The 72,089-nt window shown below is 36.9% G+C and overlaps 5 protein-coding genes and 1 pseudogene across 5 annotated transcripts in view; all 6 read right to left on the bottom strand.

The window, feature by feature from the left end:
* Positions 1–225, bottom strand: part of LOC137015143 (histone H3) — a 427-nt gene extending 202 nt beyond the window's left edge. The window contains exon 1 of the mRNA XM_067379885.1: positions 1–225. This exon is cut by the window's left edge and continues 202 nt beyond it. Coding sequence (XP_067235986.1) covers positions 1–225 — 225 coding nt within the window.
* The window catches only part of LOC137015493 (histone H2AX-like), an 86,814-nt gene extending 84,550 nt beyond the window's left edge, over positions 1–2,264 (bottom strand). The window contains exon 1 of the mRNA XM_067380493.1: positions 1,871–2,264. Coding sequence (XP_067236594.1) covers positions 1,871–2,253 — 383 coding nt within the window. The 5' untranslated portion in view covers positions 2,254–2,264. The remainder of the gene's footprint in view (positions 1–1,870) is intronic.
* A 605-nt stretch (positions 2,265–2,869) lies between these two features.
* Positions 2,870–3,480, bottom strand: LOC137014480 (histone H1-like; annotated as a pseudogene).
* A 24,367-nt stretch (positions 3,481–27,847) lies between these two features.
* On the bottom strand, positions 27,848–32,370 carry LOC137014821 (uncharacterized). The gene is made up of 15 exons (XM_067379335.1): positions 32,356–32,370; positions 32,111–32,240; positions 31,945–32,016; positions 31,488–31,859; positions 31,230–31,325; positions 30,917–31,146; positions 30,525–30,703; positions 30,346–30,433; positions 29,812–30,159; positions 29,578–29,692; positions 29,227–29,318; positions 29,025–29,139; positions 28,805–28,894; positions 28,183–28,344; positions 27,848–27,891 (listed from the first exon to the last, which is right to left on the bottom strand). The coding sequence occupies exons 4-15, from the start codon at positions 31,750–31,752 to the stop codon at positions 27,848–27,850; spliced, it is 1,824 nt and encodes a 607-aa protein (XP_067235436.1). The 5' UTR covers positions 31,753–31,859; positions 31,945–32,016; positions 32,111–32,240; positions 32,356–32,370.
* A 10,275-nt stretch (positions 32,371–42,645) lies between these two features.
* Positions 42,646–46,058, bottom strand: LOC137015265 (piggyBac transposable element-derived protein 4-like). Its single transcript, XM_067380113.1, has 3 exons — positions 45,180–46,058; positions 44,633–44,716; positions 42,646–44,448 (listed from the first exon to the last, which is right to left on the bottom strand). The coding sequence occupies exons 1-3, from the start codon at positions 45,329–45,331 to the stop codon at positions 42,873–42,875; spliced, it is 1,812 nt and encodes a 603-aa protein (XP_067236214.1). The 5' UTR covers positions 45,332–46,058; the 3' UTR covers positions 42,646–42,872.
* Positions 46,059–46,382: 324 nt separating this feature from the next.
* LOC137015249 (histone H4) lies at positions 46,383–47,300 on the bottom strand. The gene has a single exon (XM_067380081.1). The coding sequence runs from the start codon at positions 47,271–47,273 to the stop codon at positions 46,962–46,964; it is 312 nt and encodes a 103-aa protein (XP_067236182.1). The 5' UTR covers positions 47,274–47,300; the 3' UTR covers positions 46,383–46,961.
* Between the last annotated feature and the right edge of the window lie 24,789 nt (positions 47,301–72,089).

The following is a 72,089-nucleotide window of genomic DNA, read 5'->3' on the forward strand; positions in this document are numbered from 1 at the left end:
GATTTCTCGGACCAGCCGCTGGAAGGGCAGTTTGCGGATCAGCAGCTCGGTGGACTTCTGATAACGGCGGATCTCTCGGAGAGCCACGGTCCCGGGCCTGTAACGATGGGGCTTCTTGACGCCGCCGGTGGCCGGAGCGCTCTTACGGGCGGCTTTGGTAGCGAGCTGCTTCCTCGGGGCTTTGCCACCGGTGGATTTACGAGCGGTCTGCTTGGTTCTTGCCATTGCTGCAGTCAACTTATTTTCTTGTCCTGCTTACGCTGGAAAGGCTGCTCTGTGTTACACGCCTGGTTTTAAAGCATTGCGCGGCTATGAGCTCACAGTGTCGGCAGGGTGCCGAGGCTTGTGATTGGCTGATGTGTGACGAATGCTTATGACTGCTAGCCAATGACTGCGCACTCCAACTTTTTCAAACAAGCAGAGGGTTTCCCGCTCAGTGTGCTTTGATCCGTTTTGCTCAGTGTAACACACCCAGACTCTATATTATACTCACATTGCTTTATGAAATATTCACCTTATTCCTGGGTCATTCTACAGAAACGTCCACTTTTGGTATGAGAAAATGTCTTAAAATGTATTTATTTTTTTAACATTTAAACTTAGACAAAATTATTCTTTTTAGCCATATATCCTTAATTTACCCATTTCTAACCAAAGGAGGATTAACAATGAGAAAGAAAAGTTATAATCATGTAATCTTAGTGCTATTTTATGCAAAAGAACTAAATGAATAGCTTTAAATAAAGTTTATCTATAAATGGGTAACACAAGTGACATTTTTAATGAAAAATGCATTTTACAAAATGGCTGCTGCAAGGTATTAATCCACATGTTGTCAATCATTGTATATTCACTAAATCAAATAATTTAATCCATTTGTACTCTAGTTTTTTTTTTAATTACCTAGCAATAACTTCAACTAACAATGACTTCAACTAAAAGCTTCATATGAAATTAAGATTTTCTAGTTAAAATTTCTGATAACTGAAAAGAGACAGTGGACTTTCCATTGGCCCTTCTTCATGGATCTTCACGAAATAGGAAGAAGGAAGTCAAGTGATGTAATCAGTGTGATTATTTCAAAATAAGAGATTTTTGTTAAAGGAAACACCAGTGACACGACATCAGGGGACCACTACATTCATTATATATTTTATAATATTTATTTGCCATTTGTTTTTTGTTTTTTATGTCATTTACATTATATATTTGATAGTTATGTATACATTATTGTATTTGAAATGGTAGAAAAACCTGTTTCTGAGCTGAAAATAAAGCACTTTCCCACATGACTGTGGGGAGGAGCACTTCTGTGGTGCTTGGAATTTTTAAAATTAAAAAACAAATATTGCCACATTGATGGCTCAAGAAGGCTTAATTGTTCAAATATATGGTTTCATGTTAAAATATATATATAAAAAATTGTAATCCTAGTGTTTTTCAAGTGTAATATTTCTGTAAAGTCTAGGGACAGAAAAGTGGACGTTTCTGTAGAATGACTCTCCCAATGGTTGTACATATCTCGGATCTGAAGAAAATCACGCCATTTGTATAGAAGCACAAAAAAAAACGAAAAAAAAAAAAACGCAACAAAACAGGAGCCCCCCATAAAACAACGATCTCTATCAAACAAACAAGTTGTGACCATCACGCGTTCAAAACACTGGGTCCTGCTATTGTTGCATTTGTAAATGCAGTTTTCTGATAATAATTAAAAAAAAAAAAAAAAAAGTATTACATATGTCGTAAAGTCAACCAACTGACTGAGTTTATGGTGTTATTTAACTGAGAAAACCACTCTCCATCAGATAAAATGGGTGGCTCTTAAAAGAGCCTTTGGGTTTCAGTGAGACAGACTGAATCCGCTTATTTGGATTTGGCGGGTTTCTCGGTCTTCTTGGGCAGCAGCACAGCCTGGATGTTGGGCAGCACACCGCCCTGAGCGATGGTCACTCCGCCCAGAAGTTTGTTCAACTCTTCGTCGTTGCGTACCGCCAGCTGCAGATGACGGGGGATGATGCGGGTCTTCTTGTTGTCCCGAGCGGCATTTCCAGCCAACTCCAGGATCTCAGCGGTAAGATACTCGAGCACAGCCGCCAGATAAACAGGAGCACCAGCACCAACGCGCTCGGCGTAGTTGCCTTTGCGGAGAAGCCTGTGAACACGGCCGACGGGGAACTGCAGTCCTGCCCTGGATGAGCGAGTCTTAGCCTTCGCTCTGACTTTACCTCCGGTTTTACCTCTGCCACTCATTTTTAGCTCAAATAACCTACAAGTAATACCACAGACAACAGCAATGAAATGAGTTTTCGTGGCGCCACATGCTGTCTTTAAAAGAGAGTGTCAGTCGCTCATTGGTTTAGAGTCTATAAGGATTCAAACCAATCACTGAACTTCCCTCCAAAGCCCAACCCCCTTTCTGGCGGAAATAATAATGCACAAGTATTTGTGACAGCGGAGAGGAAACCACTTAAATATTTGTTATAGAAAACTTGCAAGTACAAGAATGGATATTGTTCGCTGTTCCTACTAAAAATGCTACACCTTTTACACACAGTATATTCGGTGCACGTTGATCTGATACTGTATATTATTATGATCCTGTTGTAATATTGGAATGTTTCACTTTTGTTTGTTTCAATTTCACAGTGTAAATATTCTGTCTACTTTGTTCTACAACATCCAATTTGGACTGTGCTCACTGTCTGAACCCATATAAGCTTTTAATCAATTTCTTATATATTATTAAAAAGTTATAATTGTCTAAAGTCACATCTATTTTCAACACTATATTAACATGGGTTTTGCTCTTTATTCAGAGTTAGTGGGTGGCTCTTAAAAGAGCCGTTGAGGAGAAACAGTAAAGACTTTATTTCTTTTTGGGCGCTGCCTTTTTAGGCTTGGCGGCTTTAGGCTTTGCCGCCTTAGGTTTAGCCGCCTTGGTCTTTTTGGGGCTCTTGGCTGCTTTCTTAGCGGCTGCTGGCTTCTTTGCCTTCTTGGGGCTCTTCGTCGCCTTCTTAGCGGCTGTGGCGGCGGGTTTCTTGGCCTTCTTGGGCGATTTCTTGGCGGCGGGCTTCTTTGCCACTGCGCTCTTGGGCTTCTTGGCAGCAGCGGGTTTCTTGGCCGCGGGCTTCTTCGCTTTAGGAGCCGCTTTCTTAGCCGGCTTCTTCTTGGTCTCGGCTTTCTGCTTGTTGAGCTTGAATGAGCCCGAAGCGCCGGTTCCTTTGACCTGCACCAGAGTGCCTTTAGTCACCAGGCTCTTGATGGCGATCTTGACGCGGGAGTTGTTCTTCTCCACGTCGTAGCCGCTGGCGGCGATAGCTTTCTTCAGGGCGGCGAGGGACACGCCGCTCCTCTCCTTGGATGCGGACACAGCAGCTCACCGACGCCTGGACCTGCTTTCTTGGCTTTCGCAGCTGACTTCTTCTTGGGCGCTTTGGCCGGGGCGGCAGCAGCCGGGGCTGGAGCGGTTTCTGCCATCTCTCTCTCGGATCGGATCTACAGTCTTTCAAACGCTGTCTGGTTTCAGCAATGATCAGCGCTCGAGCGCCGCTGCGCTCTTAAATAACACATGAGAACCGTATAGACTCAACCCGTCCTGCTCGGTGTCTGTGCGCCTCCACGAGCCCCTCACGATTGTGTTTTCTTCTCTTACATTTGGGACAAAACTGAAGCGGTAAAATAGTTTGTCACAGTAAAAACAAAGTGAGCACCGAGCAGAGGTTCTGAACTTTCACTGGAGATTAAAATGAAGAGGAAATGTTTATTTGTCTCCGTCAGACCAAATCCAAGTCGAGCATCAGCCACGGGGAAAAGCCGTGTGTACATTTGATGGATAGTTTTAATGGAAAAGTTGATAAAAGCTTGAACGCGTCTGCTGTGTGTTCAGAAAACAGTCTGAATGCAACTTTAATGAAATCAGCATTAGTGAGGGGCGTGAGGAGGCTTTCATACAGCTGTTGTTTTGGGCAGCTTGAAGCACACGAACATCATCCGGAGGATCCGAGTCTGCTTGTGACTCTCCTGTCTGGCCCTCATCTTCGCTTAGCAGATCTGTCTTTATAATAATAATAAATATAGGCTAACTCTCAACACGCAAATAATGTTTTAAATTTACGTTTTCACAAGCTGATCTACATAATATCACGTAAATAAAAAATGTAAATCGGCATATTTGTTTCTCCTTATTTGTCATTCATCTCAGTTTTCGCCATGTGAATTAATGAGGTTTGTGTTGAAGTCGAATGTAAAGTAAGGCATAGCAACTTATTAGAAATAATAATAAAATGATATCTATCTATCTATATATATATATCTATATATATATATATCTATATATATATATATATATCTATATATATATATATATAAATATATATATATATATATATATATATATATATATATATATATATATTTTGTGTGTGTGTGTGTGTGTGTGTGTGTGTGTGTGTGTGTATTGCTGAATCTCTGGTGCCATTGCCTCCTTAAAACGGTATTCCTTCAAAAGTCTCTTTGGATAAAATCATCTGCTAAATGAATACATGTAAATAATAAAGTACAAGTCACTGATTGCAATTGTCTTATATTCTGATTTAACCACTATTAAATGCTAATTCATAAAATAGTCGTATTATTTACACTATATGTTTGATATTTGCAAAGATGTTGGGGATTTGGTCAGGCTATATAAATTCTAACCCTAAACAAACACTCTAGATTACACAGGCAGGTTAAACTGGGATTTGTACTAAAGTCTGAAGGACACTGAAGCTGAAGAGCTGATATGATTTTAAAGGATTAGTCTACTTTCAAATAAAATGTCCTGATAATTTACTCACCCCCATGTTATCCAAGATGTTCATGTCTTTCTTTCATTCTTCAAATTAAGGTTTTTGATTAAAACATTCCAGGATTATTCTCCTTAGTGGACTTAAATGGCCTCCAAACAGTTGAAGGCCCGTTTCAGTGCAGCTTCAAACGATACCAGATGAGGAATAAGGGTCTTATCTAGCGAAACGATTGTTCATTTTCTACAAAAATACAAATGTATATGCTTTATAAACACAGATGATCACATTGCACATGCTTCCGCTTTCCGTATTCTTCAAAAAGCTTACGCTGTATATCCTGCGCCTTCCCTATTCTACTAATGGAACGAACGGAACTGGCGCTGCATTCGTTCCGCAAGTAGAATAGGACAGGGTATAGGACATACAGTGGATACAGTGGACAAAGGTTGCTACATTTTGGTTGGATCTTTGTGGACTGATACAAGGGTGATTCTTCAATTAGGGGAACTTTTGTGTCCCCAGATTATACATTCATGTTAAAAATAATATATTATAAAATAGTTTAGTTATTTCAAATAATATTTATTGCACCACCAAAAAATGTTATACACTAAAATCAGTATGATTTCCATTTTTAAAAATGTTTTCATCACTAATATTTGGCTACTCAAGCCTTGTCCCCAACCCAGACTTTAAAACTTGTCTGCTCTGAAAATGTGATAAAATGTTATCAGTTCATTAAAAAATCACAATATTTGTTTAAACAGTAACTTAAAAAGGCACTTGATGCATAATTTGGGTTCATATCTGTGCAATTTGTGAATATTTTTAACAATTTAGTATTGTCCACAACAATACTGTCATTACCATGACAGTCTATGATTACAACAATGATTTTTTTGAGGGTAAGACTTGTTTATGCCGTAACCATGGAAATGAAGACCAGCAGGGGAGCACATGTCAGCCATGGAAGAACAGTGACATTTGATGTCTGAAAAAGTAAGTAATTTAATCATGAATTCCTTCTGATCATGGAGTAGACTTATTCAGCGTCATTACCATAAATGCTGTAGCAGCAATATTTTGATAAATATATGTATATATTCACATGATTTAGGTGTATTTAAAGTTCTTTTTGTACTATATGTTGAGTGATGTTAGCAAATCCATGACATAGCATCTTTTTTTCCTGAAAAAAAAAAAAAAATGTCATTACCGCAACATGTCATTACCAACACACAACTTGTTGTGATGGTAATGACAAGTGATGGTGGTAATGGCATGTTGTGTGTCACTATATCGTATTATGTGTTTATAAATTAAGTTAAAGAAGCATAATAGTGTTAAAATCAGCTGAAAGGTCTAGAGATTATATAAAAAAAATTGAAGGAAGATCCTGTAAAATACATGTTTGAAAGCAAACACATTTCATTATACACTGTGTGCAGAATTATTAGGCAAGTTGATTTTCTGATCATATTTTTTTTTTCCAAGCACATTTTACCGATTCCAATCCACGTCAATCTTAAGAACTACTATTAATATTGTTTTTAATAATTTATAAGTGATATATAATTGTTCATGAAGGCTGGAAATGAAAAATGCCTTATGTTCAGGTGTGCAGAATTATTAGGCAGGTTTCCTTTTACAGGCAAAATGAGCCAAAAAAAGAGAGGGTCAGACAAAAACAGGTGGAAAATTATTATAATTATTATAACTTCAAAATAATTAAGAATTAAGGTGAAGGATTAAGTGTGAAACCATCAGGAACCCTTTAGTCTCCAGCGGCACCATTTTCCAGAACTGCAACCTACCTGGAGTCTCCAGAAGTGCAAGGTGTCAGGATCTCAGAGACTTAGGTTAGCTAAAGAATCCTAAAAAATTACCCGCTCTTAATAAGAATCACAAGCTGAAGTGTTATAAAGTACATGAAGACTGGGTTTTTATAGGCCTTATAGACAGACAGATTGAGAGTGACTCCTGAAGGACCAGCACCACATCCTTTTGTACCAATGTTTGAAGAATTTATTTTCCAGAATCTGGCAGTAAGGTGTGGGAGTTCACTTTTAGTCCATCTCTTATCCTGAAATGTCCATCTTGCAGAGATGGACTAAATGATCTTCCAAAACTTACTGCCAGATTCTGGAAGATAAATTCTTCACACAGTGGTACAAGAGGATGTGGTGTTGGTCCTTCAGGAGTCACTCTCAAGCTGTCTGTCGATAAGGCCTATAAAAACCCAGTCTTCATGTATTTTATAACACTTATTAAGAGCGGGTCATTTTTTTTAGGATTCTTTAGCTAACCTAAGTCTCTGAGATCCTGACACCTTGCACTTCTGAAGACTCCAGGTAGGTTGCAGTACTGGGAAATGGTGGCGCTGGAGACTAAAGGGTTCCTGGTGGTTTCACACTTAATTCTTCACCTTAATTCTTAATTCTTTTGCAGTTAACATGTCTTTGCTTCTCCAGCTGTTTTTGTATGACCCCACTGACCCAATGAGCATTTCACTGTCCAATGGTCATGCTTTAACTTTGCAGTTTCTAGTATTACATTAGTATTGAGTCCTTCTCATGAGTATTTAATAATTTTTGACTTTTCAGTTTGAGTTAAATCTCTTTTTTGGCTCATTTTATCTGTAAAAGAAAACCTGCCTAATAATTCTGCACACAATATAAGGCATTTTTCATTTCCAGCCTTCATGAACATTTATATATCACTTATAAATGATTAAAAACAATATTAATAGTAGTTATTAAGATTGATGTGGATTGGAATTGGTAAAATGTGCTTGGAAAAAAATATGATCAGAAAATCAACTTGCCTAATAATTCTGCACACAGTGTATGCATTGTTAGTTTTAACCCAATGCAACTTTTATGAGTTTGAAAACTTTTATGTTTTCTGTTAAAAACTTGTATGTTAAACTTTTATGTTAAAAACTTTATTTCACCTAATGGTAATAGTCATAGTTATGAAATGTTTCTGAAGGATATTTTTATGCTGTTTTATCCCATTGTGACAATTTATTCTCTAGAAAATATTGTATGGTTTCTTCATGATTGAAATAAACATGTTCAAGTTGATGGTTGTGTCATATTTATATATATATATCTCCTCACATCTGTCCATTTCTTTCAACAACACTCATCAGAAGTCAGGGCTCTCAAGTCTCACGCATGGGCGTGAGACACACGCATTTCAACCCGTTCACACGCTCACACGCCACACCTTGTATTTCTCACGCAGAGAAATCTCCAGGATAATGCACAACAAGTTGCGCCGCTATTAGAGGAATCAAGCGAGTTCCCCATAGAGAAGGCCCTGCCACGCACCAGTTAATCTAATAAAAAAAAATATAGCTACCGATCAGCCAATCAGAAAATAGAATTACTGTATCCGGGTAAGATGTTCCCGCCACAAAAATATTTATGTTCTGATTCCAACGACACATTCTGTGATTCACGGGCTCGCGCACTGATTCAGATGCTCGCTGAAGTAGTTAGCTACAGAGGAGGACATCTGTCAGTCACATTGATTCACATCTGGCTACAGACTGATCGTGATCGATGTGGGACCATATCCTATGAGTACAGTAAGTCATACTTGGGTAAAATTGGTTTTATATTCTCACATTCGGACTTCTGAGAAATGCAGGCTTTCCAATAAATGTGCAATAAATTAATGTTTGCGAATTTTAAGCAGCGACATGATATTGACAACCAAGGATTGTCAACTTACAACATTTTTCACAGTCGATCAAAATAGGCAAGTATTGTTTTAATGGCATATTTACTTGTGAATGTCCACTGAATGTCTAATGTAGTGTGATTAACAAGGCTATTGAATAAAACCAAATTTACCGAAGTGTAAGTCATCTCATCAAATTGCTGGGGAATATTTGTGTCCAGGCAGCTGGTAGGTTAGTTAACAGTTTGTCCAGAGTACTTTTACGTGAACTTGCCTGGCTAGTAGCGATGGGCATTTTTCCAAAACATTGTATTCGAATATTTGGGCTAGTAAAAAAACGAATATTTGTGTATTTAGTGCGTGAATTGTATAAGGTAATTTTGTCATTTAACAACGGAGTCCGATCCTCCCTTCCCCTCCACTACGTAATTAAAGCTGCGACAGTCGAGTGCACGAAGTGTCCAACATTCCACACTTCGTTTTTTCCGTTAATTTAGTGCATCATCCGGGTATTTAAAGTGTACTTTTTCTTTTTGTAATTTTCAGTGTGAACGCACTACTGCACTATTTGTACTTAAAAACGTCATAGAATAGTGCACAAGTACACGAATTGGGACGCACCTCATGAGACATACACGGAGAAAAGTAGCTCCGGCTAGAACGTTCCTCCGCAAGACGCGTGCAGTTCTGTTTATTAACCGCTAGAGGGCCAAAAATCGCGGACAGCAGCTTTAAATTACAATTATTTTGAGAAAATGAGAGACGTTTTTTATTTTTATTTTTTATTCAAGTTGTCATCACCATTTCTGAACAAACTGATTAGGTAATATACACAACAAGTTTGTGTTTTATCTTAAGGTTTTCATTCAGTTTAAAACATTAAACAATATGTGTAAACAAAAAATATAGGCCTAAAGAACAAAAGCATTATAGGCTCAAGCAGCGAGCGGAAAAAAACACTAGTAAAGCAGAGCGCGCCAGTTATCGTGCCGAACATAACGTACATATAGAGTCGGAATATGGTTACCATGTTTATATTGTTTCACATTACAATGTTGAGGAAAAACAACAATATAATGTGTATGATTATATTACCATTATCTATCTCTCACACTCACTCACATCCACACAAAAATGCTGAATTAAATAAATATTTTTTTTATTTGTACGAATGTGTCATTTTTCATATCAGACCCCCGTCCCCACTCAAACCCCCGTCGCCGCAGAAATCTCACTCTGAACTCAGTTCAAAACTTGAGAGCCCTGAGAAGTCATTATTTAATCCTTTAAATTTGCTTTATGTATCAGTGCACTTTTCATTTATGTCATTACCAAAACACTATGTCATTACCAGAACAGTATGTCATTACCTCCACGTTGCTTAATTTACAGAAAACATACCTTTAAAACTGTTTTATGTTCAATCTTGAGGTGCTACATGAAAAGCTTGATGGATCCGAAATGGCAACACGATCACATGAGTGCGTATCAATAGTACGAGTTTGTAATCTCTTATACATATATACGCAGGGGCGTAGCAGCCATTTTAAAAGTGGGGGGGACAGCTGTATGGTGATGTGACCCAAAGCTGATATTCATAATAATAAATTCTAAATAGAATACCGATTGGCATTTTACAGCACCCTAGTGGCAATTTTGGGAACATGCCATGATAGCTTACAGGAACGTATTTTTGTGAAATCATCCTCAAAATTTAAAAATATACTGCAGGACTTTGAGACCAATGTGAGACCATCTATACTTTATTTAGATAAAGATATTTTATGATATTTAAAATATTTCAGTTACACTACATTTGAACAATAACTATTCTTACTTGTTAATAGTTGTGTTAAATGAGTATACAGATTACATCTACAGTAATTTTATACAGCATACATTTTATGAAAATATATCAATAGAACCTAAAAAAATATATATTTACAAGTTTTTAATATTTTCATGATCAAAGTGAGATTTTTAATCAAAACTTCCAAACTGAATTATACATTAATTAATATAATTATAATTATACATTAATTAATACAGTAGTTAACACTATTGGAACACACAGCCTTTATACATAAAACTAATTTTATTTAACAGTTTGAACATAAAATAGAAAATGTTATCTTTTTTTCTAGCGATTATCGTTGATTTGATTACACAGATCCTATTTAAACTGAGCTGACCTAGACAATGACGTCTCTGCATTCAATAATAAAATGCCTTAAACTGGAAATTCAGTGTTTAATCTTGTCATTATAAATTACTCTATTCTCCTATTTGATACTGTTCAGTGCTTTGACACAATCTGTATTATTAAAATCAATAAATAAAGGTGATTGATGGTTGATCTTTTGTTTTAAGGAATTAAATTGATGTGTAATTCCTTAAAATTTTGGCAAGCAGTTCCAATTAAGAAAACACTGCCTTAAAATAGTCAATCTGCTCTTTTTATACAAATCGCACCTGTACACATTCTGGAGAGGTTGAGCAACTGTCCCCTCTCTCTGTCAGTGACGTCACAGCCTGCCTTTCCTACAGACCAGTTAGGACATAAAGTATAATATTTACATAAAGTATAAAAATATATATATTTTAAATTTGATAAAGTATTTTAAGATATTCGGTGCAAAACAATTTTGATTTATTGTGAAAGGATAATTCTACTCCGCGAGCAGCACGTAGGCAACAAAAGACAGAAGAAACCAATAATTTGTTACGTCTCATTTAGCAGACGCTTTTATACAAAACGACAAGTAGGAGAGCATTTAACACACTGAATCCGGCGCGACGTGACGAGGTCCATACGGGTTCTGTTGTCTTTTGACGTTACAGTAACAGTTAGTTTAAATCATAACATGAAAACTTTATCGCGTGATTCGTGTCATCGCGACATACTGTAACATACTTACAGTGTGTGTTTGAAAAAAGGATGTAATCGTCCTTTGCTTTTTTCTGGGGTGCATTTTATCCCAGACAGCCTAATAGCAAAGTGAATGAACTAACGAAAACTCACAACAGCAACAAGAGATTTGAAGCTCATAGCAGACGCGCCCAAGAGATGATTCGCTCTGTGATTGGCTGAATGTTAGTTCACTCAAATCTAAGTAACAAATCAGAGAACACTGCCGGTGCCGGAAATATTCACGCTGGATCCAAAAAAATAAAAAATAGCAGGGGTCAGAATCACCTGTTTCTAAAAGTGCGGGGGACGTGTCCCCCCCGTCCCCCCCGGTTGCTACGCCCCTGTATATACGCCAAAATGAGTTTTGGCGTGCTTATGGTACGCAGTTTTTCGCGTGCATATGATACGCACTTTATGGCGTGTATATGATACGCTCTTGGTTAGGATGGGGGTGGGGGAGTGGGGGGGTTCGTACGTATAATACGCCATAAAGTGCGTATCATATGCACGCGAAAAACTGCGTATCATAAGCACGCCAAAACTCATTTTGGCATATATATTCTACGAGATTACAAACTTGTACTATTGATACGCTTTTCGTGTGATCGGGCTCGAAATGGTCAATATTCATATTCATGCATTTTTATTAATATTTATTTTTAATCATTTGTGGCTTATGATTTATAGTTTTACTTTTGCTTTCATATATTTATGTACTCATACTTTATAGATTAATTCTTATCATATTTTCAAGTATTCACTGGTGATTGTACCCTTATGGTTATTTTATATTTAAGAGAGTATGCTTGCTATGTTCAATTGTTCTTCAAGTGTTCCAGTGTGACAGCCAGGTCATGCTGACACGTTTGTGGTTAGACATTGGACGCCTGCCAAGTACGGCAAAAGTGGTGGTTTTTTTCAGAATTAATATTTGCTGACATTTAATAGTGTAAGATTTGCAAAATCCCCCAAAGGGGATAAAACAACTATTTTTTGGCACTGGACCAGTAGATGACCTAATGGGTGAAATTAACCTTTTCTTTTAGAACAAAAACATCAATTTGTGTGGGATGTAAATTTCCCTATATGCTCATGGTATAAAGCTGACCGAGTTATTGATAATTCAGCTTTTTTCCCTCCTTTGCTCTCCTTGGCTTCTACTTCTTGTCTCTTATCTGCAAATGTCTTAATTATTGCTCTTTTTGATCTTCATCTATTAGATACAATACTCTGGATTTTACAATACTCTAAATTTTATTATTAACTATTGACTAATACTTTATGATGGTTTATTTTTTTTAAGTATTTTCATTATCGATTAAAGTTTGTGTGTGAGGCTAAATTGAATTGTAATGAATAAATATTTTTTCATCAACTTTATCTACTGCCTGGATCTTATTTTCACAAGTTTTTGCATTACATCTAAAATTAATTTTCCAGAAATTAAACAAAAGTGTGCTTTGATGAACACAGAAAAACACATTTTGATAGTAAGAACAAGAAAATATATGTAATTCGCTGAATGGAAACATTTTGTTTTTTTATACGTATTGTTGAAGGTTAACAATGTTTACAAGATAAATGAGTTTAAATGATCTCCTTGATACATTCTCTTTGCATTGTGATACTTTTTGATGTTGTGATGGTAATGACGTTTTGCAGTGCCAGTTGGCAAATAGATATAAAATACTCAAATTATATTTAAGCTCAGTCGTGGCCATTATTATATCTTTACATCAAAGCATGTAAACATTGTCATGACATAATTCTAACAAAATTCAACCAAATGTCATTCATCAAAATGTAAGATGGCAAAATAGACCCCAATAATCACCCACAAACAAACTGTCCAATGCCATCAGATTAAGATGCAAGGACAACATCCAGACACCTCTTAAGCCCCGGGTATACTTCGGCCGTCCGCGTTTGTGCACTGTCCGCATGAAGTAATTTTCGTCATGCGGAGGGGCTCGCGGCCAGCCGCATACCGCGTCCGCATGCAACAGCGCATGCGCCAGCAGTTCAGAAGAGTCCACTAGGTGGCAATACGCAGTATTGAGCACAGTGTTCAGCCATCGAAGAAGAGTGTGAAAAGAACGGTTTAAAAACAACAAGCTTGAAAAAATGAGAAAAACAGGACAATGGACAGCGAACTCGACGAGCGTTTGTGCGAAGAGATCAGAAAGTACCCATATTTGTACAATTCATGTTTGAAGGAGTACAAAGACGTGTTTAGGGTGGCAAATTCATTGAGGGAGATAAGCAAAATGAAGCGGTTTGCCGACAGCGATGGAAGAATCTTCGGGACAGATGCGTTAAAGCAGCAAGAAAACTGAAAGGAAGGAGCGGTGATCCAGGTGGAATCAAGCCCGTCCCGCAGATTGTTGTGATGCTTGGCTATCTCTTGCACCAAAGTGCTAAATTCCCCATCCACAACCACCATCGTCTTCTCTTCTTCTTCTTAATTTCTTCTTTCTTCTTCTTCCAAGATGTGTAAACTTAGAAGCATATCCTTCTCCATCGTTTTAGAACTAATTTCTTTCTTTTTAGAACTAATTTGTTTTGTGTGCATATATATATATATATGTCCAGGTTATAATATTTGGCGAAGGTGAATGGCGAGGACCAGCTGGCCGGTACACAGATGTCCGCAATAGAGACTCTGTTGGACCCCTCCCAAGAAGAGGCCATATCTCTAGTAGAGTGCGCCCTCATTCCTAAGGGGCCAGTGCTATCGCATCCACAATCCATCTGGAAAGCCTCTGCTTTGAAACTGGCAGCCCTTTAGTGCAGCCCCCCTGAAGCAGATTAAAAGCTTCTCTGATTACCGATATTAGCCAGATTGCTCAATACACACTCGAAGGGCTATAGTGGGTGAGGTGCCTGCTTGCTCGAGCAGAAGAGCTGACAGCATTATCACCTGCATTCTAAACAGGGTGGAAAGCACTTTTGGCAAGTAGCCTTTCCTTGGCCTAAGGACGACTTTACTGTTGTTAGAATGGAAATCAAGGCAGAAAGGACCCAGATAGCATGTAATCTCAAACTCAATGTTGAGTCAGTGTTGTTGCTTCAACTCTAATTGCATTTAATAAAAAGTGATGTTGCTTCAGTATCACTCTCGCATCCTCAGTTAATGTTGAAGCAATTTTGATATTTCAACCACAAATCAATGGTAATATTATTGATTCAACATTGCAAATTCATATTTTTTCAACATCACTTTTGCACCCTCAGTTAAAGGTGCCTTAGAACCCTTTTTCTCAAGATCTAAAATAAGGTGTCCCCTGAATGTGTCTGTGAAGTTTCAGCTCAAAATTCCCCATAGAATTTTTTTTATTATTATTCAATTTTGCAATTGCCTATTTTGGGGCATAATTAAAAATGTGCTGATTCAGCACGTGTCCCCTTTAATTGCTTGCGCTCCTTGCCCCCAAGCTCAAAACTCTATAATACACTACATAAACAAAGTTCACACAGCTAATATAACCCTCAAAATGGATCTTTACAAAGTGTTCGTCATGCAGCATATCAGATCATGTAAGTATAGTATTTATTTGGATGTTTACATTTGATTCTGAATGATTTTGATAGTAGCCTCAGCAGCGGCTAAGAGGACTAAAGCTAACATTACACACTATTGGAAAGATTTATAAAGAATGAAGTTGTGTTTATGAATTATACAGACTGAAAATGTTTAATAATGAAAATAATGACATGGCTCTGGTGTCCATGAATACAGTAAGAAACAATGGTAACTTTAACCACATTTAACAGTATATTAGCAACATGCTAATGAAACATTTAAAAAAGTCAGTTTACAAATATCACTAAAAATATCATGATATCATGGATCATGTCAGTTATTATTGCTCCATCTACCATTTTTTGCTGTTGTCCTTGCTTACCTAGTCTGATGATCCAGCTGTGCACATCCAGATGTCCTGCTCTTGTCTAATGCTTGAACATGAGCTGGCATATGCAAATATTGGGGGCGTAAATATTAATGATCCCGACTGTTGCATCACAGTCAGTGTTATGTTAAGATTTGCCTGTTTGTCAGAGGTCTTTTGCACAAATCAAATTTACATAAGGAGGAGAAAACAATGGAGTTTGAGACTCACTGTATGTCAATTCTAGGGCACCTTTAATGTGGAAACAATGTTGAGATTTCAACAAAAAAACATTGATAACATCATTGAATCAACATTATGAAGTGATGTTGGTTCAATATCACGTTTGCACCTGCATTTAATGTTGAAACAATGGTGAACAAAAAATCAATGGTAATGCTATTGAATCAACATTACACTAATTGATTCTACATCACAGCACTTGAATCAATATTGAAATTAACATAAATTATCAGTGGTAACGTCAGTGAATCAACTTTGCACTATTATGTTGATTTTACATTACTGCTGTTAAATCAATATTGAAATGAACAAAAATAATCATTGGAAATATTGTTTGATCAATGTCAATGTGTTGTTGATTCCAAATCACTTTTGTTGAAACGCTGAAAACACAACTGAAATGTCAATGAACAACATTAATATTTCAGTTGCACTTCAGTGGTACATCAACTCATTCCTGACGATTTCAAAGTTTCGGGAAAAGCTTTTAACCCTTTAAAACCGGATGGAGCACCCCAACTCCCATTTGCATGTCTCTCTTTAAGAGCCAATTAAAACTGAACCCATATAGATAGCAAAAAAGCACAGATCATAGAAAATGGCACATCATTATTTAAAGCAGATTTTCACAATTAAAATGTCAACATAGGCAGCTTTTTAATGCATCTAACCATTTTGAAAAACTCTTAAGGCCGGGTTCACACCGCAAGCGGCAGCAGAGCGGAAGCAGCGCGTGAGCGTGAACTGCAGCTGCAGAGACGCGCGAGTATTCACACTGGAAGCGTTTGTACGTCACAGCAGCGGCTCGAAGCTTACCCAGTCTCATATAAAAACGTATTCTGAGTACGTTGGTCCAAAGTGCAAAACGTAGAGGGGTTACAATAATGGCCCTTAAATTGTATGACTGTTACATTTTTTTTGTCTATTGTTTTGCGTCCAAGTCACGTGACTTTAGAGAGCCCGGCCGTGAGAACAAAAAACATGGCGGACGTTTCTCTACTTTTTAGTGAAAAAAAACAATATTTTGAGTTAGTTTCTGCATAAAAATAAGTTTTGATTACATTTTTAGCGAGAAATATATATTTTATTTTCATAATATTCACTCAGTGAATGTACATAATCACTCGCTTGCGCGTTGTTGCAAAGATTTATCTGATCTCGCCAGAATAATGTGAAACTGCTACGTTTTGGTTGCTATGGACATTATTTTTATTTTTTGCATCAAAATAAGGTTTGATTACATTTTTAGCGAGAAATATATATTTTATTTTCATAATATTCACTCAGTGAATGTACATAATCACTCGCTTGCGCGTTGTTGCAAAGATTTTTCAGATCTCGCCAGAATAATGTGAAACTGCTACGTTTTGCTATGAACAATATTTTGAGTTAGTTTCTGCATCAAAATAAGGTTTGATTACATTTTTAGCGAGAAATATATATTCTATTTTCATAATAATTACTCAGTGAATGTACATAATCACTCGCTTGCGCGTTGTTGCAAAGATTTATCTGATCTCGCCAGAATAATGTGAAACTGATACGTTTTGGTTGCTATGGACAATATTTTTATTTTCTGCATCAAAACAAGGTTTGATTACATTTTTAGCGAGAAATATATATTTTATTTTCATAATATTCACTCGCTTGTGCGTTGTTGCAAAGATTTTTTATTCTGTTGCAGAATAATGTGAAACTTTAATTTAAATTGTAATTAATTTTTAATTTAAATCTATCTACCTACCTGTGTGTTGAAGGCTGGAGTCTGGAATTGCCGCTTCAATATAATATAATAATATTATTATTATTATACAATATAATATAATTTTATTATCATTATATATTTTTTTAGTTAATTAACATTTATTTTTCCTTTTCATGATTTTGAATATTGTATGTACATCACTAAGTCCCTTAGTTTAAAATGTCTCCCTATTCTTGTGAACTGAACATGCAGTGAGAATTGTTTTGGAACTTTCTTTTGATAAGTTGAAGACTGGTCTGACTTCAACCTTGGGGAGTCTATGTTAGTGTGATGTGTTGTGCAGGTCCAACAGTGGCCTTTTAGCTGTAGACCAGCTGACTCCAGGTCAGGACGTCATCGTGACGAATGGAGATATGATTCTGACTCTCTGTCCATATGTTTGGCTTCTTCTTAACCAATCAGAATAATCTTTACCCTATCCATGACGTAGTAGGAGATCCTGAAACTGCTGTGTGAAAATGTTGTATGCAAAGCAGCCTACAAACTCCTTGAGAGACTGAAGCTGACTTCTGCTGATTGAAACTGCAAACTATTCTTCAGTAAAATTTCTTCAATTGATTGCATCTCTGACTCCGGGTCTTCATTCAACATATCTGGTCAAGGGTCTTAAACTGTACTTCCCCTACAGTGTGAAGGAGAGAGATGATCTGACAAGCTTTTGCAAATACAGCATGTGTTCTCTGGTTTGCTACAAAGTGGGAGTCTTTCAGGCTTTTAAATTCTTTTAATATAATGTAAACAACATACACATAGCTTATGGAACAAAACAATGGGATTGAACATTTCCTTAATTAGTGGTGTTCTCCTCCGTCACCCACTGTGGCGGCCAAGTTTTCCCACTGTAATACAAATTGTTTGTTATGATTATTATTGTTAATTTAGGTTTTTACATCAGCCATGAATTCAAAACAAACATAACAAGGTTAAGAGCAATGAGGAACAGCAGGCCACCCCTTCATTCGTAGGTTTATAAACTTACCTGCCTATGGTAATATTTCTGTTAAGGTTTGAATAAGCATTACCTACAGTTTAGCTGTTTATTTGAAATCATATACAGTACAGTCCAAAAGTTTGGAACCACTAAGATTTTTAATGTTATTAAAAGAAGTTTCGTCTGCTCACCAAGGCTACATTTATTTAATTAAAAATACAGTAAAAAACAGTAATATTGTGAAATATTATTACAATTTAAAATAACTTTTTTCTATTTGAATATATTTCACAAAGTAATTTATTCCTGTGATCAAAGCTGAATTTTCAGCATCATTACTCCAGTCTTCAGTGTCACATGATCCTTCAGAAATCATTCTAATATGCTGATATTATATATATATATATCCTGTGATCGAAATTATTCCAAACTTTTGGACTGTACTGTACCTCTGCTCTGAAGGTATCCACTGTAAAAGACCTCTGCAATTTGCTGCACAATAATAGCCTTGAAAATTTGGTCATGAAAGACATCCCAAGCCTTTGGACTTTTGTAAATGCCTTTAACCAATGTGTGTTACTTTATCATCACAATGTCAACATCTAATTAAAATGCAATGTAAAAAAAAAAAAAAAAAAAGGAAATCCTTGTTCAGAATAAATTAGTGATTATGTCTAACATATGTCTCTCAATTATGGCAGTCAGGTTTGTCCCATGGTAGTATTTTTTTTATTATTTTATAATAATGAATTTATACTGGGGTGCCCTTATGTTACTTATACTGAGGTTATTATGTTTTTTTTAGTTCAAAAATTAAAAAGTAATTAGCCTGATTTCATGTTTGTCAAAACTATTTATATTTCCTAATTAAACTAAGGTCTAGTCCTGGCTTAAGCTAAACCATCACTAAATGTTTAGTTTAAATCAATAGAATGTATCCTTCAATTAAATTAAATTAAATTAAATTATAAAAGTAAGTTATTATTATTTAGTTTCTTTAAAAAAGTATTACTCACCCCAGACTTTTGAATGGTAGTGTATTTATTTTTCATTAACATTTATTTATTAATTTTTTAAGATTTTGTCCTCCATATGTAGTCAATAATCTATGAACTTGCAGTTACATTTACATTTATGCATTTGTCAGATGCTTTTATCCAAAGTGACTTACATTGCATTATACTATACATCTGTATCAGAGTATGTGCAATCCCTGGGATCGAACCCATGACCTTGGAATTGCTAGTGCCATGCTCTAACCACTGAGCAGTTAATGTAATTGCAACCCAGTCTCATTTAAAAACGTATCCTGACTACGATTTTAATCTCTGATTTGAACGCTCTGTTTGAAGGGGTGTGACTGCTGTGATACCTCATTGTAAACACCCACTCCTGTGAATGGCTGACATGCTTGCATTAAAAAATAGCCAGCATTAGATGTGGAACTCTCTCGAAGAGTGCCCAAGGACACTTCACACACTGAGCCACAGCCACCCACAAACACAAGCCAAAGCTATTACTTTAAGTTTTAAAGTACTAAGAATTAGGCTATTCCAATCAAAACTATCATAAATTGTACATACCAAAGTGAACAGGGCTCCCATTCCACCAACTTCATTTGGATCCCCTGAAAAAAAATGAAAGTTAGGGGGTTAAGTGGTTTCCAGTTGAGGTGCTGCAATTCCACAGAGTACATTTGCGACTTTTAATTATTGTGAAGCTAACCTTCTGCATTTTGCAGCGGATCACCCTCTTCACAGGATAGAAAGAGTCCCCTTCTGGGATTCCATGGTTACATTCTGAAAGAGCAAAAAACAGTACATGAGTTTGACCTCATACATCTTCATCAATTAATTAAAAAATAATTTTGACAGGCAACACATAATGTATTTATGACTTAATTATATCTGGCTAAGGCAAATATATAATATCACATTACAATTGGAAAGGTATTGATTGTAATCTTTTGCAGGGCACTCATTGAAATACATGGATATTGTTTAACCATATGCTGTATGGTCACTTCTTCGCTCTACCAAGGTTTATAGACTACAAGATGTACACACAGGAGACTAATTGAAGGAAAACTCTGGAGGATGAGGGGAAAAACAATGAATTTAGTTCCTCCTACACATATTACCTTTCTCCTATAACCTCAATATTGATGGGAGATGTGTCTTCCAGACAGATAATGCTTCAATTCACAGAGCACAGTGTCTCACAGAATGATTATACGTATTTTCTTTATTTAAGTATGAAAATTTTGTCAATCTGATTCAATGTGTTTTACAAACCCTAATTTCAACAAGGCTGAGTCAACTGTAAAACGAAAATAAAACGATTTGCAAATCATTTTCAACCTATATTAAACTGAATACTCTACAAAGACAAGCTGAAAAACTTTATTGTTAGTTAGCTAATATTAACTCATTTTGAATTTGAGGCCTGCAACATACTCCTATAAAACCTGGGACAAGATCAAGACTGGGAATGTTTGGAACATGGTTCCACAGGTTCAGTGGAAACACGTGAGTGTCATAATTGGGCATAAAGAGGAAAAGGACCACCCAGATTGTTATCAGTGCTCAAAGTTCAAAAGTCATGGGTGTGTGGTAGTGTACATGGCATACCCATGCCCCATGACATTCAAAATGACTGAATATTTGCAAAAAAAAAACAATAAAGCTTTTCAGTTTTTACAGTTTGAACATTAAATATCTTGTCTTCATTGTATATTCATGAATATAGGACCTTCACTGCAATAGGGGTTTGTATGATCATCACGGGCATAATTTATATGCGTATAAACACATAAACAAATTGAGTAATAAGAAACTGATTACAATGACAAATTATTGATTTATTTGGTATAGGTAACCATGTAATAAGCAGGATAATGTGTAGCAAGGCGATTGTTATAGCGAATACAACCCCTTCAGACTGATTCAAGTACTGATCAAACTGGCGTGGTTGTATTAACACACTAATAACAACTGCGTAGCTATACATTATCCCTTACTTAACAGAAAAAAAGCATAGGACAGAAATTGTTACAGACATGTGTGTGTGCACATACTGAGCTTGTCCATATACACAGTAGACTGAAGTGAATTATATATACAGCTAAAAATGAGGCACCAAACACCCACAGAAGACTTTGGATGTGCAACAGTGCTCTCCATCATCATCAGTTCCTATTTAGATTGAAGCTGTTCTGGTGGCACATTGTGGCCGATACGACCTCAGTAATTCACTTGCCAGTAGTTTGTTTTTGCTTCAGCATCTGTAAATCATCCTGTCAGAATTTTGAAACATTATACTTCCCTTCCCTTTAGTAATATTTGAAAGACAAGATATCCAGATCTACATATTACAGTAGATACTGGTATAACACCTCAGAAGTCACATCACACTAATCAGTCACTTTTTTTTTCAAATTTAAATACATTTCCTTATTTATTATTATTATTTATAATGACCATTTATTAGTAGTATTATTTCAGTTTAAGAAGGAGAGACAGATTAAATGTTTAACATGGTTATCATGTATACCATGATTAAACAACATATGAAAAAGAAACACGACTAGCAAATGAATCATGATTTATATGCTATTTGAAAAAATCAGCAGAACTTACCATGTTTTTGCTGAGGTTGTTCAGTGATGGGTAGGATGGGAGAACTGGTGGTGGGCTGGATGGGAGGAGGACTGGTGGTGGTGGACTGGATGGGAGGAGGACTGGTGGTGGTGGACTGGATGGGAGGAGGACTGGTGGTGGTGGACTGGATGGGAGGAGGACTGGTGGTGGTGGACTGGATGGGAGGAGGACTGGTGGTGGTGGGCTGGATGGGAGGAGGACTGGTGGTGGTGGACTGGATGGGAGGAGGACTGGTGGTGGTGGACTGGATGGGAGGAGGACTGGTGGTGGTGGGCTGGATGGGAGGAGGACTGGTGGTGGTGGACTGGATGGGAGGAGGACTGGTGGTGGTGGGCTGCTGGTTAGTACAATCTAAATGGAACAAAAAGAGAAATGTATTCACCTCCTGTAATAAGAACAAATGTCCCTTTTTTCCAAGCAGGGACTGTGCTCCATTAGGAAACGTCCTGTACATTTGTCTTTTGTATTCTTCTGTCTATAAATGCTGCCCTATGGACTCATTATCTCATATGAACTGGATCGATTAGGTGTTTGGGCCATAAACCATCAGAAAATTTAAAAAAAAATGCTGACCAGTGTTTCCCAAAGTCAAAGATGATATAGATATATATATATATATATATATATATATATATATATATATATATATATATATATATATATATATATATATATATATATATATATATATACATATATATTAATAATCTCAAATATCAATTAATTATTGCAGCTCTAAAAGAAACACCTATTGGATAAAACAAAGACCAAATTTGATGAAGCAACAGATGAATAGCTATTTTTGGCCCATTGTGGTTTGCCCTGTGACAGCAGTACCAAGAAAATGCCCAACTGTAATTGCTGTGTCCTATTTATTTTTATGTTGACTATGGAGTAAGATTTTAAATAATCGCACACACTTACCATTAATTAACAGTTCAAAGAGAGCCTTCATCCTGTCAAGGCATTTTCCAGAATGGTCTGACAGCTTCCATTTTGGCTGCAGGACTTGTGCAGACCAGGTTTTCTGCTTTTTGGTTTTCTTTCCAATAAAGACTATGGCCTTGTACCCCAATGTGTTTAACTTTTCCACCTAAAAAAAAGATATGTAATATATACAGAAATATAAGCAATTATAAATGTCTTAAACATTGTGGGCTACAGACGTTAAACACATACCAAGACAGATGCCTCATCAATAACATGAGAGGTGGTTTGGTTTTTGTTTTGGTTTTTTAACCACATCTCCTTTCTGTCCTCAAATTTCTGAAGTTTTTTTGCCAGTCTTTGCTTTCTTGGCTGCACTGATTGGCAATATTTGCAGGTCTTGGTGGCCACACCAATAGCTGCTTTGCAACCAACACATGTTGTTATTGTTGATCCTCGTGGCATCTTAAAACTAGAATAAAAAACAATAAAGATTTAATAACCAAAGAGACAAAGGATCTGCCTTATTAGTTTGTAATTTGGCCTATTTCAGCATTATCAGTAGGCAGGTGTCAGATATCAACACTTCATGTGTGTTTTACATTTTTAAACACGATACAGCACGAGATATCGTTAATGTCGATGTAGTTTATTTTAATTGACAATAAATTTCTGCTCTTGAGCCGCCAATTCGTTTTGATGACCTGTGTGTCATCAGTTGCAGTGCATTGTGGGATTTGTAGTATGAGTGAGTGGTGGGAGAGCGATTTACCGCGGCCATTAATAATAGACATATGAAATTATCCAGACACGGAAAAATATCTATATATGACTTTTAGTCCATATCGCACAGCCCAACTACAGATTCTATGCAACAATTACCTATACTCCATAGTTTCATACAGCTCCAAGTTGATCTCTGTTTTCATCTAACGTTAGGCATTGTATTTTTGTGTGAATGATTTTACCACTTTTCTTACTGTAGCTCCTAAAGTTTTCAATTTATCATATTATTCTGACCTCGTTTAGCATATTGCCGCCAACTGCAGGTAATGTTAAATGCGGTGGCTAATATAATTCCCAATAAACCCCCATGTCATTGGACACATCCCTATAAATTTATGGTGATAAATAATTAACGAATGATGGCGTAGACGGCGCTAACTAACTTTTTTATTCAGGTTCCGTTAGTATATGTAAATATCACTACGTATAAGCCTATTCATTACCTACCTTTGAGGATGTACAAGTTTACATGGTGGGTGGCTGAAAGAGCGAACACGACCCCCTCAATCTCTTGTCAATCTGCTTGATCTCTGTGCATCTGTGATAGGGCAACCGACGTGTCAATCAATGACCTCTCGCAGCTACGTTACCCACATGTAAAAACGTGATGCCACTTATGTATGTTGTTCGGGTCTGTTTGACCCGTTTTAATTTTTTTTCAAAAGAAAAATAATATGATTAATTATTTGTTAAAACTCAGACACTTTGGCCTTGGCTCATTTTCTGTGAAGAATATAAATTTATTTAATTATTTAGCTGATGCTTTCTTCCAAAGCTACTTAAAAAATAAATACAATATTACAAAAATGTATAACCCTAAAAAACCCTAAAAATATATCTGACCACACACTGTACACCACATTTATATTGCACAAAGGATGTTCGGGTCCCGGGGCTAATAAAAGTGTGGAAATTTGTACCTTTATCTCCCTCCTGTCAGGGCCTGCTGTGTGTGTGTGTGTGTGTGTGTGTGTGTGTGTGTGTGTGTGTGTGTGTGTGTGTGTGTGTGTGTGTGTGTGTGTGTGTGTGTAAATAATGATCTAAATGAGGATGTTTGAGAATTTTTGTATCTTTATGATTTTGGAGGGTTTTATGCCAGGATGACCCCAACACATTCATTCAACTAATTTATATCTGCCACAGCAAATAGGCTACAGAGTGCATCTAGTTAGATTTAAGTAGACAAAAAAAGTGTGTGCAGTGCTTTATTGGATGGTAAACTAGTATATAACTCTCTCACACTTACACACAATCTCTCTCTCACATGCATGCATATACTCATGCACACACACACACACACACACAAACAGGCGTAGCTATCTTAGTGGGGACTCTCCATAGGTGTAATGGTTTTTATACTGTACAAACTGTATTTTCTATCCCCCTACACTACCCCTATCCCTAAACCTACCCATCACAGGAAACATTCTGCATTTTTACATTTTCAAAAAAACATCTTTTAGTATGTTTATTAATCCATTTCCCTCGTGGGGACCGCTGGCTGGACCCCACAATGTAGGTGATCTCAGGTTTTTATTACATCGTGGGGCCATTTGGTCCCCACAATGTAATATATGTCAGAACACACACACACACACGCATGTTTGTTGTAGTATCTTTGTGGGGACATTCCATAGGTGGAATAGTTTTCATACTGTACAAACCGTGTTTTTTATCCCCCTACACTACCCTACCCCTAAACCTACCCATCACAGGAAACTGTGCACACTTTTACTTTCTCACAAAAACTCATTCTGTGTGATTTATAAGCCTTTTAAAAAGTGAGAACATGGTGTAATTTCCTCATATGTCACCTTCTCTTGTAATACCCATATCATACCCATGTCATTATAAAAAAATTGTTTCCAGATATGTCACAAAAACACACACACACACACACACACACACACACACTTGAAGCCCTCAAAGTACTCTCTAAACCATAGCCTGTTAGGGAACATTGTTCAAAATGTGAAAAAATAAAATTTTGTCATAGTGCTTAACCAAATGCATCACTGGAAAGGTCTTGACCTGGAGAGTAACATATATCAATCTCAAGGTTCTATATTACTCCAGCATTAAGATATTGACCTTTGAACCTTAACCACAGAGCATATTTGAAGGCTTATAAGTATGGGACAAAAAGGGTTACAAACATGAGACCAACTGTTATAGAAAGGTGTTGACATGGGTTATGAATTCAGCATAGTTACCAAGGGGTGTGGTGGGGGGGGTGGGGGTGCTATGGTATAAAAATAAAAATTCCCCATTGAATAAGACAATATTTAAAGTCTGATGCCAAAAATGTGTTTGACATCCCCTCAACCCCCTGGAATGCCACCAATAAAGTATTTACAACTTCCAGTTTTAAGGAAAACCATGTGTTTAAAAAAAAACTACAACTCCCTAGACCCCTCTTTAGTACTTGTCTAGACATCAACATCCCAATTGTAGTTCTTCCGTTTTAGGGTTGTGCTAGGGTTGTGAAAACATATATCTACCCAATATATCAAATATTACAAACTTTCTAATACATAATTGTACTGCTTGTATCTGATCTATGCCTAGTAAAGACAAAAATGTTAGTTTAATGGCGATATTTTGACTAAAACTATGAGACCAGTGCGCCAACTGCTCTGCTCACGTGACGCTAAACGGACTGTTCTCGTCTCCATAGTAACGACCATAGCCTACTCAATCTTCTGAAATGCTGCGGTATAAAACCACACAAATATATTTAAGACAAGAGATATTTAATTTTCCACTTAATGTCAGCCGTTTAAAAAATATTTTTAACATCGGGCTTGACAGCTGTTATGTCTGCAGTCCTAACCTGGAAGTCAATCAGTTTGTGATTGGCCGCCTCGCCATTACCTTCCCCACGTGAGCAGTTGACAGCCTTATGAATGAAGCCTAAAATAACGTTTTCGCCCTAGTGGCTTGATATCGTAGGCTACAGGTAATATGAATAAGTTAACAATGACAAAGCCTAAATAATATCTAATAATATAATTAATTTAATATCTAATAATGTATGACTTATAGGATACAATATTTATTTTAATACAAACGTCTGGCCCTTATAGTACAAATGTTTTGGCCTTCTGACAAGTGTAGTTGATGACCCTACACTGCCTGCCTTAGAATATTAGCCTAATACTACAGACTTACTTGAATGGAACAACACGCACAATAGGATAAAACAGTAAACTGACTTAAATGAAAACCATTCATGAATCAAACAAAAGAGACATGACTATAATTGAAACAGTTCACTTTACTGGGTGAAATAAATAATGTAGGCTTTTTAGAGCTAAGAGACTGCCCTGTTCAAAATAAAGACTATATATCTTCAGATAGGTAGGGATGTCTGTGTGCGTGTGTGAGCGAGTGAGAGAGAGCGTGAGTGTGTAAGAGACAGAGTGTGAGTATTAATATACTAACATGTGGAAAAATAAGCTAGAGTAGCACACTGTTGGAGAGAGTAACAATACAATAGACAATGTAAACTACAGTAGGTACAATATATACAAACTATAGCGAAGCTATGTAGGGATGTTCAATACATAATGATTAAAAATGTAATGCTAAATAAAACAAAAAAAACAACATGTTTGACAGTTGTGCATCACCAGTGATTGGGTTGGGGCAGAGGGTGGGGATTTATGGGGATGAGAGGAATTTGCAGTACATTCTCTAAACACAAAGAAATCGTACAACAGCATTAAAATAACCTTAGGTTTAACATACAAGTTAACACAGCACTGATGGGTTCAACACAATGTGAAGACATCTTTTTAGAGTCATACACATCATCTCCCTAATAACTACTCTCCCAGTTCCTCATCAGTTGAGGAAGTATTCTCTGAGTCTTCCTCTTCAGAAAAGTCATCTAAGGGGAATGTTTGGAGTCCAAGAATACTTTTGTATGTTGTGCGTGCTGTAGCCAGTTGTGCTGCAACTTCACACAATCTTCTCTTCAGCACACAGAGTAGTCCCTCACGTCCGTTCTCCATTAAGGCTTCTGTACTGCCTGAGAATGTGACATTTAAGAAATGAGCCAAAGTTTACCAGAGAAGGAAATAAAAGAAAGAGACCTACAATGTATTATTCTTACATTTTCCATTGGTGTCTTCAGTGAGCTGAAAGGTAAACTCTTCAATCTGTCCAGCAACACTCTTCATGTACTCCATGTGCTGCTTGACTTCGCGAACCACAATAAATTCTTCTTCTTTCAGTCTAGCCAGTAGCATCACCTTGTCAAAAACATTTTTTTCCGCTCCATATCACCATTACCTGCAATACATTACATCAAAGTGTTATCTTACAACCTCCTATAAAAATATTGGGACAGAAGATATTTTGCATATTGTACTACTACAATAAAGAAATAAACCCTGACAGGATGAGATAGAAAATCAGTGCTTTACATGAAGGGGTTTAATCACATCCATTTACAAATTACTGCATTCATTTTTTTGCATATTGCCCAGTCTTAAATTTTATTTTTACATCAAATTCCAAATTTACATTAATATGTGTGCATCAAACAATTTGTATTCAGTGCATTTCAGAGATAGTACTTACATTCCCATGGCCAGGAGTAGTTGTCCACAGCCAGGAGTTCATTGGGAGAAGGCAGTTTTTCAGCTTCCCCTACAGTAGCATTGTGGTCATTGATGGCAACTTCCAAGGCTTTCTTCTCAACAGCAATCTTTCTTCTCAGTTGATGCCTTCGCTTGTTCCCACCTACAATGAGAAACACAAAATGAGTGTGCATTCACACTATGACTACACAAAAGCACCATTCAAAATAAGACTTCACAATATGTGTGTATGTGTTATGATTATTGTGACAGATTTTGTGTGATCATTTTTGCATCAGTTTTATAGTCATTTAAAAAAAAAAAAAACTTGGGACTTTTTTCAGAATCTATTTCAAACAATCAAATTTTTTTTTAATTGAAGACAAAACTGGTAGGTCAGGACATCTCTGCACTATGCAGATATATTGGCAATATTTGGATATTGCACTCAAACTTATGATTTTGACAGTTTTTCAGTATGCTGCCCTGACTTGTAGTAAACCTACTTCAAAACATGTTTTTTTTTTTTAAATGAAAGACTTTGCTATTTTTACTATGTATAAATCAGTAGTGAATACATTTTTTCACAAATCTGCATTACTAGTGGCCTATTCTGCTCTTACCAGACTGACGATACAGCTGAAATTTTCGCTGTTTGATGCCCAGATATAGCCCCTCAATGGTCCTCTGCAAGTCATTTTGGATTGTTGGTCCTTTGGACGACAACAATCAAATTAATTAATGCCAATTTCAGTTTACAATCAGCTCATTTTCAGATCCCTTGTACAAGGGCAGAGCCAATGATTCTTACAATATCCCATCAAATAATTTTTTTAAAAGTACCTGAGGTCCACTGCTGAACATCAGTCACCCACTGCTGGACTGTGTCTTGCTGTAGAGATAACTCAGCTGTGAGTTTCTCCAGGTCCTTTGTTGCCTCTGCAATCCTTTGTACAGTCTGTCCAAAAGAAATATCTTCGTTAACAAATGCTGAGACACAATTTAAAAACAAAAATGTTATTATACATATTTTTCTAGTTAGTACCTTTATGTATCTTTTGGCCAGTGTCCGGTCAAGGTTTTCTGCCTTTCGCTTGTTCCAGCCACTAGCCTGGATTGTCAGCATGTCTGTGCGAACTTAACACACAATGTATGTGCAGTAATTTAGGTACACAGTGAGGACCACAGGTCAGATGCTACATTGATCATACACTTGATTAACGTGTCAGTAGTTAAATTATTATAAAGAGAATCCTGATCAGTGTAAAAGTGCTGACTAGAGAGAAGTTTTCTAAGGGAGCACCTATGCATGGAACTCTAAAATGTAAAGGCTGGGCATCAGTGTTCAAACCCCTTGGTCTCAATTTGGACACCACTATACATGAAAAATGCTTACCGGCTTTTGACATGTACTTGGAACATATGGCTGCTCGAGAGAGGAAGCTGTTAACCTGTTCAACCTCCTCCCCGATTGTTGTTCCAGCTCCTACTTGATTACGCCCCCATTTTAACTGTAAAACACATTTACATGAATGTTATGATTTGGAAAACAACAAGAAGTGGCAGAGGACAGACAATCATAATGTGTGGTGCAAATGGTAAAAAAAATGCATCTAATAGTCATTATTACCTCACACATCCATGAATGTGCTTTTGCATGCATGATGGAGAGAAATGGGCGCATGTTCATCAAGTCCTCCAACTCTGGACAGTGGTCCACAACTTTCTGCAGATATGGCCAATATTTGCAGACCACATCGGAGCAAAAAAACTGGACGTTCTGTGAGGCTAGCTGTTTCTGGAGATATAATGGGTATGCAAATATTTCTCCACGGAACATATTCAGTCCCTTCAGCAAAACCCCATGGCGGCAGACAGCAACTTCAACACCTTCCTCGTCTAGTTTGCTTGCAGACTTGTTAGCGGACTCTCGTGCTGCAGTCCACTGACCCGCACCACATCTCCCTTTCCCTGGATTCTTAAACAGATGAGGGCAAATACAGACATTTACAAAGTTACATTTTACAAAATAAGCTGTAAATCATAGTATAATGGCATTTGATGCAAACCAAATAATGTTTCAATTTTGGGGAAAAAACTAGCAAGCATTCGTAAAAAATTTAAACTGTGGTGTTACACATGAAGAAATATAAATTTAGCTTACATGTCCAGTTGTTCCATGGATGCAATCAACAAAGGAGGACACCTCAGCATCATTGGCCAAAAAGACTCCATCAAAAAAACCATCAGGTCTTGAAAGAAATATATAGATGTGGTTTAAATTTACTGTACAAAAGTAATTTGTGGCTTTCTAGCATTTCTTTGTAAATGAATGTTACACACCCTGGTTCGCTTTTGAAACGATATAATTTGCGGTTCCCATCCACTGCAACTGCCAACATGGAGGGTGTGCATGCAGGGCACTGAAAATGCTGGACCTGAGACAGCTTGTCAACCTCAAATTTGGCATAGGCCCATTCGAGGAAGGCCCTCTGCATTGTGTCCCCACATATCTTACCACTCTTAGAGCAAAAAAGAAAAAAACAGTAAGTAACTGTTTCAAAGATTGGCTTTAGACCGTGGTCATGACAACGAAAGGGCTCTGTCAAGAAATATGTGCTGAAACTTTGAAAACTTCTGAAAACTTTGTAAGAACAAGTCCTAACAATTAATCCATTATTTAAAAGGTAATCCAAACAAGATAACTTGAGGAGATAAATGAGGAGTCCACTCACTCGCCCGAAGAGTTTTGTGCGACACTCGAGCATGCTGACAAAAGCTTGTCTTGACATTCCTGGGGCAGTGATTTTTAGATCCTCATACGTGGTGAACAAGTCCACCATGTACAAGGTCTCAAAATTGACAGTGGCTGGCCAGTAACCACTTTCAACCAGATCACTTATGGTCACTGGCAAGGTTTTTCCACAGGAACAGTTTATTGATGGAAGAAAGAGGTTGTATCTTCCTGAAATTTCAGAAAAAAACAATTATCTCTTGTTCACAAGAAACAAAAAACACAATATGAAGAAATAATAAAAACAATGTTACCATTCATTCCAATTAAAATAACTTGCTTTCCCTTTGAAAAGCTTGTTTGCCCAGTGGAGCAGTCGCAGCACGGAGGAATGATTGGTAACATGCAATCTAAAAAGCAGAATTAGTTTAGATATTAAGAGTAAATGAAACAAAAAACTCAACAGAGAGGGTGTTGTTTCTATCAAACGAAACTTCATCCAGCATGTTGAAGTAATCGATGGTTTGTGTAAAATGTAAAACAGCCTATATAACCTGAAACTTTAAATCTACCTTTTTCATTATAGGAGAATTTTCCTCCCTCGTCCTCCTGAACAAAAGTAGATGGCGGCAGGTTTCTGAAGAACCCCTCCACCATGGATGCTCTGTTATGAAGCACCAGGGCCTCATGTGTAGAAAAGTCACAAGCTGTGCAGTAGAGTGATCTTGGTAAACAGTCCCTACACATCACTACTGCAGCCTTGTGTCCACAATGATGGCAAACCCCCTCCTTGGGCTTCTCAGAAGATAGCATATTGTTCAGCATGAAGGGCCTCATAACTGTCCAACTCTCTAAAGAGGTAGTTTGCCTGTTCCTCCAGTCTGAGGGACAAGGTTGTTCAGCACCGCTTCCCAAGAGGTCTCTGACATCTTGAATGAGAGAGTCTGAAAATGAAAATGAAGAAGGCAACGGTAAATCTGGGCAATTACCACATAACAATTGAGGAAACAAGTATTAAGGGGAAAAAACCTAAATTTTCGATGATTACAGAGTCTTCAGCTGTTCTGGTAGACGGAGCACAGGACACGGTTTTAATGCTTGCTGAAACGGCAAAAATATAATTTATCCATTCAGAACTTGCTCAATTGATAATGAATGCAACTAATGATGAAAAAAAACAAACAAAAAAAACAACCAGTCGCAGAATCTCGCTTCCGTTTCTCCCCAGCTCTATGTCTTTTTGGCCGAGGTTGTCCATCTTCGTCTTCCTCAATCCAAACACAAAGCTTTGAGGATTTTTTTGAGTCTCCTTTAGACTGATCCACCTAAATAACAATTTAGCCAAAGAATAAACCACCACCCACCAAGGTTATCACCACCTATAAACATCTCATTATAAAACTAATGTTATAATATTGGATTGTAAAAATTCTGTCTAACGGTTGTGGTCCTGTACTGTAGAGACAGATCTAGAAAACCTGTTAGAAAATAGAAAAAAAAAAAAAGATAAATAGAATATTGAATTAAACTCTGACTGGCTCTAACATGTGAACTCAGCTCAGCACTATAGCTTTCATTTGAATAAAGGTACAGTACATTGAACTGTATAACTGCACAATTTTCATTTGGAGTGTTGCAGTTTTGCACCTTGATACTTCTTCCCTGCTATACCTCTAGTCTATTATGGTCTTAGACCTTGTAATTGACATGCAATTAGTATGCTTTTTCCACTACTGAAATAATGTTATTTACCTTGTACTCATCCAGGAACGCATCAACCAGGTATATGGCATCCTCGGGGTCAAGATTATTCATTTTTCCACGCTTCCTTTTCCTCCTTGTATAACTTTTCCTGCTTTTCCTTTTTCGTGGGGCCTTTACGCGCCAAATCCCGTCAATGAGCTCGCACCAGACAGGAAGTTAAATGCACGGAGGTTCCGGTAGATGTCAACATTAAAACCACTGATCGTTACTTATATTAACTGATTAAATATATTAACTGATTATGTACATTCACTGAATGAATATTATGAAAATAAAATATATTTTTTGCTTAAAATGTAATCAAACCTTATTTTGATGCAGAAAATAAAAATATTGTTCATAGCAACCAAAACGTATCAGTTTCACATTATTCTGGCGAGATCAGATAAATCTTTGCAACAACGCGCAAGCGAGTGATTATGTACATTCACTGAGTGAATATTATGAAAATAGAATATATATTTCTCGCTAAAAATGTAATCAAACCTTATTTTGATGCAGAAAATAAAAATATTGTCCATAGCAAAAACGTAGCAGTTTCACATTATTCTGGCGAGATCAGATAAATCTTTGCAACAACGCGCAAGCGAGTGATTATGTACATTCACTGAGTGAATATTATGAAAATAAAATATATATTTTTTTCTTAAAATGTAATCAAACCTTATTTTTATGCAGAAACTAACTCAAAATATTGTTCATAGCAAAACGTATCAGTTTCACATTATTCTGGCGAGATCAGATAAATCTTTGCAATAACGCGCAAGCGAGTGATTATGTACATTCACTGAGTGAATATTATGAAAATAAAATATATATTTCTCGCTAAAAATGTAATCAAACCTTATTTTGATGCAAAAAATAAAAATAATGTCCATAGCAACCAAAACGTAGCAGTTTCACATTATTCTGGCGAGATCAGATAAATCTTTGCAACAACGCGCAAGCGAGTGATTATGTACATTCACTGAGTGAATATTATGAAAATAAAATATATATTTCTCGCTAAAAATGTAATCAAAACTTATTTTTATGCAGAAACTAACTCAAAATATTGTTTTTTTTCACTAAAAAGTAGAGAAACGTCCGCCATGTTTTTTGTTCTCACGGCCGGGCTCTCTAAAGTCACGTGACTTGGACGCAAAACAATAGACAAAAAAAATGTAACAGTCATACAATTTAAGGGCCATTATTGTAACCCCTCTACGTTTTGCACTTTGGACCAACGTACTCAGAATACGTTTTTATATGAGACTGGGTTGACATATAAAGTGAGCATTTCTTTACAAAGACAGCTATAAATTTGTATTTATAATTGGTCATTGTTAAACTTCATAGGCTTGAAAGTTTGTTAACATGCAAGGTGTACAACACTCACATATAAACATAAAATAAATTAAAATAAATAAATAAAAGCCTTGTGTCATCCATTGCTGCACACAAATGAGGTAAGCTTTGTGTTTTACATCATCTGACGCATGAACATGTTTACAAGACTGCAAACTCGGTGAAAAAGACAGCAAACTCGGGTTTGATTTGGGTATGCAAGAGCCTATATTGCTGTCTGTGTAATAACTAAAATAATGTTTATATATCATATTTTCTGGCTAGTTTAGTTTAGTTTTCTATAATATACCATACTTTAGCCCAAACTGAATAATTAAAAACGAGTTTAAATGAGTAAATCTTCTATAAATATTTTTTAATATTGATTTTCTTTCATGACATACTTCAATTCTTGTTAAAACACACTAGATATGCTTATTCTGTGCATTTTGAGCACTTTTTGTGTGAAATCATATTTATTTTGTCCATCAAAGGTGTACTTTCACTTTAATTGAGCGTTAGCAGAGCAGCAAAAATAGACACAGCGCCGAAACGATCGCGGCACTGCTGCTTCTGCTCTGCTCCTGCTCCGTGCTGCCGCGCAGCCTCTGCGTGCGGTGTGAACGCTCTCATCTGTTAACATGGGCGCCGAAAAAATACGCGCTGCTTCTGCTCTGCTGCCGCTTGCGGTGTGAACCCGGCCTAAGTGCTGAGAAGTGCCTCTAAACCGGCGTTTACCGCCCGTGGACGCCATCTAGCTGCGAAAACATGAATAACATTTTATTCAAATATACTTCATGCTATCACCACAAAATTTGAACCAGATGCAGTTCACATGTAGGAGAGCATCACCAATAAAGATTTTTTCTCCGATCTTATTGCCCCCCTGAGTTATTCCATGTCAAATAAAAAAGGAAAATTATTATTTTTTTTAATTATACATATTTTTTTTATATTTTATAGTTTCTCAGCATGAAAATGTCCAAATGTCCAAACGCCTGCAGATCAGACTCGGCATTGGCATATGTTAACCGGGCTAATTGTGGCCCGCAGCTCACTCTGGAACATGTATATTTGTTACGTCTGTAAAGCACTGGGCCGATTCCTGCATGAGCAGGAACCCAAACAAAGCAGACAGTCAATCCCTTTTGGAACATTCTATACAGATACTGATGAATATTATATATCAAATCTAGCCTACATGACGTCACAGATTTGATATGGTGAGTGCTGCCCAACTGTCTGATGCAATGACTACCTTGCCTTCATTGTTTTCTTCTACCCATTGTAATGCTATCAGAATGGCTAAAAGTATTGAGAGATGATCTGGGGTTCTTTTCTTCATGCCTATTTTGTTTGCTGGGATGTACATGGAAGCTCCTGTTCGTCTGGTCTCTGGGTCTTTAGATCTATCAGTAAACACAATGAGCTTATCTGTATAATATTGCTATGTATGTATCTTTCTGCTGTTCTTCCTGTGTTTGTTTGTTTGCATTCCCTTTTAATTTGTTGTTATATATTTAAGTCAACTAATGGATCTATAAATAACCATGGAGGAATATCTGGATATGTGACTGTAGGACTATATTTTATGTTGCACAGGCCACTGAACACAGCTCAAAGAAACTACCAAATCTAAATAGGAAAAAATACAGGTGGAACAAATTAACTTGATGAGCAGTCTTAACTATAGAGTTCACAGCAGGTGGTGCTGCCTAGTGGCCCAGAGAGTCTTCACAGTAAAGGGCAGGGGGTGGCCACCAATGGCTGGGAGAGTCATTGCATGAGGGAGCAGACAGCGCTCCCAAGTGGTTTGGAGAGTCACTGCAAGAGGAGTGTTACACCAATATGCAAAAAGCCAGTTGGCTCTGAGATCAGGATACATTGTCGTGCCATTCTTTCCTTTCTGATCCATATTTTGCAGCCAAAATGGCTGTCAAATGGCTGTTAAAATTTTGTTTGTTTTATTTGTTATTTTGAGACTGCTAGTGAGTGCCTTGACAATATAGATAACCTATATAAAATGGCTAAATTCTTTGAAACTGAGTATCCTCTAAGCCAACAGAGATCTTCTTAGGTCACAGAGCTGACACCATAAGAAAACAAATGGTATTGCACAACAAACACTTGTAGCTGGTACATTTCAGTATATTTCCATCACTGAAACCCTAAGATTTCTCTTTGGTAATGAACAAATTCAGACCCTCTGCAGTCTCATAAAAGTACAGATGGTAAGATGTATGGCTATTGTGATGGTGATCATTTTGCAAAGCATGAGCTGTACAAAATATATCCTAATGGTCTACAGATTCAGCTGTACTGTGATGATCTAGAGACTGCATGTAAATCCCCTTGGGTCAAAAACAAAAATCCATAAAATGAGAGCAGTGTATTTTTCATTGAGAAACTTAACCGCTGAATATTAATTATAATTCAAGCTTGGCTAACATTCATCTTTGCCTTCTTTTCAATTCTATTGACAGAGAAAAATATGGCTTTGGAAAAATATTTGAACCTCTTACAGATGACATAAAAGTCCTAGAAAAGCAAGGCATTGATGTTATGACAAGAGGAAAAACATGGAACAGTCTGCCTTGTGACCACTGACAGTCTGGCTTGTCATTCACTGTGTGGATATGCAGAAATTTTGCTGCAAATAGGTTCCGCCATATTTGCCATGTTAATAAAACAACTGCACAAAGTACATTTAATAAAGATGATCTTGAGAAGCGGGATTGACACAATTACCAGCAGCATGTTGTGTTAAATTATGTAACCATCACAGGAATCAAAGAAGACTCGTGCTTGAATGCCTTGAAATACTTTCATGTTACTGAAGATGTAGGTGTTAACATAAAGCATGATGTGCTCAAAGGTGTTGTGCCCTCAGAGGTTAAACTTTTACTTCAGAACTACATTTTTGAAAAAAAAACTGTTGTGCTTGGAACAGTTGAATGAAAGAATAGCCAGCTACAACTATGTGTATTCAAACACAAAAAAAAACAAACCAGGGTGTCAAACTTAACCTGAAATCTGAGACAGCATCACAGATCACAGCATACAAAACTTGCCTTTTCTTTTGGGGGACCTTGTCAATCCTGAAAGTTTGAATTGGCAATTGTTCATTTTGTATGAGTATACATCATTATATTTGCACCTGTTGTTGCCAGAGGTCTTGCAGTATTTCTGAAACAGCTTATCATAGATCACAAGTTGTTCAAAGAGCTTTATCCGGCTAAATCTCACACCAATGATGATTTAGTTTAGACCTTTGTCTAAACTTTGGTGTATGAGATTTGAATCCAAACACAATCCCATCAAACGACAGGCACATGCTGTTTGCAATTTTAGAAATATATCCATGACTCTGGATAAATAAATAAAAAAGGTACAGCAAATGCATTGTTGGAAATTTGGGGAACCATTAGCTTATAAAATGTGTTCCAAATGCTCGTCCTGTTGTTGTTCATTCTTTGGAGTATGGTGACCAAATAAGTAATGAAATGAGCTCATCTGCAGATGAGGTAACAGAGACAATTCATGTGTCAAACAAGTTTTTGCGGACACACATACAAAACAAGGATCATTTTGATGTTGCCAACCAGTTGTGGACAGCCTGTCTTTGGTGAAGTAGTTCATTTACAGTATTTACACAGACAAAAACATTTTGTTAGATTTTTTTGAGGACTGTTAATGTAAAATATTTTGATGATCACTTTTATGCTGTTGAAAATGTTGTTGAAAAGGTGGAAGAGTACAGACTTTTAAACATTCCTTCTGGTCTGGAATTCTGGCCCCTTGATGTTCAGACAAGTTCTGTATCAGATCAGATCTACATCAATCCCAGATACAAAGTTTTGAAATGAATTAAAATGTTTTCTGCCTTATGAAAAAAAAAAAAAAAAAAAAGTTCTTTGCCGGACATTTCCTTTTTTTTTTTTTTTTTTTTTTTTTTTACTGCTTGAAATCATATTGTGCAGTTTGTTCTATGATTTTGTTCTATAATTCATGACAATAAATGTTTTGACATAAAATATGTATTTTCTTGTTTTATTCAAATGATTTTATGTTACATACCACATTTTCTGTGTGGTTTTAGGTAGGTTTTCTAGCACAATCTGGGTAGCCTAAAACAGCACATAATGCATTAATATTAACACATCTTTATGTTAACATCCCTGACACATTCAAAGGTGGATGGTGAGGACCAGCTGGCCGCTGCACAGATGTCCACAATAGAGACTCTTCCTAAGGGGCACAAAAAGTCCAGTGCTATCGCAATCCATCTGGAAAGTCCCTGCTTTGAAACTGGTAGCCTTTAGTGTGGCCCCTGAAGTAAACAAACAGCTTCTCTGATTGCTTCTCTATTGGCCAAGAGTGCTCAATATACACTCTAAGGGCTATAGTGGGTGAGGTGCCTGCTTGCTCTCCATGAATGGAAAAGCTGACAGTGTTATCACCTGCATTCTAAATGGGGTGGAAAGCACTTTTGGCACGTAGCCTTTTCTTGGCCTAAGGACCACTTACTGTTGTTAGGACGGAACAGAAAGGCAGAAAGGATCCACATACAGAGCCTGTAAATGTCCAACATGCTTGACTGACGCTAAAACCAGCAAAAGGGCAATCTCAAGTGGGAGCGACCGGAGGTCGGTTGACTTGAGCGGCTCAAAGGGAGGGCCCCAAAGTGCCCTAAAGACTGAGGAAAGGTCCCAAGCCAGGACCCAGCAAGGGCATGGAGGGTTTAGCCTCTTAGCCCCCCCGAGGAACTTAACAACAGAGTCGTGCTTCCCGATCGATTGGCCGCCACATAAACTTTGAGTGTTGAGGGGACACACCCACTGTCCAGCATCTCCTGCAGGAATGTGAGAACTGACACAGTATCGCATTCAGCAGGGTCTATTTTCCAAGCTATGCGCTAGCTTGACAAAATGGACCATTTCTGAGAGTAAAGAGACATTTTGGAAGGGGCCCTTGCCTCTGAGATTGTTCTCGTGACTTCCTGGGAAATGCTCAAAGGCTCCCGTCGAGGGGCCAAACATGCAGGTCCCACAATTCTGGTTCGGGGTGCCAGGTTGTCCCTTCTGTTTAGGAGAAGATATCCAGTGGTATGGGCCATGAAGCTGCTGACATGGAGCTGCTGACATGGCATTTTAACCAGAGCTTGAGTGGTCACATGTGGAGCACACCCAGCGAAACTACTAAGGAGGCTGTTGCCATAAGGCCCAGTAGTTTCTCCTGATTTTCAAGGCATGCTCTTAAAAGAGCCAAGCCTGCATTTGAGCTGAGTGGAAAAGTGACTCTTTCTTGGGGACAAGGAAGTAGCTGACTCGATGCGTTCCATGGGAACTCTCTCCACGGTGTAAGGGGCGTGGCATGGCATTTTAAAAACAAACATCAGTAGAAACATGTTCTTGCACAGTGAAATATGCTCTATGAGTCTTCCTTGATAATCACAGGGGAGAAGCATCATATTGAGCTGCCAGTGCTGTTCTCGTGTGAATGCTGTCATGCAGTTGTCCCTCTTGCAGTGTGAGCAGCACTGGGGAATCCTCTTGCTGCAGGGAGAGTGAGTGTAGCGGTATTGTACAGTTATTAATTAATTTATGAGGTAGATATATGAATATAATAAGTCATAAAGCTTTATGATTTATTATTATGCATATATCGACCCAATGGGGAATTAAACATATATTGTGAATTATTTCTGAGTATTGTAAGTATTTCTGATTTAAATAGTTTACATCAACCTTTGAGATCTCTTCGCTCCAATGATCAGCTGTGTCTGATGGTTCCTTGATCGTGATTGGAATGTATAGAGGTGATAGAGCTTTTTCCGTGGCAGCCCCTAGACTATGGAATGAGCTCCCACTGTCCTTAAAAACATCTACTCTAGGGTCATTTCAGAGGGGGTTAAAACATATTTATTTTCCTTTGCTTTTGTGTTGTGTTGTAAACTGTATGTCTTTTTGGTTGTATTTGTTTATTTTTGCTATTCTCATGTACAGCACTTTGGTACCCATTGTGGTTTTTGAAAGTGCTCTAGAAATAAAGTTGAGTTGAGTCAAAGATTCTAGCTGAACTTGTCTGCCTTTATCGGTCTATATATCAAGTAAGATACAAAAATACATGTAAAAGCACATTCATATTCAAAGTTCAAACTTTATTTGAAAATGAAAACTTAATTTACACTAAATAGAACCATAATGTAAAATTTTGCACAAGCAAACAAAAGCTCAGAGGGTTTAGACAATGAGTAAAGTCCTCCTGAATAGGGAATACTTGAAAATAGCATTGCAACTATCAAATTTGACAGGGTGTTTGCTGTGAGTCTACTGCGATTTGGCCGCATGATTAGGCCTCCATGGCTGAACACCCTCTCAAATGGTGCACTGGTTGCAGGTGCTGCCAAGACCTTTATGCCCAAATAGTACAGCTTCCTTCAAATGCCTAGTCCAGAATTTCAAGACCACTCCAAGTTCAGAAATCAATGTTAAGTGGTCTCTTAATTTTTTCCATAGCTGTATATATATATATATATATATATATATATATATATATATATATATATATATATATATATATATATATATAAAGGGAGTATAAATACACATAGTAAATGAGGGAAATAAACAGGAACAGTTGGACAAAAAATAACTAATCATGAACAACTAACGAGAACTCATACAGACATGAAAGAAAGAAATAATCAGAACATAATGGCAATTTCTTTGTTCATTACATGTTGACCCAAAAACACATTAATATGCAAATTAAATAGAAAGTATGGATACATTGTATATAATGGGAAAACCTGTTTGTGGCCATTTTACACACATATTTCATAAAGCAAAATGGTGTATCAAATCGTTATGTTATATCTTTCAGAATCATTTTTATACAAAGTTTGATATTAACAAAAAAATAAATAAAAATAAAAAATACTAAAACCTAAAAAAATTGTTAGTGATTAAAGAAAAATCCCAATATTGTTTGCCTTTTCATGCTATTCGTCTTTTATTTATTTATTTATATTTTTAAAAGTGAATCCTGGAATCTGACTTCCCATCACTGCACAATATGCACAATAAGAAATTTTGTAATAATATTTAATAAAAGGTTGAAGATGTCAATTTTCCTTTTCCAGATATCAGTTTTGGCCACTGCTGCAATTTTTGGCTAGGCTGCCATACCAAGAAATTCTGAACACAAAAACAAAGGAGTACCAACGTCTCAGTGCAGATTCGCACAAGTGCCCATCGAGGGCGAATATTGGCCACAAAGGCTCCTCTAAAGACAGCCCTACTGTGAGCTATAAGGTTGTTAATCGATAGTATTTGCTTTAGCCCATCAACTCACATCATTTCATCTTAGTTTTATAATTATAATGTTTAACAGCAGAATTAATAACACTATGATTCCCCATTTAGCTTGGCTTGGTTCATGGCTTATAAAGTTTTAACAAATTAAAACAAATAAAAAATACCCTATGTGACTAATGTATGGAAAAATACTTAAACCAATGCCACTGAAAAAGTGGGAGGGGATTGTTTCAGTGTATAGTGAGAGTTTGTGGCGTGGCTCTGTAACAGGTGGAGCAAGCGGGTGTTTAGTTGGTGTGGGACCATGGCTGATGCATTACATTGGAAAAGAAAGCTTTGGTTTGTAACCTCTGTCAGAGGGTTTGCAGTCTTGCCCAGGTGAAAATAAAAGATGGGAGGCGAAAAGGAAAACCCGAGTCACAGAACGGGAATTCCCTCAAGTCTAAAAGTAAAGTTGTCTTATATTATTGAACATGTATATTTTTTGTATGTTTATTTCTTTCACTTCCTTATTTTATTCCATTTACCAGTTTATTTTTATTTATTTATTTTTTCATTGTGGCAAGTGTGTTGCCCTTTGACTGCATTGTAAATAGTGTAAATATGAATGTTTTCCTTCACCTCATAGGCTGCAGGGATTGGGTGCTGTTTGCTTTGATTGTAAATATTAGTATACTGTTTTCCTTCTGTTTGTTGCAGTCAGGAAGACATGGAAGTCCATTTAAATGCTTGATTTTTTTTTTTTTTTTAAGTAGTATAGTTTAGTGTAGTGTAGTGATGCTCTCCCCATGTCTGCATGAGTTTCCTCCAAGTGCTCCAGTTCACCCCACAATCCAAAGACATGCAGCATTGGTTAATTTTTACATTGGAGACACTAAATTGTCTTTAGGTGTGAATGTGTGCGTGTCTGTGTGTTTGCCCTGTGATGGACTGACCATCAGTCCAGGGTGTTTGTCTCCTGCTGCGTTTCTAGAGTAATTTATGGTATAGGCCCTTCTCTGTCAGCCTATTAAAAACTTCCAGCAATCAGCCTCTATTACATTAACTCCTAATGGATGCAAAGCTACCAAATTTACGATGATCCAAAAGGAAAGTCTCTGGTTACAAAGCAGACCAATCAGTACTGTGCTAAACAAAAACAAGAAACAAATAGTTGTTCCACTCAAGAAACCTTAATGAAGCTTTTCCGGTACTGATATAATTTCTCATAACAATTCATGGAGGTCTAAAATCTCCGTTCACATATTTACAACCACATAGATTATGAGGTAGGATCACATCTCACTAGAATGTATTCAGCCTAGATTGTACAGCTGATCTTCTTGTTATAGAAAAACAGAATGCAAGATAGTGTCGGTCATTCAACACCCACAGAGATATTTATCCATTCCCTAATGAGTTTATTAATATGAACATTAAATGAGAATGAGAAATGAGAATGTGAGGAGACTTTCGTAGTTTATTTACAATCATAGTGCACAATATACTCAAAGTAAAAAAAGAAAAAAAAAAGAGGGGTGTGTGAATAAAGGCACATTTTGAACATGCTCACACATCTTTGTGCCATTCCTGGAAACAATTCCTGTTCAACTGAAGACACAAGTGAACGTCACATGCCTGACATTTCCAAGGTGTCTGTTGCTTCTTGCCAAACACTGCTTTGCAATGCGCACATATGCGGCGACCAGTAGTGGCAATTTTTCTGACATTCGAAGTCAGCTCAGCTCCTGGAACCGGCACGTGATCAATACTGGTCTGTTTCAGTGTTTCTTTCTGAGACACACCACAGAGCTCCGCAGTAAGCTGCTCCATAAATTCCTTGCGCGTCATGTTGCCGTGTAGCTCTGTGTGTAATATGAAAGCGTTGGTGGCAGCAATGTCCAAGAAGTGTAGAAAGACTTTTCTGTACCATTTCATGGTTTTGTGCTGTGCAGTGAAATACTCCAACAGCTGATCGGACAGGTCAGCACCCACCATGTGGTGGTTGTACGCAATCACAGGTGAGGGACACGGAAAAGTCTTTGTCCTCCATGTATCTCGTGCTTTCACTTTTCTTTGCACACGGTCTCCTGTATAGGCAGCATGGATGGTGGAGCAAACAGACACCTCTTTTTTGTCCATCCACTTCACACACACAAGAGGCCCATCCCGAATCCACCTGATTGATCCCCTGGTGGACTTTTTGGTCAGCGAATTAGATGCGCTCTGTGGGAAGCCCCTCCTGTAGTCTCTGTAAGTCCCACAAGCACCAAACTTCAGAGCAAGCAGGTCTGTTAAGAGCTTCGGACTTGTAAAGAAATCGTCCATGTAAACATGGTACCCAGAGCCCAAAGCTTTCTTGTCCAGAAGAGACATCACAGCATCATATGAAATCCCATGGCCTGTAGGAAAGCTGTTCTTGCCCGTGTACACAGAGAAGTCCACAGTATATTCATTTGATGTGTCAGAAAGGACATAAAACTTGAAGCCCAGCTTTGGTGGCTTTGGTTTCGTGAATCGTGTCATTCCAAAATTTGCTTTGCATGCCACCAGTCTTTCCTTGACAGCTAAATTTCTTTTAGGATGATAGAAGGCTTTGCACGCAAGACGGATGGTGTCCATGAGAGGTTTGATCCTGAAAAGTCGGTCATGTTCAGCTGTGCCCCTCTTTTTGTCATTTTCCTTGTCTGCATCTGGGTGACTCATGTGCAAATTCCATGAAATGGTGCGGTATCGGTCCCTTGACATAACTGTGGCAGGAAGAGGCAAAGAGAAAAGACTGTCCTGCCGCCAGTAGTCGGCGATGGAGCTCATCTTCACCGCGGCCATGTAGAAAACGAGCCCAATGTAGCGGTACATCTCGCCAACGCTGACATCTGTCCAACTGTATTTGCGACCCTTTGCAAGTGCCCTGGCAGCCTGAGCGTTAGTGTTGAGGCACAGATTTGACACGGCGCTCTCTGAGAAAAACAGTTTGAAAAGAGTCATAGGGGAGCGAGAGTCAGCGAGACTCAACTGCGGCCCAGGTGTTCGCGCAGGCAGAAATCCCAGAGTCTCTGGATTAATGTCAACATCAGTTTCTTCTTTCCATGACAAATTCCTGGCTCTCTTTGCAACAGGTATCTGGTCACAGTCATTCTCACATCTGAGGAGGGAGAAAACACAAGTGAGCATGCTGACAACAGGATCACAACAACATTACCAATTAGTAATATTGACACATATTGCCCACTCATTACAAATGCACATATACGTTGTGTGTATTATTTCACAGTAAGTAATCAAAATTAAACTGTCAGTTGTAAAATGAAATGTGATTGCACACTTACTCGTTAAGATTCTCAACCGTGTTGAAAACTGAACGACGCTTGCGTGCCACTTCTCTAGGAGGTGCACGTGAAGGAATCACATTCCTAAGAAAAGAAAAGAAAAAAATACAAAGTACAAGCACATTAGTCAACAGTTATCAGCTTAGGTTGTCCAAGCCAAGGTGGCATTCCAGTGCATGCATACGTGATTGGCAATTAATGGATATGGTCACGCACATTATATGTGTTGATGGGGCATCAACAACCTTATGTCATGCACGTTCAAAACATTTACACCCAAGCAGATAATGGAGAACACAGTTAAGCTCCGTTGATGAGGCTGTACTTAACAGCAAATGCCGGTGCCGAACAAACCCAAACTAGAATATTAGTGTAGTCTAAACGTTTTTCTTCTCCACATTATAAAGCATAACATGTATGTGCTCGTTTTGTAAGACATCTAGATGTAATGAAAAGTCCACAGGTTAACATTGGTAGATTTCCCTCTGGCTATATCTGAAACAGCTATATGCGACTGTAATAACTAAAATAAGAATAAATGGCTTACTCATCAGAAAATGTGTCCTGAGCTGGATCAAAGCCCTCTTCAAACTGCAGGCCTTCATCATCAACGTCTTCGTCGTCTTCTGATGAAAAACTGAACTCTTCCTCGCTGTCTGCGATCATCTGGAGAGCTCGCTCGCGTGCGTGACGTGCCATCGTGATGAAAGGTCAATAAAGCCAAAAAAACGTTGCAGCCAATTTTATCTTATTGATAGGGGGCGTTTACCAAATTATTTCAGGTCGTTATCATATGAATGATGCGTTCTGCGAGAGGGTGTGGCCAGACCGGCGCTAAAAAAAAACAAAAACAAAAAAACAAACAAACAAAACAAAAAAAAAAAAAAACACGAGAACAGGAAAAACCCCTTGAATTTTGTATTTTTGTGTAACTCTCGCTCTTTATTTTATTTTGTTGGATTTCATACAAAATCTTCTCTCTCGTCGGCTGTCTTGGTGAGCGCGCCTTCTTTGAAGACAGATTTCCCTGAATCTGGAATATTCTTCCCCCGCATAAACATCATAGCTCCATGGGCACAGATGCACTGGATATTTATTTGAAGCTCATGGTAATTTCGCATGGCTGCATTTTCTTCCTCTGATTGGCTGTATTCACGCAACGAATGGTTGGAAGGCATTTCATTGGGTAGAAAGGGCGGGCTGCATTGACACGTCTGCCTTTGTCTCCTCCTATAGCACCACCCCTGAATCTCCTCCCACACAAGGTTCTGAAATTTCCCGCTCACAGGAACGATTATTTATTCGGCAAAAAGTAACAACTATGAATGTCAACTCTTTGAAATAATGCAATCTCCGAATGCGTGCTTATGTATAACAAAACAAGAAAGCCCTTGCAAGCGCGCACTACAAAATATTGGTCCGTCAAGAGTGATGAACTTGATATTTATCGAAAGCTCGTGCTAATTTCAGAGGGCTGGATTGGTCAGAAACGGGCTGCTAGAGAAACACATCTGCCAATTGAAAGCTTCTTAATGTGAATCCTTCCCATCGCCAGACCCGCCAGTGACGTCACTCCCCCCACAAGTCTCTTTGTCTGACTTTCCCGCTCATGAGGTGTCCAGGCAGATCACAACAAAACACTTTAAATTGACAGTTGTAATTCCGCAATGTCCTTAACATTGTCTATTGTGTATATTAAATTTACTCTTTGAGAGAATGTGTACATATCTGAAGATCCAGAGTCCCGGATTTGGGCAAGAACGCCTTTATGTCTCGAGCTACTTTAACCTTATAGTGTAAAATGAAGCTCGTTGCAAGGAGCTCGAAGCAGAATACCTACACAATGTCCATACTCAAACTTCCAAACCTCTCTGTAGATTTTTCAGAGCATATTTAACAGAAATCGCTCATGCATTATTTCCAGCATTATATTTGGCATATAGCACAGTCATCTGTAAATACAGATATTTTTATTTCATTTTCTTCCCAATTGGTTTTCTCGAAGTGAAAACATGTGCATACTCGCACGATGATACACGTACAACATTTTGAAACCTGTATGAATTCATTCAGTCGTGTTTGACAATCACCAACCTTTCATCATGAAAACACGGTTTGTTTCGAATATTTTTATTTGATAAAAACCACAATAGGAACAGCACTACTTATCAAGACCTGAAAACTCAAATCCCATAACTTACTTGTTCAGACTGCGTAGTCGAAGTACGGCTACTAAATATTAGCCATCATCATTTAAAACGCTCTTTTTTTTGAAAATGTGGGTGGCTCTTAAAAGAGCCGTTAGGTCCATTCAGTACAACGAAGAAATTTAACCTCCGAAGCCGTACAGAGTGCGTCCCTGTCGCTTCAGCGCGTACACAACATCCATGGCGGTCACGGTCTTTCTCTTGGCGTGCTCGGTGTAGGTGACGGCATCGCGGATGACGTTCTCCAGAAACACCTTCAACACTCCGCGGGTCTCCTCGTAGATCAGACCGGAGATGCGCTTGACACCGCCACGGCGAGCGAGACGACGGATGGCGGGTTTGGTGATTCCCTGGATGTTATCGCGCAGAACTTTGCGGTGACGCTTGGCGCCTCCTTTTCCAAGTCCTTTACCGCCTTTACCTCTTCCAGACATGATTGCTACTAACAAGTTTTTTTTTTTTTCGGAGCTGAACGTTTTAATGCCAGCAGGGCGAACAAGAAGACCTTTTACAGTCGCCTACAGGACCTTGTTGAAACACATGAAGGCGGAGCTATATGTAGGCAACGTCGTATGACGCGCGTCGCCAGCAGACTGAAGGTTGCTTTCAAAGAAGCAATGGGCGTTTATCTAATATATTACATCTCGAAAGAGTGAGTGGATGAACAAGAAAATAAATGCAAATAATGTTGACATAAGAAAAAATGCATTTTACACAATGGCTGCTGCAAGGTATCAAATCACATATTGTCAGCCATGGTATATACTCACTAAATGAAGTAGTTTTATTATTATTATTATTATTATTAATTAAATTCCCTAATAATAATGTAGGTCATACCAGTGAGTTCAGCTTAAAGCTTCTAATTATGATTTTCTGATTAAAATTTCTGATAACTGAAAAGAGACGGTGGACATCTTTCCGTTGGCCTTTCTTCATAGATCTTCAAGAAAAAAAGAAAAGGGAAGTCAAGTGATGTCATCTGTGTGATTATGTGTGTGTAAGTTATGTATACATTATTGTATTTTAAATGGTAGAAAAACCTGTTTATTGACCTCAAAGCATTTTCCCTCTGTACATGACTGTGCGGACGATCACTTCTGTGGTGCTTGGAATTCCTAATTAAAAAAAACAAATATTGACACACTGATGGCTCAAAAAGGTGTGATTGTGCAAATAACACTGTTTTTTATATATATATATATATATATATATATATATATATATATATATATATATATAAACTTACTATGCAAATATTTTTCATTTCAAGAAGTTGAACTGCAGAATGGAAGCTTATTTCAAAGGCTTTAAGTGTCACACTTTTGTACTGTAGGTGTAGTGCTTTACAGTGATTGGCTCTAAACTATTTGTGACAGTCACAAATCCTCTTTGCAGGTGCTTCAACTCATATTTTAGATGAGCTCAGACAAACCTGTATGTTACACCCCATGTACACCTGTAATTTAATGTGAAACCCATGTAAAATCATTGAGCAATATACCACAGAAAACAGTACCATGTTCTTCCCAAAATGAAAACAATTAACTAATTCAAATTGAGCTTTTATTTCATTTCTATGCATTGAAAATTGAGTGTTTAAAACGTACAAAAGCAAATATTAAAATTACACATGAAGAAAAAAAAAACCTCAGATGTATAGGGTGTGTATTTGTGTTCAAGTGCATGTGTTGTCTCAGTCCTCTGTCTTCTTCAGCAGGCTTCCTGTTTTGGAAAAACAAAATCAAAGATTAGGGCAATAGAAACACAAGTCTATTCTTTTTATTTATTTTCTTTCAGGATTTTAGGATTGGATGTGTTATTTTCACGTGATGACTGGTCTATGTATATTGGCAGTACTCAAAAATATAAACAAGCAGATACTGTGCAGATCCGCAGCATGCCCTCTACAAGCCATCCAAAACTGAGTTCTAAGGATTACACAATCATTGGTATCTTTGTTGGTCAGTTGGGGTTTTAATGGTATGCCCGCCAAGGTTCCTTGGCATGTAACAACGTAAAACCTTATACAAGGACAAGTTCACTTTGGATAAAAACCTTAAAATTGATTTAGTGTCATCAGTATCTTAGCATTACAGCTATACTGATGCATATAAACAAATAATCATGTTAGGGGGTGGCAAAATTTGGTAGTTACTGTGGATTACTTATAAGCACACAAGGCAACTTACACTCATTGGTGGGCACATACTGCAGGCTGTTGTCGACAGATGTAGGCGCTGACAAATGCTCAGGGGCTCCAGTGCATCATCAAGCCCCCCAAAAAAATCCTGAAAAAAATATAAAAGGCTCTAACTTCACAATTCAGTACTACATAGTTCAAAGTCTTTGTAATGTGTTTCAGCAATACATTTGTAACATTTTTAATGTGTTTGGAAACAATTCTCAGAATTAAATTTACAGGGACTTTAAGGCTTTTTAAGACCTGAATTTTAAAATTGTAATTTCACAATATTATTTTTTTATTGTATTTTAATTTAAATAAATGCAGCAGTGGTGGGCATAAAAGCTTTCTTTCAAATACATTACAAATCTGACCCTAAACTTTTGAATGGTAGTGTATGTTTGAGGTATCACTTACCAGTCACATGGTTCAAAATGTCTAAAGATGTCCAACTGCACTGCCATCAGCATGGAAAAATCTGGGAACATAAACAATTTGTCACAGAGCCAACAATATTTAGTAAACAATGGCATGCTCATTATAAATAAACTATAGCAGAGGTGAAATGCAGAAAAGAAAAAATAATATACAGAATATACACACAAAGAAATCTTAAGATAACAGAATTTAAACTTTTAGGTTTAATATTACTTATTCAGTAATGCTCATACTATGTTTGGACGTAAAAGCTATTTTACCATGAAAGATCAAACAAGTTTGAGATAGTTTCGTGTTTGGAAATGTTTACCATGAAAGATCAAAACGTGTTTGAAATAATTTCAGCCCATTTACACTCTCCATGTATGTGACGTCACCGATTAACGGTAACGTTACAGTGCATACTTTTAGGTTAAATTAATTAGCTTACCAGCAAAACCTTTACAAATCGATCAAAATCTCTCATATACACATAAGATATATGATTAAAAGCCCAAACTTACATAAACGAGTTCATGTCTATACTTAGTCTATAGGTAACCTAACGGCTGAGATGCTAACGGACTTTTTCGAAGACACTAAACCATTTTCTATAAAGTAAATATTCAACGAAAACCAGTCATTTACATTAAAGAAAGTGTCAGGAATATTTGTATGTACTATTTGTGTAATTTTAGGGACTAAACTTACCTGAAAGTAGTTAAAACAACAGTGAGAGACGGTGTTCGCTGCTTGTCAGTTGAGAGGTGCCGAGCCGTTTCCATGGTAACTTTCTCCGCTCCAGTTCAAATGCGACTCGAATGACCACGCGCACGCACGCATTAAAACACGTAAAAGTCACGCAGCATTTACATTGTAGATTTGAAGCATTGTATTACATACAGATTATGGAGTGAATTAATTGATAATTTTGGGTGCCGTCCCTAAAAAACATTGTTAGCTGGGACAGTCACTGATTGTATGAATTTATGAATAAAATAATTACCAAATTCAGTTAATTTTAATAGATTAAACAAAAAAGAGAATGTGGCAAAACGTTATACAGCTTTAAAAACTATATATTGACTTTGGTGATTTCTTCATTCTTTTTTGTTTGTATATTTTGATTGTTTAATCCATTAAAATTAATTTTAATCCATTACTGAATTTGGTAATTATTTAATTATATAAAATTAAAATACTAATACAATAAAATAACAAACATTAACAGGGAGAGGCCATATATTTTTAAAAAAACAATAAATAAGTTTTGTTTAATCCATTACAATTTACTGAATTTGGTAATTATTTAATTATATAAAATTAAAATACTAATGGAATAAAATAACAAACATTAATAGGCCAAAGCATAATATATATGTTTTAAAACAATAAATAAGTTGTAATTATGTATTATGTTATATTAAAATATATTGCATTTAAGTAATTTCATGACAAATGCAGATCAGTTTGCTATATAGTTAAAAGATGACCCACTTTGAAAAGTTCTTAGACCCCATGTCCCAGGCCCTGATCTATCCACTCTCAATACACAACCTAACCTTCGCTCCAGGTTTGTAATGGCAATATCGTACGCAAAATGAGGCCAGCACTTATGGCCCATAGTGGGCCGAATGTGCCTAATGTGCCATTTGTCAACCACAATCGGGCCAGATCCACACAACCAAAGCCTGGCCAAATTTGGCAACCATTACTGGGCCAGAGCTGGCTCACTTCTGGCATGCCGGTGCCAGTACACAGCCGAGTGAGCCGACACTCAGCCGCAATTGGCCCGATTCCGCTGGCTACCTGGGATATAGCTGTTTCAGATATAGCCAGAGGGAAATCTACCAATGTTAACCTGTGGACTTTTCATTACATCTAGATGTCTTACAAAACGAGCACATACATGTTATGCTTTATAATGTGGAGAAGAAAAACGTTTAGACTACACTATTATTCTAGTTTGGGTTTGTTCGGCACCGGCATTTGCTGTTAAATACAGCCTCATCAACGGAGCTTAACTGTGTTCTCCATTATCTGCTTGGGTGTAAATGTTTTGAACGTGCATGACATAAGGTTGTTGATGCCCCATCAACACATATAATGCGCGTGACCATATCCATTAATTGCCAATCACGTATGCATGCACTGGAATGCCACCTTGGCTTGGACAACCTAAGCTGATAACTGTTGACTAATGTGCTTGTACTTTGTATTTTTTTCTTTTCTTTTCTTAGGAATGTGATTCCTTCACGTGCACCTCGTAGAGAAGTGGCACGCAAGCGTCATTCAGTTTTCAACACGGTTGAGAATCTTAACGAGTAAGTGTGCAATCACATTTCATTTTACAACTGACAGTTTAATTTTGATTACTTACTGTGAAATAATACACACAACGTATATGTGCATTTGTAATGAGTGGGCAATATGTGTCAATATTACTAATTGGTAATGTTGTTGTGATCCTGTTGTCAGCATGCTCACTTGTGTTTTCTCCCTCCTCAGATGTGAGAATGACTGTGACCAGATACCTGTTGCAAAGAGAGCCAGGAATTTGTCATGGAAAGAAGAAACTGATGTTGACATTAATCCAGAGACTCTGGGATTTCTGCCTGCGCGAACACCTGGGCCGCAGTTGAGTCTCGCTGACTCTCGCTCCCCTATGACTCTTTTCAAACTGTTTTACTCAGAGAGCGCAGTGTCAAATCTGTGCCTCAACACTAACGCTCAGGCTGCCAGGGCACTTGCAAAGGGTCGCAAATACAGTTGGACAGATGTCAGCGTTGGCGAGATGTACCGCTACATTGGGCTCGTTTTCTACATGGCCGCGGTGAAGATGAGCTCCATCGCCGACTACTGGCGGCAGGACAGTCTTTTCTCTTTGCCTCTTCCTGCCACAGTTATGTCAAGGGACAGATACCGCACCATTTCATGGAATTTGCACATGAGTCACCCAGATGCAGACAAGGAAAATGACAAAAAGAGGGGCACAGCTGAACATGACCGACTTTTCAGGATCAAACCTCTCATGGACACCATCCGTCTTGCGTGCAAAGCCTTCTATCATCCTAGAAAAAATTTAGCTGTCAAGGAAAGACTGGTGGCATGCAAAGCAAATTTTGGAATGACACGATTCACGAAACCAAAGCCACCAAAGCTGGGCTTCAAGTTTTATGTCCTTTCTGACACATCAAATGAATATACTGTGGACTTCTCTGTGTACACGGGCAAGAACAGCTTTCCTACAGGCCATGGGATTTCATATGATGCTGTGATGTCTCTTCTGGACAAGAAAGCTTTGGGCTCTGGGTACCATGTTTACATGGACGATTTCTTTACAAGTCCGAAGCTCTTAACAGACCTGCTTGCTCTGAAGTTTGGTGCTTGTGGGACTTACAGAGACTACAGGAGGGGCTTCCCACAGAGCGCATCTAATTCGCTGACCAAAAAGTCCACCAGGGGATCAATCAGGTGGATTCGGGATGGGCCTCTTGTGTGTGTGAAGTGGATGGACAAAAAAGAGGTGTCTGTTTGCTCCACCATCCATGCTGCCTATACAGGAGACCGTGTGCAAAGAAAAGTGAAAGCACGAGATACATGGAGGACAAAGACTTTTCCGTGTCCCTCACCTGTGATTGCGTACAACCACCACATGGTGGGTGCTGACCTGTCCGATCAGCTGTTGGAGTATTTCACTGCACAGCACAAAACCATGAAATGGTACAGAAAAGTCTTTCTACACTTCTTGGACATTGCTGCCACCAACGCTTTCATATTGCACAAGGAGCTACACGGCAACATGACGCGCAAGGAATTTATGGAGCAGCTTACTGCGGAGCTCTGTGGTGTGTCTCAGAAAGAAACACTGAAACAGACCAGTATTGATCACGTGCCGGTTCCAGGAGCTGAGCTGACTTCGAATGTCAGAAAAATTGCCACTACTGGTCGCCGCATATGTGCGCATTGCAAAGCAGTGTTTGGCAAGAAGCAACAGACACCTTGGAAATGTCAGGCATGTGACGTTCACTTGTGTCTTCAGTTGAACAGGAATTGTTTCCAGGAATGGCACAAAGATGTGTGAGCATGTTCAAAATGTGCCTTTATTCACACACCCCTCTTTTTTTATTTATTTATTTATTTATTTTTATTTTGAGTATATTGTGCACTATGATTGTAAATAAACTACGAAAGTCTCCTCACATTCTCATTTTTCATTCTCATTTAATGTTCATATTAATAAACTCATTAGGGAAAGGATAAATATCTCTGTGGGTGTTGAATGACCGACACTATCTTGCATTCTGTTTTTCTATAACAAGAAGATCAGCTGTACAATCTAGGCTGAATACATTGTAGTGAGATGTGATCCTACCTCATAATCTATGTGGTTGTAAATATGTGATGGGAGATTTTAGACCTCCATGAATTGTTATGAGAAATTATATCAGTACCGGAAAAGCTTCATTAAGGTTTCTTGAGTGGAACAACTATTTGTTTCTTGTTTTTGTTCAGCACAGTACTGATTGGTCTGCTTTGTAACCAGAGACTTTCCTTTTGGATCATCGTAAATTTGGTAGCTTTGCATCCATTAGGAGTTAATGTAATAGAGGCTGATTGCTGGAAGTTTTTAATAGGCTGACAGAGTTGGACAGAGAAGGGCTTATACCATAAATTACTCTAGAAACGCAGCAGGAGACAAACACCCTGGACTGATGGTCAGTCCATCACAGGGCAAACGCACAGACACACACACATTCACACCTAAAGACAATTTAGTGTCTCCAATGTAAAAATTAACCAATGCTGCATGTCTTTGGATTGTGGGGTGAACTGGAGCACTTGGAGGAAACTCATGCAGACATGGGGAGAGCATCACACTACACTAAACTATACTACTTAAAAAAAAAAAAAAAAAAATCAAGCATTTAAATGGACTTCCATGTCTTCCTGACTGCAACAAACAGAAGGAAAACAGTATACTAATATTTACAATCAAAGCAAACAGCACCCAATCCCTGCAGCCTATGAGGTGAAGGAAAACAGTCATATTTACACTATTTACAATGCAGTCAAAGGGCAACACACTTGCCACAATGAAAAAATAAATAAATAAAAATAAACTGGTAAATGGAATAAAATAAGGAAGTGAAAGAAATAAACATACAAAAAATATACATGTTCAATAATATAAGACAACTTTACTTTTAGACTTGAGGGAATTCCCGTTCTGTGACTCGGGTTTTCCTTTTCGCCTCCCATCTTTTATTTTCACCTGGGCAAGACTGCAAACCCTCTGACAGAGGTTACAAACCAAAGCTTTCTTTTCCAATGTAATGCATCAGCCATGGTCCCACACCAACTAAACACCCGCTTGCTCCACCTGTTACAGAGCCACGCCACAAACTCTCACTATACACTGAAACAATCCCCTCCCACTTTTTCAGTGGCATTGGTTTAAGTATTTTTCCATACATTAGTCACATAGGGTATTTTTTATTTGTTTTAATTTGTTAAAACTTTATAAGCCATGAACCAAGCCAAGCTAAATGGGGAATCATAGTGTTATTAATTCTGCTGTTAAACATTATAATTATAAAACTAAGATGAAATGATGTGAGTTGATGGGCTAAAGCAAATACTATCGATTAACAACCTTATAGCTCACAGTAGGGCTGTCTTTAGAGGAGCCTTTGTGGCCAATATTCGCCCTCGATGGGCACTTGTGCGAATCTGCACTGAGACGTTGGTACTCCTTTGTTTTTGTGTTCAGAATTTCTTGGTATGGCAGCCTAGCCAAAAATTGCAGCAGTGGCCAAAACTGATATCTGGAAAAGGAAAATTGACATCTTCAACCTTTTATTAAATATTATTACAAAATTTCTTAAAGGGTTTGTAAGCATATTGTGCAGTGATGGGAAGTCAGATTCCAGGATTCACTTTTAAAAATATAAATAAATAAATAAAAGACGAATAGCATGAAAAGGCAAACAATATTGGGATTTTTCTTTAATCACTAACAATTTTTTTAGGTTTTAGTATTTTTTATTTTTATTTATTTTTTTGTTAATATCAAACTTTGTATAAAGAGGATTCTGAAAGATATAACAGAACGATTTGATACACCATTTTGCTTTATGAAATATGTGTGTAAAATGGCCACAAACGGGTTTTCCCATTATATACAATGTATCCATACTTTCTATTTAATTTGCATATTAATGTGTTTTTGGGTCAACATGTAATGAACAAAGAAATTGCCATTATGTTCTGATTATTTCTTTCTTTCATGTCTGTATGAGTTCTCGTTAGTTGTTCATGATTAGTTATTTTTTGTCCAACTGTTCCTGTTTATTTCCCTCATTTACTATGTGTAAATATATATATATATATATATATATATATATATATATATATATATATATATATATATATATATATATATATTATTTTATTTTTTCCCCAGATTTGACTATCTGGAAAAGGTCTGCATCCCTGAGGGTAGCAGCAATGGAGATGAGGATCGAGGAACCTCCAGCAAAGACAGAACAACTTTTTTTGGGCTATCACAAGCGAATGCATATATCAACTCAATGCATATATCAAGGCAGCATCTAAGTAGGATGAAACTGACTGCTTGAAATTCTGGACTAGGCATTTGAAGGAAGCTGTACTATTTGTGCAGAAAGGTCTTGGCAGCACCTGCAACCAGTGCACCATTTGAGAGGGTGTTCAGCCATGGAGGCCTAATCATGCGGCCAAATCGCCATAGACTCACAGAAAACACCCTGTCAAATTTGATAGTTGCAATGCTATTTTCAAGTATTCCCTATTCAGGAGGACTTTACTCATTGTCTAAACCCTCTGAGCTTTTGTTTGCTTGTGCAAAATTTTACATTATGGTTCTATTTAGTGTAAATTAAGTTTTCATCTTCAAATAAAGTTTGAACGAATATGAATGTGCTTTTACATGTATTTTTGCATCTTACTTGATATATAGACCGATAAAGGCAGACAAGTTCAGCTAGAATCTTTGACTCAACTCAACTTTATTTCTAGAGCACTTTCAAAAACCACAATGGGTACCAAAGTGCTGTACATGAGAATAGCAAAAATAAACAAATACAACCAAAAAGACATACAGTTTACAACACAAAAGCAAAGGAAAATAAATATGTTTTAACCCCCTCTGAAATGACCCTAGAGTAGATGTTTTTAAGGACAGTGGGAGCTCATTCCATAGTCTAGGGGCTGCCACGGAAAAAGCTCTATCACCTCTATACATTCCAATCATGATCGAGGAACCGTCAGACACAGCTGATCATTGGAGCGAAGAGATCTCAAAGGTTGATGTAAACTATTTAAATCAGAAATACTCTGGTGCCAAGCCATGGAGAGATTTAAAAACATACAATAGCACTTTATACTGTATTCTGTATTGAATCGGTAACCAATGTAATGAAATCAATACAGGAGTAATATGGTCTATTTTTTTTTTACCATGCAGTTAAAAGCCTAGCAGCTGAGTTGTGAACCAGCTGCAGGCGAGAGAGTGAGGACTGACTCACACCCAGATACATTTAATCCAAACGAGAAGACACAAAGGCATGAACAACCTTCTCCAAATAATTAAGAGAGGATATACTTCAACTTGGCTACAGATCTAAGATAAAATAAACTATTTTTAACAACAATTTATTTGACAATTCAATTTAAGCTCAGAGTCTAAAATAAAGCCAGTATCCCTGGTTTTCCAAAGATTATGTTTTGCCTATAAAACAACTTTGTAAATAAGATTTTTGAATATGATACTTTTTTTCAATAAAGCATGAAATGATTTCAGACCTAACTCAGACTTGTGAAAAAAAGACTCCAGACTTGGCTCAGATTCCAGCAATAAAGACTTCAGGCTTGACTCGGACCCTAGCTGAAAGACGTGTGCACATAGTTGTAGCTGCTTTTTTTTTACTATGACATTGACATTGCCTGATTCGTTTAGAATTATAAAAGAAAAAAAAGAAAAAAGACAAAGAGATGTAACAAAGTGAGGACACAACTTTAATAGGCATTTCTTTATGGAAAATATAATTTAGATTTACTTTTTGTATTGTTTGATATCTTGCAGTCACTCCAGGTCTTCATTCATCATATCTGGTCATTGGGTCGTTAACTCTAAAATCCCCTACAAAGCAACAACAACAGCAAATCTGAATGAAAGTTTACGAATCTGGGCACACATTTCTGCTGCATATTGTCTGCGTGGACACACTCCTGGCTTTTCTGTTATACAGACACATGACAGAGAAACCATATCACTGAATGCTGAATGTCTTTTTCATTGGGTTTTTTGGTTCTTTTGCTGTTTTAGGCTGTAAGGACATTTGCAGTAACTGAAATAGTTTGGTGAAGTGATATGGAAGTGTAATGCGGTCAAGACCTGCATGGATCTACTTTAGCCGTGTATTTCACTGAAAATAATCGCACAACTTAGAACATTTGTCAGCCAATCATATTCAAGCATTCAACAGCCCTGCAGTATAATATAATATAATATAATATAATATAATATAATATAATATAATATAATATAATATAATATAATATAATATAATATAATATAATATAATATAATATAATATAATTAATATAATATAATATAATATAATATAATTAATATAATATAATTAATATAATATAATATAATATAATATAATATAATATAATATAATATAATATAATATAATATAATATAACTGGAGCCAAACCAAAGTTAGTATGATTCTAAGGGCCCACACACTTTTGAGCCCCCAGAGATCGGTTTTATTAGTAGTAACATTCAGTGCTTGAAGTGAGCCAGTACGCAGTACCGGCACTTCTCGCACACCAGCACTTCTGACATGTTGCTGGTACTCTGAGCGCCCACACACCGAAACGTAGAATCATCAGACTATTAATTTATTGTATACATTGCGTGTTCTGAGCTTTTATAAGCTGTACGAACTGAACGGATCAATTGTCTGCGCAATATGATTGTGACTGAAGCACAATTGTTTAATTTTGCATGAGTGGTGCGCGAATCACTGTAGTCGCGTTCACCAGCGGCCTTCAAAAGTGTTAATATTTGCATGAGCGACGCTAATGATAAAATGAGTGACCCATTTGGATTTTATTGAGGATAGTAAAACGCTATGGAGAAAGTCAATCATGATCTAAAACAGCCATTAAAATGACTGATGAAAAGATGGGAAAACATCATCCTGCAAACTTTTTAAACTCAGATTCAAGCATTCATCAGCCCTGCAGTATAATATAATATAATATAATATAATATAATATAATATAATATAATATAATATAATATAATATAATATAATATAATATAATATAATATAATATAATATAATATAATATAATATAATATAATATAATATAATATAATATAATATTAGGCAGAAGGCAAGACAAAGAAGATCAATTAATTAATACAACTCAAAACTAACATTAAAAAGAACTGAAACAAGGAAGCTTACTGAGAAGGAACAAAGGGAACTAATTAGATAACAGCTGAACATAATGATTAATCAAATGAGTAGTAACATAACATAACTTAACATTATAGTAACTATGTCATTTGTTACTCATTTGATCACAGACAGGCAGAAAAACAGCAATGACAGAAAACTAACTACAAATTGAACATAACTGTTCCCTGGTGTTCCCAAATAATCACCATATAATATTTGCCTGAGCCCTTCACTAGTTTGATTACTCATCTAGAAATCTCTTTTGTTAAAGGTATCTTGTACAATGGGAGTTTCAAGAACAGTTCATCTTTGGAATGTGCAGATTTTTTAATTTTTATTTTTCTGCAGTTTTTCAGAAAACAATTTGCTGTTGAAAGTGATTTACTTCACCAAATAAGCTTTTAGACAAAGAACAGATACATCACTGCAAAGCAGAATGCTTCATTCCCTTTTGATACAGTTCACTCACATTGCATCTGATTTTTAGCTGATGATCATGGGGAAAACTTATGTCCTTATGTCTCTGAATTTTGAAGCCTAAAAGGCATTTCAGCCCACCAGAAGGGGCTGGGTTGATTGCCTATAAAGTTATGCAGAAACTCTGCTATTTCAGATCTTCTTCAACGCAAAGATCGTCTCTTTTTTAGATTGTCATGGAAACAAGCTTCGCAGTGGAACAGCGATGCTTCAGCAAGCAGGCTGATTGAGCGTTTCCCCCTGCTGCCATCCGGCAACCACTAAAAGAGCAAATTTAAAGCATGTTTTCTGCGACGTTGTTGCGATGGGCACCCCTGCACTCATCAGTAAGTTCGTTTTCTGCCTGGCTGCACCCATGCCGAGGTTGCACTCACTAAGACCAGCTGCTGGTGCTGACAGCTCTGCAGCACAGAACAGCACTGGCAACTCTCTGCAACGTTCAGGTGAGACTAAAACATATTTCTGCACTGTAAAAAATTTAACGTAAAATCAACAGTAACTTACTGGCAACAAATAGCCAGCAAGCTTCAGTATTTTATTCCACGGTAATATTACTGTAAATCTGACTACAGTAGTTCACAACATACTGTATAATAACTTACAGTATATTTATACTGTAAAATTAATTACAGTTCATGTTTTTGCACTGTATTTTAAAATACAGTAAAGTTACTATGCAGTATAATTGATTATGGTAGATTTTATATTCACATATACGCATATATACACAACATATAACTAACTACAATCGGTTACATGCTTAAAAAATAATTAAATATAAAGGCTTGTATGCAAAAAAATTTTTCACAGTTATATTACTGATTATTAGATGTCACATAAATTATGACAACACTCAGAAGTCCATTTAAAAACTTTTATTACAATTTAATTCATTAAACGGTAAAAACACTCTCCAGACTTGACAGGGCCAATGCAGATCCCAGGTTTTTGCTGCCTATAGAGAACAAAACACAAAAATTGAGTTGCACTACAGCTTGACAGACATCAATGTGATAAACAGACTTGAAAATGACTTACCTCTTTATTAACTCATCAGCACGCTGCAATGTCGAACAACATACACGCTGAAAGAAATGAAAAACATATTCAACACTGCATAGACCTACACAGAGATATTCGTTTCACAATGCATCCCCTTTCTGAATGATCCTGATCTCCTCAATCCATTACAAAGCTAAAACCGCTCACATTTTATGAATTTTACAGCGTTCTTCAATAGCTGAAAATGACTTACCTCTTTATTAACCGAAGAGCGATACTCATCAACACGCTGCAATGTCGAACAACATACACGCTAAAAGAAATGAAAAACAAATTCAACACTGCATAGACATCCTGATCTCCTCAATCCGTTACAAAGCTAAAACCGCTCTCATTTTATGAATTTTACTGTGTTCTTCAATAGCTGAAAATGACTTACCTCTTTATTAACTAATCAGCACGCTGCAATGTCGAACAACATACACGCTGAAAGAAATGAAAAACATATTCAACACTGCATAGACCTACACAGAGATATTCGTTTCACAATGCATCCCCTTTCTGAATGATCCTGATCTCCTCGATCCGTTACAAAGCTAAATGCGCTCTCATTTTATGAATTTTACTGCGTTCTTCAATAGCTGAAAATGACTTACCTCTTTATTAACCGATAGTCATGCATAACATTAGTGCAACAGGTCGATTTCGAACATACCTTTAGGCTTAGGCGCGTAAGGCCTCGATCGCGACAGGACACACACACACGGTGTAAGTTACACACAAATGTTCAGAAACAAGAACATTTCGATTACTTTGTTCTGAACTTGAAATTATTAACTAACATTAACAGCAAACCTTGTGATAATTAGTATTTGGCTAACGTTAAAGTTAGAATGTTTGTGTTACAAAACTACTATCAAACCACCGATTATTTAACGTTAACGTTAGTGGTAACGTTAAAACGAATATCTTCCCATTTGGGGTGAAACTTTTAGAAATACACATCTTTAAGATATTGAATAAAATTGTATATCTCACCTGACTGGTTCTTGTTGGTCTTGCTCATCCTCAAAAGCTCAGCAAATGAACTGGAAAATGAGTGCGGGCTGACGGTTTAGATGATTGGTTGCCAGGTATATCCCGTGCGATTCCGCTCTTTATGTAATTAGTGTGTTTAATAGAAAGCAAAATAATAATAATAAAAAAATATCATGGGAATTGATTTTATCTATTTACCTTGCCTATATTATTGACATCTACATCTCTACAACTACCTCCCACCCACAAAATTGTTGGCTATAACTTATGAGATTAGTTGGTTTTGTGTCAAAATCTGGCAACCATAAAGATACGCAATTAAAAAACACCCACATAAAACATTAAACTTTTTTTTAACTATATGCTAAATTCCTTAATATATGGGTTACCTTATGAAACGATGCATTATAAAATTCCTTATAAATAAATATATAATTAATAAATAAAATTCCTTGTCTGTTGGATTATTACTGTCATCAATTTAACAGTAATATAAGGATTACTGTAATTATTTTCCCACTCTATTGTTTTTTTCAAAGAATAGCATAAATTGACAGCAACTGTCCTGTAAATAGTTTCTACAGTAAGACAAAGCTGGAAATACAGCAATAATACTGCAAAAGTTATAAAATTGACAGCAACTTACTGTAAACTGTTTCTACAGTAAGCTTTCTCTGATAATACAGCAACAATACTGTGAAAACAACAGAAATCGTTTACAGTGTGTCTAAAAGAGCATGTTTGTTTCAAAATTCATAAAATCATTTGAATAAAACAAGAAAATACATATTTTATACTTCAAAACATTTATTGTCATGAATTATAGAACAAAGTCATAGAACAAACTGCACAATATTATTTCAAGCAGTAACAAAAAAAAAAAAAAAAAAAAAAAAAAAAAAAAGGAAATGTCCAGCAAAGAACTTTTTTTTTCATTAGGCAGAAAACATTGTAATTCATTTCAAAACTTTGTATCTGGGATTGATGTAGATCTGATCTGATACAGAACTTGTCTGAACATCAAGGGGCCAGAATTCCAGACCACAAGGAACACTGTAAACGATTTCTGTTGTTTTCACAGTATTATTGCTGTATTATCAGAGAAAGCTTACTGTAGAAACAGTTTACAGTAAGTTGCTGTCAATTTTATAACTTTTGCAGTATTATTGCTGTGTTTCCAGCTTTGTCTTACTGTAGAAACTATTTACAGGACAGTTGCTGTCAATTTATGCTATTCTTTGAAAAAAACAATTGAGTGGGAAAATAATTACAGTAATCCTTATATTACTGTTAAATTGATGACAGTAATAATCCAACAGACAAGGAATTTTATTTATTAATTATATATTTATTTATAAGGAATTTTATAATACATCGTTTCATAAGGTAACCCATATATTAAGGCATTTAGCATATAGTTAAAAAAATGTTTAATGTTTTATGTGGGTGTTTTTTAATTGCGATCTTTATGGTTGCCAGATTTTGACACAAAACCAACTAATCTCATAAGTTATAGCCAACAATTTTGTGGGTGGGAGGTAGTTGTAGAGATGTAGATGTCAATAATATAGGCTAGGTAAATAGATAAAATCAATTCCCATGATATTTTTTTATTATTATTATTTTGCTTTCTATTAAACACACTAATTACATAAAGAGCGGAATCGCACGGGATATACCTGGCAACCAATCATCTAAACCGTCAGCCCGCACTCATTTTCCAGTTCATTTGCTGAGCTTTTGAGGATGAGCAAGACCAACAAGAACCAGTCAGGTGAGATATACAATTTTATTCAATATCTTAAAGATGTGTATTTCTAAAAGTTTCACCCCAAATGGGAAGATATTCGTTTTAACGTTACCACTAACGTTAACGTTAAATAATCGGTGGTTTGATAGTAGTTTTGTAACACAAACATTCTAACTTTAACGTTAGCCAAATACTAATTATCACAAGGTTTGCTGTTAATGTTAGTTAATAATTTCAAGTTCAGAACAAAGTAATCGAAATGTTCTTGTTTCTGAACATTTGTGTGTAACTTACACCGTGTGTGTGTGTCCTGTCGCGATCGAGGCCTTACGCGCCTAAGCCTAAAGGTATGTTCGAAATCGACCTGTTGCACTAATGTTATGCATGACTTTCGGTTAATAAAGAGGTAAGTCATTTTCAGCTATTGAAGAACGCAGTAAAATTCATAAAATGAGAGCGGTTTTAGCTTTGTAACGGATCGAGGAGATCAGGATGTCTATGCAGTGTTGAATTTGTTTTTCATTTCTTTTAGCGTGTATGTTGTTCGACATTGCAGCGTGCTGATGAGTATCGCTCTTTCGGTTAATAAAAAGGTAAGTCATTTTCAGCTATTGAAGAACGCTGTAAAATTCATAAAATGTGAGCGGTTTTAGCTTTGTAATGGATTGAGGAGATCAGGATCATTCAGAAAGGGGATGCATTGTGAAACGAATATCTCTGTGTAGGTCTATGCAGTGTTGAATATGTTTTTCATTTCTTTCAGCGTGTATGTTGTTCGACATTGCAGCGTGCTGATGAGTTAATAAAGAGGTAAGTCATTTTCAAGTCTGTTTATCACGTTGATGTCTGTCAAGCTGTAGTGCAACTCAATTTTTGTGTTTTGTTCTCTATAGGCAGCAAAAAACTGGGATCTGCATTGGCCCTGTCAAGTCTGGAGAGTGTTTTTACCGTTTAATGAATTAAATTGTAATAAAAGTTTTTAAATGGACTTCTGAGTGTTGTCATAATTTATGTGACATCTAATAATCAGTAATATAACTGTGAATTTTTTTTTTTGCATACAAGCCTTTATATTTAATTATTTTTTAAGCATGTAACAGATTGTAGTTAGTTATATGTTGTGTATATATGCGTATATGTGAATATAAAAACTACCGTAATCAATTATACTGCATAGTAACTTTACTGTATTTTAAAATACAGTGCAAAAACATGAACTGTAATTAATTTTACAGTATAAATATACTGTAAGTTATTATACAGTATGTTGTGAACTACTGTAGTCAGATTTACAGTAATATTACCGTGGAATAAAATACTGAAGCTTGCTGACTATTTGTTGCCAGTAAGTTACTGTTGATTTTACGTTAAATTTTTTACAGTGAATGTTTAAAAGTCTGTACTCTTCCACCTTTTCAACAACATAGGCATAAAAGTGATCATCAAAATATTTTACATTAACAGTCCTCAAAAAAATCAAACAAAATGTTTTTGTCTAACTTTGTAAATACTGTAAATGAACGACTTCACCAAAGACAGGCTGTCCACAACTGGTTCTGTATGTGTGTCCGCAAAAACTGACTGAGTTTGACACATGAATTGTCTCTGTTTCCTCATCTGCAGATGAGCTCATTTCATTACTTATTTGGTCACCATACTCCAAAGAATGAACAACAACAGGACGAGCATTTGGAACACATTTTATAAGCTAATGGTTCCCCAAATTTCCAACAATGCATTTGCTGTACCTGTTTTTTTTTTTTTTTTTTAAATCTAGAGTCATGGATATATTCCTAAAATTGCAAACAGCATGTGCCTGTCGTTTGAGGGGATTGTGTTTGGATTCAAATCTCATACACCAAAGTTTAGACAAAGGTCTAAACTTAATCATCATGTTTGGTGTGAGATTTAGCCGGATAAAGCTCTTTGAACAACTTGTGATCTATGATAAGCTGTTTCAGAAATACTGCAAGACCTCTGGCAACAACAGGTGCAAATATAATGCTGTATATCTCGTAACAAAATGAACAATTGTCAATGCAAACTTTCAGGATTGACAAGGTCTTTTCTGTTTTATTAACAAGGCAAATATGGCAGAACCTATTTGCAGCAAATATTTCTGCATATCCACACAGTGAATGACAAGCCAGACTGTCAGTGGTCACAAGGCAGACTGTTCCATGTTTTTCCTCTTGTCATAACATCAATGCCTTGCTTTTCTAGGACCTTTATGTCATCTGTAAGAGGCTCAAATATTTTTCCAAAGCCATATTTTTCTCTGTCAATAGAATTGAAAAGAAGGCAAAGATGAATGTTAGCCAAGCTAACATTATAATTAATATTCAGCGGTTAAGTTTCTCAATGAAAAATACACTGCTCCCATTTTATGGATTTTTGTTTTTGACCCAAGGGGATTTACATGCAGTCTCTAGATCATCAAAGTACAGCTGAATCTGTAGACCATTAGGAGTCTGTACCATGATGGTAGTTGAATAAACTCAGGTTTATAGGATTAGTTTCGAGTTGACAAAACCACACCACTCCAATCTGGCGTTGTTGGTACCATGATTCTGATCATCAACTTTCTCTTGTCAACTCAGGCTTTATCCTTGTCCAAATACCCACACTTGCGGTCTTTGCACTTGACCACTTGTCTACTTACATGACGTATTTCCTGTATTTGGCCCAAGTGTTCAAGTGGGCATGAAGACCGCAAGTGTGTGTAGAACTTTTGATTGCCTGATGGGACACACTTACAGTCTTGCAAAAAATGCAAGCGTTTACAGATTTTAAAAAAAATATATATATTATTTTCAATACTGTGAATTTCAAAATACACATTTAAATGTCTGTTCAGTGGTCGCTATTGTAGTGAACAGCACATTCTAGGGCCCAGTTTATGGCCGGGCCCCTCTCTGTTCGTAACAGCAGACAAACGTTTGCTACATTTTGATTGGATCTTGGTGGCCAAACAAACTGTCCAACGCCATCAGATAAAGATGGAAGGACAACATCCAGACCTCTCTTAGAGGGTAAGAAGAAGACCTCCTGTACCAAGCCTGGGAAGGACAAGGCTTCTCATTGGTCCACAGGCAGTTACTGCCCTTCACCCATCTAAACACTACTTCCTAAGGTTGGCCAGAGACTGCCATAAAAATTCCTTGGGACCTTAGAAGAAATGGGTGAAACAAAGAGAGATCACAAAGATACATCCAAATCCATTCAAAACTATGTTTGAAAACCTTAGAACTGATGCAAACTACACATCCATTCCACACTTATTCACAGAAATAAGTATTCTCAGTGACAGCCATTTGTAGTGCAACATCTGATACAAATACCGCTGTTAATGCACTATTGAATGACAGTTCAATCTTTTTCCATCATTTTTAGTCTCTATTTGTTAGGTATTTTGGTGGTGGTTTGGAAAGTGAGAAATGCATTGGTAAACTTTAAAGACACTGTAAATACTTCCAACTTTGTGCTTTATGCAAATGAGTTCCACAGGGGAGAGAAGGGTGGGCCATACTGTGTGTCCCCTCTGATGCCAGAAGCCAATCACAGCACTCGAATGGAGAAGCGTCAAAATGCAATCTCCTCCTCATCGGAAAGGGATAAAGGTACCCTTTCAACAGACACTCCTTGTTCTGAGTCTGTCCTTGAAAGGGGGAAGACGTAACAGATATAGCGTTCTGACTCTGCCCTTCAAACAGGGAAAGACACAACAGATACACCGTTCTGAGTCTGTCCTGCACGGGGACATATATTAACAGATACAACACCGTTCTGAGCCTCTGGTCCATCCGAGACAACAACAGATCCCATGATCTGAGTCTACAGCTTGTGAGGCAGCAACAGAGACGACCACGTTCTAAGCCTCCAGCTTTTGAGGAAAGAGACGTTAACCAACACTATGTTCAAAGTTTCCGTCCAGCGAGACAGTAACGACATCTGCAACAAGGTTAAGCTCAGGAGAGCAAACCTTCAATCCAAGGTACCTTTGTCTGCGTGTTCCAGATTGTTAAGGACCATCTGCACCTACACCAGGGCCTCATCTGCGTGTTCCAGATTTTAGGACCCTTTGGTGCTCCAGGAGATCAGCATCCCACAGAGCTTCATGTTCAAGACTGTTGAAACAGATTCTTGCTCCTCTCCCCACTGCATTGACACCCGGCACAACCAGTGGAAGACGTCATCAGACTCGACCAAGTGGAACGTAAATATCACTTAACCAAACCTCTTTTCGGAGACCTCGGTATTGTTGTATATTATCAGTATATAATTTCCTAATTTCCATTAGATGTAATATAGCTGATGTTAGTCAATAACAAATAATCTCTCGTTTATTTGTTTGTTGCATAATAAGGTTCTCCACCTTATTATTTTCAGAGAAACAGTTTATTTCCATAAGATAACGTAACTCTTCCATAGCCACACCCAACTTAATCACTTCTGTTCTATGTATCTTATGCACCTTATTCCTTTATCATTCATAGTATTCATTTAGTAGTTGTGTTAGTTATTCTTGTTTATCTTTTTGTTAATAAAATCTATTTTATTACACTTGTGTCTTCCTTGTGCTGATAATGCAGAAGAGGCTCTACAAGTTAGCAATATCACCAATCTTTCAGATAAATCAGCTGACCAATTTACATTAATTCTAAATGAATGAAAGCCCCTGTTGGGAGTGAAAGACCCTGACTGGTGCCCTGAAGGAAAGGGGGGGAATGGTTATCTGATGTACTCATAACCACACCTTAAGAGACGTGTGTCCAAAAATCACAACGTCAGCGGTGACTTGAGTACCAATCCCTATTTTACTTTGTGTCCTTTGATGGACAAAGTAAAAATCACTACACTATGTAACTAACAAAAGACACTATTTTAAAATTGTGGTGCTTCTTTGATAAAAAGCAGTTACAAATGACAGCCCGGTCATCTTTGCATCAATAAAATGCGCAACACTTCATATTTTACTACCAAATTATATGTATTATATAATTCATTTAACAGTCTAATGTTTTCCTTGACATCTCACCATTTCGAGGCATGTGAGTTCCCGAACATAATGCATGATGGGATACACTTAGCCTTGGATACTGCTCAGAAGCGCTATTCAAGCTAGTGTGGGTTTAGTGTGCATTAAGGGTACTGCACTTGGTGTGATATTGTATCAAATTATGAAGCAGGTTTGTGTTGTCAGACATTCCTGTTCACTGAATTCAAGCGGATCACACAGCGCTATTTAGTGGTCGCAAAATCAAGACTGAGCCAGTAAACGCATCTGCTCTAATATGTAACCATCTGTGAGTGAACTTAAGCCGAGTCCTTGCCAGAAGTGGCCAGATCTCTATAGCCAGATTTGGGCCAGTTACGGTGAACAGGAATCGGCCCAGTGCTTTACAGACGTAACAAATATACATGTCCCAGAGCGAGCTGCGGGTCACAATTGGCCCGGTTAATATATGCCGATGCCGAGTCTGATCCGCAGGCGTTTGGACATTTGGACATTTTCATGCTAAGAAACTGCTGATAAAAGACAAAAATATATGTATAATTTTAAAAAATAATAATAATAATTTTCCTTTTTTATTTGACATGGAATAACTCAGGGGGGCGATAAGATCGGAGAAAAAATCTTTATTGGTGATGCTCTCCTACATGTGAACTGCATCTGGTTCAAATTTTGTGTTGAAGTATATTTGAATAAAATGTTATTCATATTTTCACAGCTAGATGGCGTCCACTGGCGGTAAACGCCGGTTTAGAGGCACTTCTCAGCACTTGTTAAGAGTTTTTATCAAAATGGTTAGATGCATTAAAAAGCTGAGTTTCAAAGCTTTAAGATGATACCTATTGTGTGTTATTCCACACTGGAAAACAAACATGGATGGTTCCAGGATCATTGGATACACACTGCATCCCGGAAAGGTGAGAGACATGGTTTCAGGCAAGTATGTTCAATCATTCCATGAGTAATATCTTGTGATCAACGCAATATATTATGTTGACATTTTAATCGTGAAAATCTGCTTTAAACAATGATGTGCCATTTTCTATGATCTGTGCTTTTTTCATGAAGTTATGAGCATGTGAATTCTACATATTTGTATTCAGTTAGCAGCTGTGCTGACTCATTAGAGGGTGAAAATAACTCAACAGAAAGATGTTGGAGGCTTGTTTTGAACGTGTAAAGTCTCTGGTTTTGTATGCAAAAATAATTGTTGTGCTACCTATATGGGTTCAGTTTTAATTGGCTCTTAAAGAGAGACACGCAAATGGGAGTGCAGGTGCTCCATCCGGTTTTAAAGGGTTAAAAGCTTTTCCCGAAACTTTGAAATGGTCAGAAATTAGTTGATGTACCACTGAAGTGCAACTGAAATATTAATGTTGTTCATTGAAATTTCAGTTGTGTTTTCAGCGTTTCAACAAAAGTGATTTGGAATCAACATCACATTGACATTGATCAAACAATATTTCTAATGATTATTTTTGTTCATTCCAATATTGATTTAACAGCAGTAATGTAAAATCAACATAATAGTGCAAAGTTGATTCACTGACATTGATCATTTATGTTAATTTTAATATTGATTCAAGTGCAGTGATGTAGAATCAATCATAGTGTAATGTTGATTCCATTGATTTTTTTGTTCACCATTGTCTCAACATTAAATGCAGGTGCAAACATGATATTGAACCAACATCACTTCATAATGTTGATTATAATTGTAATTATAAATGTAAGATTATAATTGTGGTATTATGCATGAGGAAGTATCACTTTTCTTGCCTCGGTCTCTTGTCATTCAGAGACATATCGTTGGTGCTCGTTTCCTCAGTGCTACAACACAATGTGTTTTCTTGCGACGTGACCAGGGCAGAGGTTTGTGTGCATGTGGATTGTTTTGCTGGGATCTACCAGCACAAATGGAACATATGTTCACGTGTGATCGCATCACAGCAGAGAATTCAAATGTCACAAAAGTGCGGCTCATTCTCCTCTGCCAGCTCAAGCTGCGTTCAAACACGCGAGCCATGTTTCCTTCAGCACAGCAGCACATGTGTTGTTTGTATTTTGCTCACAATTCGGTCAGAACTAGAGTTTGAATACGAACACATGAAAAATAGTATTGTACACGTGGAGCACGCATATGATCGGTTTCAGCGTGGAGCTCCGCTATGAGTTTAATAACACTCGCCACGTGTCACATAGCTCATATAATATATTATCCATGTTTAAAGTTTTTATTTAATAATACTAATAATAATAATACATTTTATTTATAAAGCACTTTACATTTTAAAGAAAATCTCAAAGTGCTACAATAGAGGCAAAATAAAATAAAACAAAAAACAATTAAAACAATCTAGGAATTAAGTTAAAAATCAACTGCCAACTAAAACTAACAAAATTTAACCCTCTACCGCATAGTGTTGCCATATGGCAACATACACTTTATTTTCGTTTCCTTGCCACCGTCTCTTTAAGAGAACATTCTAGTTTTTTTTTTTTTTTTTTTTTTTTTTTTTTTTTTTTGGTAAGAGAAGACCTTAGTTTAGCCAATGATGTGCTTTGGTTAAGTCACATGACATGCAATTTTTTTTTCTGTGACGCGATATCTGACAGACTGCCGTCTCTTGTATTACTGAAAGCAAATTAAAACGTCAGTAACAAACAAGGACCCGCCGATGTCACATTCGCAAAAAACAATTTTAACATCATCTCAGGTAAGGTATGATGACATATTCACCACTCAAAAAAGTTATGAAATTAGTTTTTGGTAAATCGAGAAAATGTCTGTGTTGCCTTAAGGCAACACTGCGCAATTAATGGAATGACATTATTATAATAGGTTAGATAGCTAGCAAAAGTTAGCTGCAGTCTGTTATGCTATAACAAGAAAAACATTAATGCTATTGATGTAATGTTGATTAGTCGTATGTTAAGGACTGCCGTGACATTTGTATTATGGATTAAATCAACATCAGAGATCTGCCATCACAGCCATGTATACTGGCCCAGACCTACCACTTTCCTATCATGGTGTCTCAAAAAGGCAGATGTAAGTGGATGTAAGTGTATTGTTAGGGTAAAGAGCACCAAATGTGATGTCTACATGTGTCTCACCTCTGGAAAAAAAAAAAAAAAAAAAAATGCTTTTTGAAGTTTCATACAGAAAAAAGGTTAAGTTTCAAGGATTATGGGGGTTCATGTTCATAACCTTCCTCTCATAAGATTGCGTAATGTTGAATTTTCATGAACTGCAATGTTTTTGGTTTTATGTCAGTGTTTTATGATACATGGTGAACAGTCTTAGATGTGTTTTTAACTGTCTACATTTGCTATTTAAATTATATTCATGAAAAATGTATTGAAATATAAATAAATATAAAGCATTATTCAGCAAAAGAGAATGGAAAAACACAAGATGTTGGAAAATAAGTATAAGGTATTGTTTATAATTACTGCTAAAGCGTATAATAGCACCAATTGATTCAATACAAACAACATTTTTGAGGAAAATTATGAACTATATACACTTACACTTACTCTAAGTTATTTCCACTATTGTACATTGTTGCCATATGGCAACATATCATAAAGTACCTTAAAATAATATTTTTTTCCAATTTTTTTTTTTTTTTTTTTTTCCAATTTTTTTTTTTACAGCACTTTAAGTTAAGCCATTCTAAGAAAAGAAAAAGAGTCAAATATTTTTTTTATTTTTTTTTATAGATTTATCATAATGCGTGCGGTAGAGGGTTAAGCACTAAGAAAGTTTTAAGCATTGAAAGACTTTTTAAAAATATACGTTTTTGAGTCCTTTTCAAAACATTTGTCATTTGTGGAGCC

The sequence above is a fragment of the Chanodichthys erythropterus genome, chromosome 24, assembly GCF_024489055.1.
Source record: "Chanodichthys erythropterus isolate Z2021 chromosome 24, ASM2448905v1, whole genome shotgun sequence".
Lineage (NCBI taxonomy): Eukaryota > Metazoa > Chordata > Actinopteri > Cypriniformes > Xenocyprididae > Chanodichthys > Chanodichthys erythropterus.

Excerpts from the sequence above, each read along its gene's own strand:
- LOC137014821 (XM_067379335.1), bottom strand. The coding sequence starts at position 31,752 with ATGAGGCCCTTCATGCTGAACAATATGCTATCTTCTGAGAAGCCCAAG. Across the intron at positions 31,147-31,229 it reads TATTTTAATTGGAATGAATG|GAAGATACAACCTCTTTCTT; the intron begins GTAACATTGTTT and ends CTGAAATTTCAG. Across the intron at positions 30,434-30,524 it reads CGTTTCAAAAGCGAACCAGG|ACCTGATGGTTTTTTTGATG; the intron begins GTGTGTAACATT and ends ATTTCTTTCAAG.
- LOC137015265 (XM_067380113.1), bottom strand. The coding sequence starts at position 45,331 with ATGGCACGTCACGCACGCGAGCGAGCTCTCCAGATGATCGCAGACAGC. Across the intron at positions 44,717-45,179 it reads CAGGACACATTTTCTGATGA|GAATGTGATTCCTTCACGTG; the intron begins GTAAGCCATTTA and ends TTCTTTTCTTAG. Across the intron at positions 44,449-44,632 it reads ACGGTTGAGAATCTTAACGA|ATGTGAGAATGACTGTGACC; the intron begins GTAAGTGTGCAA and ends CTCCCTCCTCAG.
- LOC137015249 (XM_067380081.1), bottom strand. The coding sequence starts at position 47,273 with ATGTCTGGAAGAGGTAAAGGCGGTAAAGGACTTGGAAAAGGAGGCGCC.